This window comes from Crotalus tigris, unplaced genomic scaffold, assembly GCF_016545835.1.
Source record: "Crotalus tigris isolate CLP2741 ecotype Arizona unplaced genomic scaffold, ASM1654583v1 scf7180000024422.289953, whole genome shotgun sequence".
NCBI classification, from domain to species: domain Eukaryota; kingdom Metazoa; phylum Chordata; class Lepidosauria; order Squamata; family Viperidae; genus Crotalus; species Crotalus tigris.
Window position 1 is genome coordinate 36951 of NW_024100589.1, and position 60948 is coordinate 97898.

The 60948-nt window shown below is 40.3% G+C and overlaps 1 protein-coding gene and 6 gene segments (V, D, J or C); 1 reads left to right on the forward strand and 6 right to left on the reverse strand.

Annotated features, from left to right (window-relative positions):
- Window positions 1-8688: 8688 nt before the first annotated feature.
- On the reverse strand, window positions 8689-9390 carry LOC120302088. The segment is given in 2 exon segments: window positions 8689-9173; window positions 9263-9390. Coding segments are annotated over 2 exon segments (531 nt in total).
- Window positions 9391-10461: 1071 nt separating this feature from the next.
- Window positions 10462-10992, reverse strand: LOC120302089. The segment is given in 2 exon segments: window positions 10462-10796; window positions 10886-10992. Coding segments are annotated over 2 exon segments (381 nt in total).
- Window positions 10993-12579: 1587 nt separating this feature from the next.
- LOC120302090 lies at window positions 12580-14129 on the reverse strand. The segment is given in 3 exon segments: window positions 12580-12630; window positions 13619-13929; window positions 14019-14129. Coding segments are annotated over 3 exon segments (408 nt in total).
- A 6079-nt stretch (window positions 14130-20208) lies between these two features.
- LOC120302091 lies at window positions 20209-20831 on the reverse strand. The segment is given in 2 exon segments: window positions 20209-20627; window positions 20717-20831. Coding segments are annotated over 2 exon segments (465 nt in total).
- Window positions 20832-22410: 1579 nt separating this feature from the next.
- On the reverse strand, window positions 22411-24785 carry LOC120302092. The segment is given in 4 exon segments: window positions 22411-22461; window positions 23447-23711; window positions 24296-24614; window positions 24700-24785. Coding segments are annotated over 4 exon segments (699 nt in total).
- A 19355-nt stretch (window positions 24786-44140) lies between these two features.
- LOC120302093 (vomeronasal type-2 receptor 26-like) lies at window positions 44141-57995 on the forward strand. Its single transcript, XM_039330014.1, has 6 exons — window positions 44141-44400; window positions 46066-46357; window positions 51484-52326; window positions 53520-53747; window positions 55638-55764; window positions 57085-57995. Exons 1-6 carry the CDS (start codon window positions 44141-44143, stop codon window positions 57993-57995), a joined length of 2661 nt encoding a protein of 886 aa, XP_039185948.1.
- A 1564-nt stretch (window positions 57996-59559) lies between these two features.
- On the reverse strand, window positions 59560-60101 carry LOC120302094. The segment is given in 2 exon segments: window positions 59560-59927; window positions 60031-60101. Coding segments are annotated over 2 exon segments (414 nt in total).
- Window positions 60102-60948: the final 847 nt, after the last annotated feature.

Consider the following 60948-nt stretch of genomic DNA (forward strand, 5'->3'; position numbering starts at 1 on the left):
TAGATAAATTTATGATATTATCAATAAATTAAGGGCTAAGAAACATGAGTGGTGAAATGAGAGGGACAGGGTCAGGAATAAGTGGACTGAGTAAATATCAACCTGGACTGAATATGAAATAGAAATGCAGTGTTCACTGTATGAACAAAAAGTGGCTTTTTCATATAGATTGAATGGATGAAGGTTGATGTACAGAATGAAGAAACAATGTGAGAATCTGAATTAATAAAGCTGTTTTTTATTAGAAAAAAAATTGCAGAACTGCTGGGTGAAATAAACAGATTCACTTCCTCTCACTGTTTGTCTCTCTCACACAGTAATAGATCGCCGTGTCCTCTGGTTTGAGGCTGTTCATTTGCAGATACAGCTGGATTTTGGCGTCATCCATGGAAATGGTGAATGGTGTCAGAGTGTTTTTTGTCCATCAATTTCGATGAAGACCTTGATATCTTGTGGGTTATGGGTTATGGGCTATCAACGATGTGTCCGTAGGTGGCTGATAAGACCGATGTTAGCATGGAATGTTCTGCCACACACTGAACAAAGAAGTGTAGACACTGTTAATTCAGCATTTGCAGCTCTGGCTTTGCGGAGTGCTCGCTTTTCTTGTGCCAAGATTGTCCTTCTGTGTTCATATATCTTGCAACCCTGGTACACCAAGGTGCGCCATGTCGGTCGATCATGCGCCAGAAGTTCCCAAGAGATGGTATTAATATCCAGGGACTTGAGAAGCTTTTAACGTGTCTTTGTATCGCTTCTTTTGTCCCCCGTGTGATCGCTTTCCTTGAGACAGCTCACCATAGAAGAGCTATTTAGGGATGCGATGATCTGGCTTCCTTACAACATGGCCTGCCCAGCGCATCTGGGCTTTCATCAACAGAGTGTAAACTGATGATAGACCTGCTCTGGAGAGGACATCTGTGTCTGGTATGTTATCCTGCCACCAGATCCTCAGAATTCTATGAAGGCAAGTTATGTGGAAGTAGTTCAGTTGCCTAACATGCCTCCTGTACACTGTCCAGGTCTCACTAGCATACAATAGGGTAGTTAGCACTGCTGCCTGGTAAAGTTTAAGCTTGGTAGCAAGACTTATTCCACGGCGGTCCCACACGTTAGTCTGCAATCTGCCAAATGCAGAACTTGCCTTGGCAATTCTACAGTTGACCTCGATGTCAATTGTCACTGCACGGGAGAGGGTACTACCAAGATACGTAAATTGGTCCGCTGCTTGCAGCTTTTGTCCCTTTACTGTGATGGTAGGCTCTTGATATTGGGCTTTTGGAGCTGGCTGGTATATCACTTCAGTTTTCTTCGTGTTGATGAAGAGGCCAAAGTTGTCACAAGCGGCTGCGAATTTGTCCATGCTGGCTTGCATTTCCTGCTCCGATCCTGCATTAAGGGCACAGTCATCAGCAAAGAGGAGATCTCATAGCACAGTCTCCTTTACCTTGGTGACAGCCTGAAGTCTTCACAGGTTGAACAGTTTCCCATCGGTTCTGTACCTCAGATTAACTCCCATTGAGCTGTTCTGAAAGGCGTCTGACAGCATGGCTGAGAACATCATGCTGAACAGGGTTGGTGCCAGCACGCAGCCCTGCTTAATGCCATTATTAACAGGGAAGGCCTCTGAGGCTCCACCGTTACTAAGAACACAAGCCGCCATGCCGTCATGGAACTGTCATACCATCAGGTGTCAGAGTAGTAAATATATGAAGATCATATACGTGCAACCCACTCCAGGCCTGTCCCTGGAACCTGTCTCATTGTGTCTCTCGCACAGTAATAGATGGCTGTGTCCTCTGGTTTGAGGCTGTTCATTTGCAGATACAGCTGGCTTTTGGCATCATCCCTGGAGATGGTGAAGCGTCCCTTCACTTTGTCAGAGTAGTAAATATCTGAAGACCATATATAAGCCACCCATTCCAGGCCTTTTCCTGGAACCTGTCCCACCCAGACCATCCAGTAGTTGCCAAAGGTGAATCCAGAGCCTTGGCAGGAGAGATGGAGGGACTCTCCAGGTCTTCTCCCCTCCCCTCCAGACTCCACTAACTGTACCTCAGATTGGACACCTAGAAAAAACGTTTGTTTAATAAATCTTCCTGCAGGGAAACAAAAGAAACTGAGGAATAACCACTCTTTTTAGAGGGAAAAATAATACCTCTGAGGACAACTAACAAGGACATGATGTTTAGCCAGAGTGTCATTTCTGCTCGCTCAAAAGTGTGAAGGATTCTTACTGATGGAAAAAAATATTCAGACAAGCACTCAACCTTTAGGTTTTTGAGTACAGCAGGAGAGCAGGATGATATGGTTCCTTTGAACAGGAAGCTGTCACTGAATTTACATAGACCTCAGGATAAAAGAACCACATGCAGCTTTGACCTTCTAGATTGCCTTCATCCTACATTGTAGACATGCTGAAAATGACCTTTTGTTGTTAATTGTGAAGTTGTGTCTGACCAATCGTGACCCCATGGATAATGTTCCTCCAGGTCTTCCTGTCCTCTACCATCTTCTGGAGTCCATTTAAGCTCACATCTACTGCTTCAGTGACTCCATCCAGCCATCTCATTCTCTGTCGTCCCCTTTTTCCATTGCCCTCAATCTTTCCCAGGCCCTTCTCCAGTGAGTCCTTCCTTCTCATGACCTAACATAAGTTAAATATATTTATTTTAATCCTTAAGAATCATGAAAAGCAACAGGTTGATTTTCTCAGAAGGAAATTCATATCTTGAAAAATCATCATAATGCATTATTTGAGCATTTTGATAATGTTAAAGCTGGTAGAGAACTAATTGCCTAGTTCTCTGCATGATGGAGATGTACATCACATTTAGTGGATTTGAAAAATTGAAATCCATATGTTATCCAGAGTCCCTTAAGTGAGTAAAGAATACACTTTTTTTCTTTCTGTAGCAATTTTTCAGATACTTCTCAAAATATGGTTATTGTTGTATTTTGTAATCTGCAGCATCTATTAATTTTTTCATCTGTCTCTCAGGCTTCAAATTTATTTTTTATACAAATATAGAAGCAAAAACATGACTTACATTTTTGTATTTGCTCTGCCCTCCCCCATATGGAGCACACCAGTGTTCAATACTATAGAGCCAATTCCAATGGACAGATGAATTCTTTATTGCTCTCTGTGCCAAGCCAAAGGTTGGTATAGGTTGAAACCAGGACATTAAATTGCCCTTGGAAGATAATCAGAAGTCATGGCATGGTCTGTAAAATTTGTATAATATGTACTCACTGGAAGCTTAACAGTATTATAAGGAGTTAGCCACCGAGGAAGGAATTGAACCATTCCAAACAGATCTCCCAAAACCTAGTTCCACAGACTGTCCAGCAGAATATGACAGTTGATAACTATGTTGTATTTGTTGTTGTTTCCACTGGTCTGCAAATGAAAAAAGAAGAAGAAAGTGAAGCAATTTTATCTCAGAGCTAAAAAAAAAAGGAATTAGGAGAAAGTCTCTTGGGAAAGGATGGTCTCCAGAGTCCCATTAACTGACAAATCGGAAGCAGAAGAGAAAACCATCTGGCTAACAGATGAAACCACACTTTCAATTGGGTTAAGTGGAGAATGTTAATTTGTTAGACACTGCTGCCCTCTCGTGCAAAGCAGATGGAAGGCTACCATCAGGCTCATTGTAAAGGTAAAAAAATAGGGCTTGGGATAATGTTTCTGATCTGCAGGAGTTCTCCAGAGTTTCCAGGCTGAATAGAATGGGCTCAATAGTTCCACCTCAAGAAATAAATAAAAATAAAATATATAGATATATTCATTCTTTTGGTGTCAATCTCCACAAAAGTTCATTAATATATCCATTTAATTGGTAATAATGTGAAATATATATTATTTCCACTTGTTTCCTTAGAACTAGCAGATACTCATATGGTGTAATGTGTAGTTCAGCCCTGATGAAATTGCTATTAGTGAAGTAGAATTCTGTATATTCTGTACTGACTGATCTGATTCCTTCCATTCATGCCATATGACACCCATACTGAGATCCTTTGAAAACCAATACACATCTGGGTATACCAAGAAGGAATGGGAAGAGAGAAGGCTAAATGACTCTTAGGACTTGTAATCAGCCCAACTACCAGGCATCTGTATCTCTTAATCCCTGTCCACAACAATGATATTGCAGCTAATTCTTGAGAAACCTGTGTAAATAGGAAAAAAGAAAGAAAAGAAAATAGATGCAAATAACAAGCTATGTGCAGTTCTGAATATGAGTAGCTACTCTGAAATCTAGTCCTACTTCTTCTTGACTTGGAATATTAGCTTGTTCCATTTTGCAGCCAAAGCTGAAAGAATGAATAAATTATCTCAATCCATTTGTGTGAATGAAGTTTCTTCACACAAACGTTGAGAGGTTTTACACACTTCCTCCCTTGCTTTCTCTCACTGTGACTCTCCTGCACAGTAATATGTGGCTGAGTCTGCAGCTGTCAGGGATTTCATTGTCAAGTAACATTCATTCTTGGAGTCATCGGCTGTCAAGGTCGTTCGACTTTGGAGGGATGAGGCATAGTCTGTACTCCATTTACCCTCCACCAAGGCTATGTCACCCACCCATTCCAATCCTTTTCCTGGAGCCTGGCGGATCCATGCCAAGGTATATTCTCAATGGATTCCCCTGTCACTTTGCAAGTTAATCTGAAGGATCCTCCAGGGCTCACTCTTCCTGGCCCAGATTCCACAAGTTGGATGGTGGAGTGGACATCTAAGCGAATGAGAAAGTAATAATTAGTAAATAACTCTGCTTTTATTTTACCTCATTGTTCAGGGTCTATCTGGAAGATACTCACACAGAGGAGCTGCTACTAAGCAAAGAAGTAGAATGGCAGGTTCCATGGGGCAGTGAGAAAACAACCCTTCTTTTACTGCAGTGACACCTTTGGGTCTGGGATGCTCTTTTGTGTATTTGTGATTATTTAAAGGAGAAACAGCTCAGTGACCTCATTTGCATCTCAGTTTCATGGGGAAGATAAAATCAGTTTATAAGAAAGAAAGGCTATATCTAACAAACCATCACTGTCTACAATTTGAACTTTGACAGTGATTTTCATATCTACATCCCCAAATATTTGTCCTGATTTAGATAAATTTATGATATTATCAATAAATTAAGGGCTAAGAAACATGAGTGGTGAAATGAGAGGGACAGGGTCAGGAATAAGTGGACTGAGTAAATATCAACCTGGACTGAATATGAAATAGAAATGCAGTGTTCACTGTATGAACAAAAAGTGGCTTTTTCATATAGATTGAATGGATGAAGGTTGATGTACAGAATGAAGAAACAATGTGAGAATCTGAATTAATAAAGCTGTTTTTTATTAGAAAAAAAATTGCAGAACTGCTGGGTGAAATAAACAGATTCACTTCCTCTCACTGTTTGTCTCTCTCACACAGTAATAGATCGCCATGTCCTCTGGTTTGAGGCTGTTCATTTGCAGATACAGCTGGATTTTGGCGTCATCCATGGAAATGGTGAATGGTGTCAGAGTGTTTTTTGTCCATCAATTTCGATGAAGACCTTGATATCTTGTGGGTTATGGGTTATGGGCTATCAACGATGTGTCCGTAGGTGGCTGATAAGACCGATGTTAGCATGGAATGTTCTGCCACATACTGAACAAAGAAGTGTAGACACTGTTAATTCAGCATTTGCAGCTCTGGCTTTGCGGAGTGCTCGCTTTTCTTGTGCCAAGATTGTCCTTCTGTGTTCATATATCTTGCAACCCTGGTACACCAAGGTGCGCCATGTCGGTCGATCATGCGCCAGAAGTTCCCAAGAGATGGTATTAATATCCAGGGACTTGAGAAGCTTTTAACGTGTCTTTGTATCGCTTCTTTTGTCCCCCGTGTGATCGCTTTCCTTGAGACAGCTCACCATAGAAGAGCTATTTAGGGATGCGATGATCTGGCTTCCTTACAACATGGCCTGCCCAGCGCATCTGGGCTTTCATCAACAGAGTATAAACTGATGATAGACCTGCTCTGGAGAGGACATCTGTGTCTGGTATGTTATCCTGCCACCAGATCCTCAGAATTCTATGAAGGCAAGTTATGTGGAAGTAGTTCAGTTGCCTAACATGCCTCCTGTACACTGTCCAGGTCTCACTAGCATACAATAGGGTAGTTAGCACTGCTGCCTGGTAAACTTTAAGCTTGGTAGCAAGACTTATTCCACGGCGGTCCCACACGTTAGTCCGCAATCTGCCAAATGCAGAACTTGCCTTGGCAATTCTACAGTTGACCTCGATGTCAATTGTCACTGCACGGGAGAGGGTACTACCAAGATACGTAAATTGGTCCGCTGCTTGCAGCTTTTGTCCCTTTACTGTGATGGTAGGCTCTTGATATTGGGCTTTTGGAGCTGGCTGGTATATCACTTCAGTTTTCTTCGTGTTGATGAAGAGGCCAAAGTTGTCACAAGCGGCTGCGAATTTGTCCATGCTGGCTTGCATTTCCTGCTCCGATCCTGCATTAAGGGCACAGTCATCAGCAAAGAGGAGATCTCATAGCACAGTCTCCTTTACCTTGGTGACAGCCTGAAGTCTTCACAGGTTGAACAGTTTCCCATCGGTTCTGTACCTCAGATTAACTCCCATTGAGCTGTTCTGAAAGGCGTCTGACAGCATGGCTGAGAACATCATGCTGAACAGGGTTGGTGCCAGCACGCAGCCCTGCTTAATGCCATTATTAACAGGGAAGGCCTCTGAGGCTCCACCGTTACTAAGAACACAAGCCGCCATGCCATCATGGAACTGTCATACCATCAGGTGTCAGAGTAGTAAATATATGAAGATCATATACGTGCAACCCACTCCAGGCCTTTCCCTGGAACCTGTCTCATTGTGTCTCTCGCACAGTAATAGATGGCTGTGTCCTCTGGTTTGAGGCTGTTCATTTGCAGATACAGCTGGCTTTTGGCATCATCCCTGGAGATGGTGAAGCGTCCCTTCACTTTGTCAGAGTAGTAAATATCTGAAGACCATATATAAGCCACCCATTCCAGGCCTTTTCCTGGAACCTGTCCCACCCAGACCATCCAGTAGTTGCCAAAGGTGAATCCAGAGCCTTGGCAGGAGAGATGGAGGGACTCTCCAGGTCTTCTCCCCTCCCCTCCAGACTCCACTAACTGTACCTCAGATTGGACACCTAGAAAGAAAGGTTGTTTAATAAGACCTCCTGCAGGGAAACACAAGAAAATGGGGAATTATCTTTCTCTTTGGAGAGGAAAATAATAATACCTCTGAGGACAACTAACAAGGACATGAGGTTTAGCCAGGATGCCATTTTTGGTAGCTCAAAACCTTGTAGGTTTCTTACTGATGGGAAAACATTCATACAAGCACTCAGCTTCGAGATGTTGAGTGCAGCAGGAGAATATTAAGATATGGTTCCTTTCAAGAGGAAGCTGTCACTGAATTTACAGTAATTAGCCCTCGGATAAAAGAGATACTCACTGCTTTGAGTTTCTAGAGTGCCTTCATCCCACATTGTGGACATGCTGAAAATAGTCCTAATGTCAAATAAAGTATATTCATTTTAATCCTTAAGAAACATGTAAAGCAACAGCTTGATTTTGTCAGAAGGAAAAACATAACTTGAAAATTCAATATGCTGCATCATTTGGGGAACTGTACTGCTAGTCGAGAACTGATTGTTAGTTCTCTGTATGATGGAGATGTAAATAAAATTTAGTGGAACTATTTCCCACATTTCCAAGGAAAGAAATTGAGTCAAAACTGAAATCCATACTTTAGATAGTCCCATAAGTAAGCATCTATTAAGGACACACTTTCTTACCTTGTGGCAATTTTTTAGATACTTCTCAAAATATGGTTATTGCTGCAGTTTGTAATCCATTGGATCTTTTACTTTATCCATCCATCTCTCTCTCTCTCTCTCTCTCTCTTTCTCTCTCTCTCTCATGCTTCAAATTTATTTTTTTATATATAGAAGCAAAGAACATGATTTACACTTTTTTATTTGCTCTGTGCTCCCAATCTGAGGGACAACCAGCTTTTTTTCCTGATCTGACCGATAGTGTAGAGCCAATTCCAATATACAGAGGAATTCTGTTGTTCATTCTCTGCCAAGCCAAAGATTGGCATAGGTTGAAATCAGCACATTAAATTCTCCTTGGAAGATAATCGGCAGTCATGGCATGGTGTGCAGCTCAGGAAATAAATAGAAATAAAATTGGTATGATATATTTATTGACTTGGAATCAGTCTCCAGAAAGTTTCATTATGAAAATATTTAATATATCCATTTAATTGGCAATAATGCAAAATATACATTATAAGCACTTGTTTCATGAGAACTAGCAGAAACTCATATTCTCAGATGTAATGTGAAGTTCAGCCCTAATGAAACAGCTATCAATGAAGCAGAATTCTGTTTAGTGACTGATCAGATCTTTTCCATTCCTACCATCTCACATTCATATTGTCCTGACTTGAAAACCAGTAGACATGTGGATATACTGAAGAGGAATAAAAAGGTTTACCTAACTCTTAGGACTTAGATAAATCTATGATAACATTACAAAATTAAGAACCAAGAAATATGGGTGGTGAAATGAAAGGGTTAGGGTCAAGAATAAGTAGACTGAGTAAATATCTTGGATTGAATATGAAATTGAAATCTGGTGGTCACTAAATGAACAAAAAGAGGTCTGTTCCTATAGATTGAATGGATGAAGGTTCGTGTACAGAATGAAGGCATGAAGGGAGAATCTGAATTAATGAACCTGTTTTTTTCTTAGAAAAGAAATTTGCAGAACCACTGGACGAAATAGGCAGTTTTTGCTTGGCTTCACATATACTTCCTCTCATTGTGTCTCTCGCACAGTAATAGATGGCTGTGTCCTCTGGTTTGAGGCTGTTCATTTGCAGATACAGCTGGCTTTTGGCATCATTCCTGGAGATGGTGAAGCGTCCCTTCACTTTGTCAGAGTAGTAAATATCTGAAGACCATATATAAGCCACCCATTCCAGACCTTTCCCTGGAGCCTGTCTCACCCAGACCATCTCATAGCTGCTGAAGGTGAATCCAGAGGCTTGGCAGGAGAGACGGAGGGTCTCTCCAGGTCTTCTTACATCCCCTCCAGACTCCACCAACTGAATCTCAGATTGGACACCTAGAAAGAAAGGTTGTTTAATAAGACCTCCTGCAGGGAAACTTAAGAAACTGAGGAATAATCCCTCTCTTTGGAGGGGAAAATAATACCTCTGAGGACAACTAACAAGGACAGAAGGTTTAGCCAGAGTGCCATTTTTCGTTGCTGAAAACCTTGGTGAATTCTTACTGATGGGAAAACATTCAGTCAAGCAGTCAATCCTTGAGATCTTGAGTGGAGCAGGAGAATAGAAAGATATGGTCCCTTTTAACAGGAAGCTGTCACTGAATTTACATAGCCCTCAGGATAAAAGAGATACACACTGCTTTGTCTTTCTAGAGTGTCTTCATCCTCCATTGTAGACATGACTGACAATGTCCCAACATCAGTTAAAGTATATTTATTTTAATCCATATGCGAGCATCTATTAAGGATACACCTTCTTACCTTGCAGCATTTTTTTAGATACTTCTGAAAATATGATTATTATTGTAGTTTGCAATGCATGGCATCTGTTACTTTATCCATCTCTCTCTCTCTCATGCTTCATATTTATTTTTTTTTATATACAAGTATAGAAACAAAAAACATGATCTACACTTTTGTATTTTGTCTGCCCTCCCCAATAGGGGGGACAACCAGCTTTTTTCCCCTGACCTAATCAATAGTGAAGATCCACTTCCAATGGACAGAGAAATTATTTAGCTCACTCTGGGCCAAGCCAAAGGTTTGCATAGGTTGAAATCAGCACATTAAATTGCCCTTGGGATCAGAGGTCATTGCATAGTCTGCAAAATTTATTTAATATGTGCCCACCAGAAGGATATCAGGCTTAATAGCAGTTAGCCACTGAGGAATGAATTGAACCATTCAAAACAGACCTCCAAAAACCTAGTTCCACAGACTGTCCAGCAGAATATGACAGTTGATATCTATTTTATGTTTCTTGTTGTTTCCACTGCTTTCAAAACATTCTTCCTTTCCTTCCAATACTCTTCCAATTCCTTCCTTTGTGATTCCCTTCCCTTCCTCAGCATTGGCAGTCTATGAGTGACGATTCACCAATATACTGCTAGGTTTCTTCCATGCATTTTTTTTCATGTATCTGTCATGCCCATCTGTAGATAAGAATAAATAAAAGAGGACAGGTAATGAACAAAGAGAGAGAAATTGTTTCAAAGATATCAAACTTGGTCTGCAAATGAAAAAGGGATGCGATTTTATCTCAGAGCTAAAAATATGTTGCTGAGTCTGCAGAAGTCAGAACTTCATTGTCAAATATAATGAACTTCATTGTCATTAACAGTTTTTACATGGCTTCACATATAGTTCCTCTCACTGTGTCTCTCGCACAGTAATAGACTGCTGTGTCTTCAGCTTTCAGGCTGTTCATTTGCAGATACAGCTGGCTTTTGGCATCGTCCCTGGAGATGGTGAAGCGACCCTTCACTTTGTCGGAGTAGTAAATATATGAAGAATATATTCTTGCCACCCATTCCAGGCCTTTCCCTGGAGCCTGTCTCACCCAGCTCATCCAGTAGCTGCTGAAAGTGAATCCAGAGGCTTGGCAGGAGAGACGGAGGGATTCTTCAGGTCTTCTCACATCCCCTCCAGTTTCCACCAACTGAACCTCAGATTGAGCACCTAGAAAGAAAGTTTGTTTAATAAGACTTCCTGCAGGTAAACCCAAGAAACTGACGAATAACCACTCTTTTCTGAGGGGAAAATAATACCTCCAAGAACAACTAACAAGGACATGATATTTAGCCAGAGTGCCATTTTTGCTCGCTCAAAAGTGTGAAGGATTCTTACTGATGGAAAAATATTCAGACAAGCACTCAACCCCTGTTTTTGAGTACAGCAGGAGAGCAGGATGATATGGTTCCTTTGAACAGGAAGCTGTCACTGAATTTACATAGTCCTCAGGATAAAAGAACCACATGCAACTTTGACCTTATAGATTGCCTTCATCCTACATTGCAGACATGCTGAAAATAATCTTGTGTTGTTAATTGTGAAGTTGTGTCTGACCCATTGCGACCCCATGGACAATGTTCCTCCAGGTCTTCCTGTCCTCTACCATCTTCTGGAGTCCATTTAAGCTCAAAACTACTGCTTCAGTGACTCCATCCAGCCACCTCATTCTCTGTTGTCCCCTTGTTCTATTGCCCTCAATCTTTCCCAACATTAGGCCCTTCTCCAGTGAGTCCTCCCTTCTCATGACCTAACATGAGTTAAATATATTTATTTCAATCCTTAAGAAACATGAAAAGCAACCGGTTCATTTTCTCAGAAGGAAAGTCATATCTTGAAAAATCATTGTAATGCATTATTTGAGCATTTTGGTAATATTAAAGCTGGTAGAGAACTAATTGGCTAGTTCTCTGAATGATGGAGATGTACATCTCATTTAGTGGAACTAATTCCCACAGTTGCAAGTAAATAAATTCAGTCAAAATTGAAATCCATATGTTATCCAGAGTCCCCTAAGTGAGCATCTATCAAGAATACACTTTCTTAGCTGTTGTAGCAATTTTTCAGATACTTCTCAAAATATGGTTATTGTTGTACTTTTTAATCTGTAGCATCTATTAATTTTTCCATCTCTCTCTTCAGGCTTCAAATTTATTTTTTACACAAATATAGAAGCGAAAAACATCGCTTACACTTTTGTATTTTCTCTGCCCTCCCCAATATGCGGGACAACCAGCTTTTTTTCCCTGACCTAGTCAATAGCATAGATCCAGTTCCAATGGACAGAGGAATTCTTTAGCTCATTCTATGCCAAGCCAAATGTTTGCATAGGTTGAACTCAGCACATTAAATTTCCCTTGGAATTAGAGATCATTGCATGGTCTGAAAAAATTATTTAATATGTGCCCATCAGAAGCATATCAGGATTATTAGGAGTTAGCCACTGAGGAAAGAATTAAACATTAAAAAGAGACCTCCAAAAACCTAGTTCCACAGACTGTCGAGCAGAATATGACAATTGATATCTATTTTATGTTTGTTGTTGTTTCCAGTGCTTTCACAACATTCTTTCTTCCCTTCCAATTCCTTTCTGATTCCTTTGTCATTCCCTTCCCTTCCTCAGCATTGGCAGTCTATGAGTGACGATTCACCAATACACATCTAGGTTTCTTCCATCCTTCTTTTTCATGTTTCTATCATGCCCATCTATAGATAAGAATAAATAAAAGAGGACAGGCAGTGAACAAAGAGAGAGGAATTGTTTCCAACATATCAAGCTTGGTCTGCAAATGAAAAAGAAAGAAAGGGAAGCAATTTTATCTCAGAGCTAAAAATATGTTGCTGAGTCTGCAGAGGTCAGGAACTTCATTGTCAAATATAATTCATTGCGGGAGTCATCAGCTGTCAAGGTTGTTGGATGTTGGAGGGATGAGGCATAGGACTACTCCAGTTATCACCATCCCACACAATCCTGCTTTTGTTTTAACTCATTGCTCAGGTCTACCTGAAACATAAAGCAAAGAAGGAAAGAAGATGAAGAATGGCAAAATCCACTGAAGAGTGAGAAATACAACCTTTCCTTTAGCCCAATCAGAACATTGAGTCTGTGAAGCTCTTTTGAGTGTTTGTGATTGTTTAAAGGAGGAACATCTCAGTGATTCATTGGCATCTGAGTTTCAGGGGGAAGATAAAACCAGTTTATAAGAAAGGTAGGTTAAGTCGATCAATTTGTCCCAGCTCAGACGTTGGACATTGACTGTTGTTTTCAACACCAAACTTTTTTTTCCTGATTTAATTTAGATAAATTTATGATAACATTACTAAATTAAGGGCTAAGAAAGATGGGTGATGAGAGACAGGGTGACAGGAATTAGTAGATTGAATACATATCAAACTGGATTGAATATAAAATTGAAATGTGGCCTTTATTACATTTAAAAAAAAGAGGATCATTCCTATAGACTGAATGGATCCTATAGACAGAATGGATCACAGTAGTGAATATATGAGTAGTGAATATATACCTGCCACCTATTCCAGTCCTTTCCCTGGAGCCTGTGAGGAGAACTAACAAGGACATGAGGTTTACCCAGAGTGCCATTTTTGCTTTCTCAAACGTTTTGAGGATTTTTAACGAAGGGAAAACATTTAGACAAGCACTCAGCTTTTGAGATGTTGACTGCAGCAGGAAATCAGGATGAGTACAGCAGTAAGCTATCATTGGTGGTGAAATGATAGGGAGAGGATCAAGAATGAGTAGACTGAGTAAATATTAAACTGGATTGACGATGAAATTGAAGTGTGGTGCTCAATACATGAAGTAAAAAGAAGCTCATTTCTATAGACCAAATGGATGAAGGTGGAAGTGCCGAATGAAGATATGAAAGGAGAATCTGAGGAGAATAAAGTGGTTTTTTATTACAAAAGAAATTTTCAGGGCTGCTGTGTGAAATGGGCAGTTTTTGCGTGACTTCACATATAGTTCCTCTCACTGTGTCTCTCACACAGTAATAGACTGCCGTGTCTTCAGCTTTGAGGCTGTTCATTTGCAGATACAGCTGGCTTTTGGCATTGTCCCTGGAGATGGTGAAGCGGCCCTTCACTTTGTCAGGGTAGTAAGTATATGCGGCATCATTGCGTATCCTTGCCACCCATTCCACTCCTTTCCCTGGAGCCTGTCTTATCCAGCTCATCCAGTAGCTGCTGAAGGTGAATCCAGATCCTTGGCAGGAGAGACGGAGGGATTCTCCAGGTCTTCTCACATCCCCTCCAGTTTCCACCAACTGAACCTCAGATTGGGCACCTAGAAAGAAAGTTTGTTTAATAAGACTTCCTGCAGAGAAACAAAAGAAACTGAGGAACAACCACTCTTTTTGGAGGGGAAAATAATACCTCCAAGGAAAACTAACAAGGATATGATGTTTAGCCAGAGTGCCATTTTTGCTCGCTCAAAAGTGTGAACGATTCTTACTGATAGAAAAAATATTCAGACAAGCACTCAACCTTTAAGTTTTTGAGTGCAGCAGAAGACCAGGATGATATGGTTCCTTTGAACAGGAAGCTGTCACTGAATTTACATAGTCCTCAGGATAAAATAACCACATGCAGCTTTGATCTTCTAGGTTGCCTTCATCCTACATGGTAGACATGCTGAAAATGACCTAACATGAGTTAAATATATTTATTTTAATCCTTAATAATCATGAAAAGCAAAAGATTGATTTTCTCAGAAGGAAAGCCATATCTTGAAAAATCATCGTAATGCATTATTTGAGCATTTTGGTAATGTTAAAGCTGGTAGAGAACTGATTTCCTAGTTCTCTGCATGATGGAGATGTACATCACATTTAGTGGAATTGAAAAATTTAAATCCATATGTTATCCAGAGTTTCTGAAGTTAGTGTCTATCAAAAATACACTTCCTTACTTTTTGTACCAATTTTTCAGATACTTCTCAAAATATGGGTATTGTTGTAGTTTGTAATCCATGGCATCTTTTACTTTATCCATCTCTCTCATGCTTCAAATTTATTTTTCTTTTAAAAATAAAGAAGCAAAAAACATGGCTAACACCTTTGTATTTGCTCTGCCTTCCCCAATTTGGGGGATCAGCAGTTTCTTTTCCTGATCTGACCAATAGTGAAGAGCCAATGTCAATGGACAGAGGAAGTTTTCATCTTATTCTCTGCCAAGACAAAGATGGGAATTGGTTGAAATAAGCACATTAAATTCCCCTTGGAAGATATTTGGAAATCATGGCATGGTCTGCAAAATTTGTATAATATGTGCCCACTGGAAGCATAACATTATTATTAGGACTTAGCCACCGAGGAAGGAATTGAACCATTCCAAACAGACCTCCCAAAACCTATTTCTACAGACTGTCCAGCAGAATATGAGAGTTGATAACTATGTTGTGGTTGTTGTTGTTTCCACTGGTCTGCAAATGAAAAAAAAAAAAGAAGAAAGTGAAGCAATTTTATCTCAGAGCTAAAAAAAGGAATTATGAGAAAGTCTCTTGGGAAAGGATGGTCTCCAGAGACCCATTGAATGACAAATCTGAAGGAGAAGAGAAAACCATCTGGCTAACAGATGAAACGACACTTTCAATTGGGTTAAGTGGAGAATGTTAATTTTTTAGACACTGCTGCCCTCTCCTGCAAAGCAGATGGAAGGCTACCATCAGGCTCATTGTAAAGGTAAGAAAATAGGGCTTGGGATAGTGTTTCTGATCTGCAGGAGTTCTCCAGAGTTTTCAGGCTGAATAGAATGGGCTCAATAGCTCCACCTCAAGAAATAAATAAAAATAAAATATATAGATATATTCATTCTTTTGGTGTCAATCTCCGCAAAGGTTCATTAATATATCCATTTAATGGGTAATAATGTGAAATATACATTATTTCCACTTGTTTCCTTAGAACTAGCAGATACTCGTATGGTGTAATGTGTAGTTCAGCCCTGATGAAATTGCTATTAGTGAAGTAGAATTCTGTATATTCTGTACTGACTGATCTGATTCCTTCCATTCGTACTACATGACACCCATACTGAGCTCCTTTGAAAACCAATACACATCTAGGTATACCAAGAAGGAATGGAAAGAGAGAAGGCTAAATGACTCTTAGGACTTGTAATCAACCCAACTACCAGGCATCTGTATCTCTTAATCCCTGTCCACAACAATGATGTTGCAGCTAATTCTTGAGAAACCTGTGTAAATAGGAAAAAAGAAAGAGAAAAGAAAATAGATGCAAATAACAAGCTATGTGCAGTTCTGAATATGAATAGCTACTCTGAAATCTAGTCCTACTTCTTCTTGACTTGGAATATAGCTTGTTCCATTTTGCAGCCAAAGCTGAAAGAATAAATAAATTATCTCAATCCATTTGTGTGAATGAATAAAGTTTCTTCAGACAAAAGCTGAGAGGTTTTACACACTTCCTCCCTTGCTTTCTCTCACTGTGACTCTCCTGCACAGTAATATGTGGCTGAGTCTGCAGCTGTCAGGGATTTCATTGTCAAGTAACATTCATTCTTGGAGTCATCGGCTGTCAAGGTCGTTCGACTTTGGAGGGATGAGGCATAGCTGTACTCCATTCACCCATCTTCCAAGCTATGGTCACCCACCCATTCCAATCCTTTTCCTGGAGCCTGGCGGATCCATGCCAAGGCTATATTCTCAATGGATTGCCCTGTCACTTTGCAAGTTAATCTGAAGGATCCTCCAGGGCTCACTCTTCCTGGCCCAGATTCCACAAGTTGGATGGTGGAGTGGACATCTAAGCGAATGAGAAAGTAATAATTAGTAAATAACTCTGCTTTTGTTTTATCTCATTGTTCAGGGTCTATCTGGAAGATACTCACACACAGGAGCTGCTACTAAGCAAAGAAGTACAATGGCAGGCTCCATGGGGCAGTGAGAAAACACGCCTTCTTTTACTGCACTGACACCTTTGGGTCTGGGATGCTCTTTTGTGTATTTGTGATTATTTAAAGGAGAAACAGCTCAGTGCCCTCATTTGCATCTGGGTTTCATGGGGAAGATAAAATCAGTTTATAAGAAAGAAAGGCTATATCTAACAAACCATCACTGTCTACAATTTGAACTTTGACAGTGATTTTCATATCTACATCCCCAAATATTTGTCCTGATTTAGATAAATTTATGATATTATCAATAAATAAAAGGCTAAGAAATATGAATGGTAAAATGAGAGGGACAGGGTCAGGAATAGGTGGACTGAGTAAATATCAACCTGAACTGAGTATGCAATTGAAATGCAATGTTCACTATATGAACAAAAAGAGGCTTGTTCACATAGATTGAATGGATGAAGACACAAAGGAAGAATCTGAATTAATAACACTGTTTTTTATTAGATTTTTTTTTTTTTTTTGCAGAACTGCTGGGTGAAATAGGCAGTTTTTGCTTGGTGTAATATGTGCCCAGTGGGAAGGACATATTACACCAGTTAGCAAACAAGGAAAGAATTAAAACATTCAAAAAAAAAAAAAAAAAAACCACTACCCCCCCAATACTCAGTTCTAGCCTGTCCAGCAGAATATGACAGTTGATAACAATTTTGTGGTTGTTGTTGTTTCCACTGCTTGGAAACATTTTTCCTTTCCTTCCAATTCCCTTCCAATTCCTTTCCAATTCGCTTCTAATTTCCTTTCCTTCCCTTCCCTTCCCTTCCCTTCCCTTCCCTTCCCTTCCTCAGCACTGGCAAACTCTGAAGGATGATTCATCAAAACACTGCTAGGTTTGTTCCATGCAATATTTTTTCATGTTTCTATCATCCTCATCTGTAGTTATGAATAAGTATAGAGGGCGGGCAGTCACCAAAGAGAGAGGAACTGATTCAAACATATCAAGTTTGGTCTTCAAATGAAAAAGAAAGAAAGAGAGAGAAATTTACCTCTGAGTTTAAAAAAAATAAAGAATTATGAGAAAGTCTCTTGGGGAAAGATGGTCTCCAGAGACCTATTGAGTAATAATTCAGAAGCAGCAGAGGAAACCATCTGGAACCACACTTTCATTTGTGTTAAGTGGAGAATGTCAGTTTGTTGGACTCTGCTTCCCTCTTGTGCAATGCAGGCAGAAGGGAGCCATCAGGCTCATTATAAAGGTAAGAAAATAGGGCTTGGGACAATTTTTCTGCTCTCCAAGAGTTCTCCACGGTTTCCAGACTGAATAGAATGAGCTCAATAGCCACAGCTCAGGAAATAAATAAAAATAAAATGGATATGATATATTTATTGACTTGGAATCAGTCTCCAGAAAGTTTCATTATGAAAATATTTAATATATCCATTTAATTGGCAATAATGCAAAATATACATTATAAGCACTTGTTTCCTGAGAACTAGCAGAAACTCAAATTCTCAGATGTAATGTGAAGTTCAGCCCTAATGAAACAGCTATCAATGAAGCAGAATTCTCTTTAGTGACTGATCAGATCTTTTCCATTCCTACCATCTCACATTCATATTGTCCTGACTTGAAAACCAGTAGACATGTGGATATACTGAAGAGGAATAAAAAGGTTTACCTAACTCTTAGGACTTAGATAAATCTATGATAACATTACTAAATTAAGAACCAAGAAATATGGGTGGTGAAATGAAAGGATTAGGGTCAAGAATAAATAGACTGAGTAAATATCCTGGATTGAATATGAAATTGAAATCTGGTGTTCACTAAATGAACAAAAAGAGACCTGTTCCTATAGATTGAATGGATGAAGGTTGGTGTACAGAATGAAGGCATGAAGGGAGAATCTGAATTAATGAACCTGTTTTTTTCTTAGAAAAGAAATTTGCAGAACCACTGGACGAAATAGGCAGTTTTTGATTGGCTTCACATATACTTCCTCTCACTGTGTCTCTCGCACAGTAATAGATGGCTGTGTCCTCTGGTTTGAGGCTGTTCATTTGCAGATACAGTTGGCTTTTGGCATCGTCCCTGGAGATGGTGAAGCGTCCCTTCACTTTGTCAGAGTAGTAAATATTTGAAGACCATATATAAGCCACCCATTCCAGTCCTTTCCCTGGAGCCTGTCTCACCCAGACCATCTCATAGCTGCTGAAGGAGAATCCAGAGGCTTGGCAGGAGAGATGGATAGACTCTCCAGGTCTTCTCACATCCCCTCCAGACTCCACTAACTGAGCCTCAGATTGGACACCTAGAAAGAAAGGTTGTTTAATAAGACCTCCTGCAGGGAAACACAAGAAACTGAAGAATAATCCCTCTCTTTGGAGGGGAAAATAATACCTCTGAGGACAACTAACAAGGACAGAAGGTTTAGCCAGAGTGCCATTTTTGGTTGCTGAAAACCTTGGTGAATTCTTACTGATGGGAAAACATTCAGTCAAGCACTCAACCTTTGAGATCTTGAGTGGAGCAGGAGAATAGAAATATATGGTCCCTTTTAACAGGAAGCTGTAACTGAATTTACATAGCCCTCAGGATAAAAGAGATACACATTGCTTTGTCCTTCTAGACCAGTGGTTCTCAACCTTTCTAATGCCGTGACCCCATAATACAGTTCCCCATGTTGTGGTGACCCCCAAGTGGGTATGGCCACCAATAAGAGGGAGTAGGACAGCTAGGGAAAAGGCAAAAAATGGCGGACAGCGTGGTTTGGCGACCCCCGTGAAATGGTCATTTGACCCCAAATGGGGTCCCGACCCACAGGTTGAGAACCACTGTTCTAGACTGTCTTCATCCCGCATTGTAGACATGACTGATAATGTCCCAGTATCAGTTGAAATATATTTATTTTAATCCATATGTGAGAATCTATTAAGGATACACCTACTTACCTTGTAGCATTTTTTTAGATATTTCTGAAAATATAGTTATTGTTGTAGTTTGTTATGCATGGCATCTGTTACTTTATCCATCTCTGTCATGCTTCAAATTTATTTTTTTATACAAGTATAGAAGCAAAAAACATGATTTACACTTTTGTATTTCCTCTGCCCTCTCCAATAGGGGGGGCAACCAGCTTTCTTCTGCTGACCTAATCAATAGTGTAGATCCACTTCCAATGGACAGAGAAATTATTTAGCTCACTCTGGGCCAAGCCAAAGGTTTGCATAGGTTGAAATCAGCACATTAAATTGCCCTTGGAATCATTGCATAGTCTGCAAAATTTATTTAATATGTGCCCACCGGAAGGATATAAGGCTTAATAGGAGTTAGCCACTGAGGAAAGAATTGAACCCTTCAAAACAGACCTCCAAAAACCTGTAGAGCAGAATATGACAGTTGATATCTATTTTATGTTTGTTGTTGTTTCCACTGCTTTCAAAACATTCTTCCTTTCCTTCCAATTCCCTTCCAATTCCTTCCTTTGTGATTCCTTTCCCTTCCTCAGCATTGGCAGTCTATGAGTGATGATTCACAAATACACTGCTATGTTTCTTCCATGCATTTTTTTTCATGTTTCTATCATGCCCATCTGTAGATAAGAATAAATAAAAGAGGACAGGTAATGAACAAAGAGAGAGAAATTGTTTCAAAGATATCAAACTTGGTCTGCAAATGAAAAAGGGATGCGATTTTATCTCAGAGCTAAAAATATGTTGCTGAGTCTGCCGAAGTCAGAACTTCATTGTCAAATATAATTAACTTCATTGTCATTAACAGTTTTTGCATGGCTTCACATATAGTTCCTCTCACTGTGTCTCTCGCACAGTAATAGACTGCTGTGTCTTCAGCTTTCAGGCTGTTCATTTGCAGATACAGCTGGCTTTTGGCATTGTCCCTGGAGATGGTAAAGCGGCCCTTCACTTTGTCAGAGTAGTAAATATATGCAGAATCAGAGCGTATACTTGCCACCCACTCCAGTCCTCTCCCTGGAGCCTGTCTCACCCAGCTCATCCAGTAGCTGCTGAAAGTAAATCCAGAGGCTTGGCAGGAGAGACGCAGGGACTCTCCAGGTCTTCTCACATCCCCTCCAGTTTCCACCAACTGAACCTCAGATTGAGCACCTAGAAAGAAAGTTTGTTTAATAAGACTTCCTGCAGGTAAACCCAAGAAACTGAGGAATAACCACTCTTTTCTGAGGGGAAAATAATACCTCCAAGGACAACTAACAAGGACATGATATTTAGCCAGAGTGCCATTTTTGCTCGCTCAAAAGTGTGAAGGATTCTTACTGATGGAAAAATATTCAGACAAGCACTCAACCCCTGTTTTTGAGTACAGCAGGAGAGCAGGATGTTATGGTTCCTTTGAACAGGAAGCTGTCACTGAATTTACATAGTCCTCAGGATAAAAGAACCACATGCAGCTTTGACCTTCTAGATTGCCTTCATCCTACATGGTAGACATGCTGAAAATGACCTTTTGTTGTTAATTGTGAAGTTGTGTCTGACCCATTGCGACCCCATGGACAATGTTCCTCCAGGTCTTCCTGTCCTCTACCATCTTCTGGAGTCCATTTAAGCTCAAGCCTACTGCTTCAGTGACTCCATCCAGCCACCTCATTCTCTGTCGTCCCCTTGTTCTATTGCCCTCCATCTTTCCCAGCATTAGGCCCTTCTCCAGTGAGTCCTTCCTTCTCATGACCTAACATGAGTTAAATATATTTATTTCAATCCTTAAGAAACATGAAAAGCAACAGGTTCATTTTCTCAGAAGGAAAGTCATATCATGAAAAATCATCGTAATGCATTATTTGAGCATTTTGGTAATATTAAAGCTGGTAGAGAACTGATTGGCTAGTTCTCTGAATGATGGAGATGTACATCACATTTAGTGGAACTACTTCCCACAGTTGCAAGTAAATAAATTCAGTCAAAATTGAAATCCATATGTTATCCAGAGTCCCCTAAGTTAGCGTCTATCAAGAATACACTTTCTTAGCTGTTGTAGCAATTTTTCAGATACTTCTCAAAATATGGTTATTGTTGTACTTTGTAATCTGTAGCATCTATTAATTTTTATATCTCTCTCTCAGGCTTCAAATTTATTTTTACACAAATATAGAAGCGAAAAACATCGCTTACACTTTTGTATTTTCTCTGCCCTCCCCAATATGCAGGACAACCAGCTTTTTTTCCCTGACCTAGTCAATAGCATAGATCCAGTTCCAATGGACAGAGGAATTCTTTAGCTCATTCTATGCCAAACCAAATGTTTGCATAGGTTGAAATCAGCACATTAAATTTCCCTTGGAATCAGAGATCATTGCATGGTCTGAAAAAATTATTTAATATGTGCCCATCAGAAGCATATCAGGATTATTAGGAGTTAGCCACTAAGGAAAGAATTAAACATTAAAAAGAGACCTCCAAAAACCTAGTTCCACAGACTGTCGAGCAGAATATGACAATTGATATCTATTTTATGTTTGTTGTTGTTTCCAGTGCTTTCACAACATTCTTTCTTCCCTTCCAATTCCTTTCTGATTCCTTTGTGATTCCCTTCCCTTCCTCAGCATTGGCAGTCTATGAGCGACGATTCACCAATATACTGCTAGGTTTCTTCCATCCTTTTTTTTTTCATGTTTCTATCATGCCCATCTATAGATAAGAATAAATAAAAGAGGACAGGCAGTGAACAAAGAGAGAGGAATTGTTTCAAACATATCAAACTTGGTCTGCAAATGAAAAAGAAAGAAAGGGAAGCAATTTTATCTCAGAGCTAAAAATAGGTTGCTGAGTCTGCAGAGGTCAGGGACTTCATTGTCAAATATAATTCATTGCGGGAGTCATCAGTTGTCAAGGTTGTTGGATGTTGGAGGGATGAGGCATAGGACTACTCCAGTTATCACCATCCCACACAATCCTGCTTTTGTTTTAACTCATTGTTCAGGTCTACCTGAAACATAAAGCAAAGATGGAAAGAAGATGAAGAATGGCAAAATCCACTGAAGAGTGAGAAATACAACATTTCCTTTAGCCCAATCAGAAAATTGGATCTGTGAAACTCTTTTGGGTGTTTGTGATTATTTAAAGGAGGAACATCTCAGTGATTTATTGGCATCTGAGTTTCAGGGGGAAGATAAAACCAGTTTATAAGAAAGGTAGGTTAAGTCGATCATTTTGTCCCAGCTCAGACATTCGACATTGACTGTTGTTTTCAACACCAAACTTTTTTTTCCTGATTTAATTTAGATAAATTTATGATAACATTACTAAATTAAGGGCTAAGAAAGATGGGTGATGAGAGACAGGGGGTCAGGAATTAGTAGATTGAATACATATCAAACTGGATTGAATATAAAATTGAAATATGGCCTTTATTACATTTAAAAAAAAAGAGGATCATTCCTATAGACTGAATGGATCCTATAGACAGAATGGATCAGAGTAGTGAATATATGAAGTCCATATACCTGCCACCTGTTCCAGTCCTTTCCCTGGAGCCTGTGAGGAGAACTAACAAGGACATGAGGTTTACCCAGAGTGCCATTTTTGCTTTCTCAAACATTTTGAGGATTTTTAACGAAGGGAAAACATTTAGACAAGCACTCAACTTTTGAGATGTTGAGTGCAGCAGGAAATCAGAATGAGTACAGCAGTAAGCTATCATTGGTGGTGAAATGATAGGGAGAGGATCAAGAATGAGTAGACTGAGTAAATATTAAACTGGATTGACGATGAAATTGAAGTGTGATGCTCAATACATGAACTAAAAAGAGGCTCATTTCTATAGACCAAATGGATGAAGGTTGAAGTGCAGAATGAAGACATGAAAGGAGAATCTGAGGAGAATAAAGTGGTTTTTTATTACAAAAGAAATTTGCAGGACTGCTATGTGAAATGGGCAGTTTTTGCGTGACTTCACATATAGTTCCTCTCACTGTGTCTCTCACACAGTAATAGACTGCTGTGTCTTCAGCTGTGAGGCTGTTCATTTGCAGATACAGCTGGCTTTTGGCATTGTCCCTGGAGATGGTGAAGCGGCCCTTCACTTTGTCAGGGTAGTAAGTATATGCAGCATCATAGCGTATCCTTGCCACCCATTCCAGGCCTTTCCCCGGAGCCTGTCTCACCCAGCTCTTCCAGTAGCTGCTGAACGTGTAGCCAGATCCTTGGCAGGAGAGATGGAGGGACTCTCCAGGTCTTCTTACATTATAATATAATATACATTATTTCCACTTCTTTCCTTAGAACTAGCAGATACTCATATGGCGTAATGTGTAGTTCAGCCCTGATGAAATTGCTATTAGTGAAGTAGAATTCTGTATATTCTGTACTGACTGATCTGATTCCTTCCATTCGTACTACATGACACCCATACTGAGCTCCTTCGAAAACCAATACACATCTGTGTATACCAAGAAGGAATGGAAAGAGAGAAGGCTAAATGACTCTTAGGACTTGTAATCAACCCAACTACCAGGGATCTGTATCTCTTAATCCCTGTCCACAACAATGATGTTGCAGCTAATTCTTGAGAAACCTGTGTAAATAGGAAAAAAGAAAGAGAAAAGAAAATAGATGCAAATAACAAGCTATGTGCAGTTCTGAATATGAATGGCTACTCTGAAATCTAGTCCTACTTCTTCTTGACTTGGAATAATAGCTTGTTCCATTTTGCAGCCAAAGCTGAAAGAATGAATAAATTATCTCAATCCATTTGTGTGAATGAAGTTTCTTCACCCCAACATTGAGAGGTTTTACACACTTCCTCCCTTGCTTTCTCTCACTGTGACTCTCCTGCACAGTAATATGTGGCTGAGTCTGCAGCTGTCAGGGATTTCATTGTCAAGTAACATTCATTCTTGGAGTCATCGGCTGTCAAGGTCGTTCGACTTTGGAGGGATGAGGCATAGACTGTTCTCCATTCACCCTCCACCAAGGCTATGTCACCCACCCATTCCAATCCTTTTCCTGGAGCCTGGCGGATCCATGCCAAGGCTATATTCTCAATGGATTCCCCTGTCACTTTGCAAGTTAATCTGAAGGATCCTCCAGGGCTCACTCTTCCTGGCCCAGATTCCACAAGTTGGATGGTGGAGTGGACATCTAAGCGAATGAGAAAGTAATAATTAGTAAATAACTATGCTTTTATTTTACCTCATTGTTCAGGGTCTATCTGGAAGATACTCACACACAGGAGCTGCTACTAAGCAAAGAAGTAGAATGGCAGGCTCCATGGGGCAGTGAGAAAACATGCCTTCTTTTACTGCACTGACACCTTTGGGTCTGGGATGCTCTTTTGTGTATTTGTGATTATTTAAAGGAGAAACAGCTCAGTGACCTCATTTGCATCTGGGTTTCATGGGGAAGATAAAATTTATATTTATAAGAAAGGAACTCTATATCTAACAAACCATCACTGTCTACAGTTTGAACTTTGACAATGATTTTCATATCTACATCACCAAATACTTATCCTGATTTAGATAAATTTATGATATTATCAATAAATTAAAGGCTAAGAAATATGGGTGGGGAAATGAAAGGGAGGGGGTCAGGAATAAGTGGACTGAGTAAATATCAACCTGAACTGAGCATGCAATTGAAATGCAATGTTCACTATATGAACAAAAAGAGACTTGTTCGAATAGATTGAATGGATCTGAATTAATAACGCTGTTTTTCATTAGAATTTTTTTTTTGCAGAACTGGTGGGTGAAACAGGCAGTTTTTGCTTAGTGTAATATGTGCCCACTGGGAAGCATTTCAGGATTTTCTGGAGTTAGCAAACAAGGAAACAATTAAAACATTCAAAACAAACACTACCCCCTCCCAATACTCAGTTCTAGCTTGTCCAGCAGAATATGATAGTTGATAGCAATTTTGTGGCTTGTTGTTGTTTCCACTGCTTGGAAACATTTTTCCTTTCCTTCCAATTCCCTTCCAATTCCTTTCCAATTCACTTCCTATTTCCTTCCCTTCCCTTCCCTTCCCTTCCCTTCCCTTCCGTATCCTTCCCTTCCTCAGCATTGGCAAACTCTGAAGGATGATTCATCAAAACACTGCTTGGTTTCTTCCATGCAATATTTTTTTCATGTTTCTATCATCCTCATCTGTAATTATGAATAAGTATAGAGGGCAGTCAGTCACCAAAGAGAGAAGAACTGATTCAAACATATCAAGTTTGGTCTTCAAATGAAAAAGAAAGAAAGAGAGAGAAATTTATCTCTGAGCTAAAAAAAAAATAAAGAATTATGAGAAAGTCTCTTGGGGAAAGATGGTCTCCAGAGAACTATTGAGTAATAATTCAGAAGCAGCAGAGGAAAACATCTTGAACCACACCTTCATTTGTGTTAAGTAGAGAAGGTCAGTTTGTTGGACTCTGCTTCCCTCTTGTGCAATGCAGGCAGAAGGGGGCCATCAATCTGGTTATAAAGGTAAGAAAATAGGGCTTGGGACAATTTTTCTGCTCTCCAAGAGTTCTCCAGGGTTTCCAGACTGAATAGAATGAGCTCAATAGCCGCAGCTCAGGAAATAAATAAAAATAAAATTGGTATGATACATTTATTGACTTGGAATCAGTCTCCAGAAAGTTTCATTATGAAAATATTTAATATATCCATTTAATTGGCAATAATGCAAAATATACATTATAAGCACTTGTTTCCTGAGAACTAGCAGAAACTCAAATTCTCAGATGTAATGTGAAGTTCAGCCCTAATGAAACAGCTATCAATGAAGCAGAATTCTCTTTAGTGACTGATCAGATCTTTTCCATTCCTACCATCTCACATTCATATTGTCCTGACTTGAAAACCAGTAGACATGTGGATATACTGAAGAGGAATAAAAAGGTTTACCTAACTCTTAGGACTTAGATAAATCTATGATAACATTACTAAATTAAGAACCAAGAAATATGGGTGGTGAAATGAAAGGATTAGGGTCAAGAATAAATAGACTGAGTAAATATCCTGGATTGAATATGAAATTGAAATCTGGTGTTCACTAAATGAACAAAAAGAGACCTGTTCCTATAGATTGAATGGATGAAGGTTGGTGTACAGAATGAAGGCATGAAGGGAGAATCTGAATTAATGAACCTGTTTTTTTCTTAGAAAAGAAATTTGCAGAACCACTGGACGAAATAGGCAGTTTTTGATTGGCTTCACATATACTTCCTCTCACTGTGTCTCTCGCACAGTAATAGATGGCTGTGTCCTCTGGTTTGAGGCTGTTCATTTGCAGATACAGTTGGCTTTTGGCATCGTCCCTGGAGATGGTGAAGCGTCCCTTCACTTTGTCAGAGTAGTAAATATTTGAAGACCATATATAAGCCACCCATTCCAGGCCTTTCCCTGGAGCCTGTCTCACCCAGACCATCTCATAGCTGCTGAAGGAGAATCCAGAGGCTTGGCAGGAGAGATGGATAGACTCTCCAGGTCTTCTCACATCCCCTCCAGACTCCACTAACTGAGCTTCAGATTGGACACCTAGAAAGAAAGTTTGTTTAATAAGACCTCCTACAGGGAAACTTAAGAAACTGAGGAATAATCCCTCTCTTTGGAGGCGAAAATAATACCTCTGAGGACAACTAACAAGGACAGGAGGTTTAGCCAGAGTGCCATTTTTGGTTGCTGAAAACCTTGGTGAATTCTTACTGATGGGAAAACATTCAGTCAAGCACTCAACCCTTGAGATCTTGAGTGGAGCAGGAGAACAGAAATATATGGTCCCTTTTAACAGGAAGCTGTAACTGAATTTACATAGCCCTCAGGATAAAAGAGATACACACTGCTTTGTCCTTCTAGACTGTCTTCATCCTGCATTGTAGACATGACTGACAATGTGCCAACATCAGTTAAAGTATATTTATTTTAATCCATATGAGAGCATCTATTAAAGACACACCTTCTTACGTTGCAGCATTTTTTTAGATACTTCTGAAAACATGATTATTATTGTAGGTTGCAATGCATGGCATCTGTTACTTTATCCATCTCTGTCATGCTTCAAATTTATTTTTTTTATACAAGTATAGAAGCAAAAAACATGATTTACAATTTTGTATTTCCTCTGCCCTCCCCAATAGGGGGGACAACCAGCTTTTTTCTGCTGACCTAATCAAAAGTGTAGATCCACTTCCAATGGACAGAGAAATTCTTTAGCTCACTCTGGGCCAAGCCCAAGGTTTGCATAGCTTGAAATCAGCATATTAAATTGGCCTTGGAATCAGAGGTCATTGTCTAGTCTGCAAAATTTATTTAATATGTGCCCACCGGAAGCATATCAGGCTTAATAGGAGTTAGCCACTGAGGAAAGAATTGAACCATTCAAAACAGACCTCCAAAAACCTAGTTCCACAGACTGTCCAGCAGAATATGACAGTTGATATCTATTTTATGTTTTTTTTTTTTATTTAATTTTTATTCATTAATACAATTAAAACAACAATGGACAAACATGACATTCCAGAGTGAATTTTTCTATCAGTTCCTATCATAGTACAAAAATTTTATAATTTTATAATTTTTTGTTCTTAACCTCTATATAAACCTCATCTTTTATACAATACAATTATATATACAATTATATGTACAGTTATGTATATCTTTTAGTTCTACCATTAGTTTGAAGTCCGAGCAGTTCTTAAGTCATACCAGCGGTAAAATTTGCCCCAGATTTCGAAGTATTCGTGTTCCGTTTTGTCTTTCATAATCATTGTAAGCCTGTCCATCTCAGCACATATTAAAATTTTATGCAGGATCTCTTCTTCCGTTGGGGTTTCCTTGTTCCTCCAATTTTGAGCAAAAACCAGCCTGGAGGCCGTTAAAATGTGTAGCATTAAATAAAATACGCCTTTGTCATGTTTTTGCGTAGTTAAACCTAATAGAAAGAGTTCTGGTTTTGGTTCTACCGCTTGCTCTAATATTTCTTCCAAGCAAATTTTAATCCTGTTCCAAAAATCACGAGCTCGCGTGCATTCCCACCACATATGATAGTAAGTTCCACTTTTCAAATTGCATTTCCAACATTTAGGGGAGACATTGGTATACATTTTAGACAATCTTGTGGGTGGGAGATGCCATCTATAAAACATTTTGTAAAGGTTCTCTTTGCATAGGTTGAAATCAGCATATTAAATTGGCCTTGGAATCAGAGGTCATTGTCTAGTCTGCAAAATTTATTTAATATGTGCCCACCGGAAGGATATCAGGCTTAATAGGAGTTAGCCACTGAGGAAAGAATTGAACCATTCAAAACAGACCTCCAAAAACCTAGTTCCACAGACTGTCCAGCAGAATATGACAGTTGATATCTATTTTATGTTTGTTGTTGTTTCCACTGCTTTCAAAACATTCTTCCTTTCCTTCCAATTCCCTTCCAATTCCTTCCTTTGTGATTCCCTTCCCTTCCTCAGCATTGGCAGTCTATGAGTGATGATTCACAAATACACTGCTGTGTTTCTTCCATGCATTTTTTTCATGTTTCTATCATGCCCATCTGTAGATAAGAATAAATAAAAGAGGACAAAGAGAGAGAAAATGTTTCAAAGATATCAAACTTGGTCTGCAAATGAAAAAGGGACACAATTTTATCTCAGAGCTAAAAATATGTTGCTGAATATGCAGAAGTCAGAACTTCATTGTCAAATATAATTAACTTCATTGTCATTAACAGTTTTTGCATGGCTTCACATATAGTTCCTCTCACTGTGTCTCTCACACAGTAATACGCTGCGGTGTCTTCAGCTTTCAGGCTGTTCATTTGCAGATACAGCTGGCTTTTGGCATTGTCCCTGGAGATGGTGAAGCAACCCTTCACTTTGTCGGAGTAGTAAATATATGAAGAATATATTCTTGCCACCCATTCCAGGCCTTTCCCTGGAGCCTGTCTCACCCAGCTCATAGCATAGCTGCTGAAGGTGAATCCAGAGGCTTGGCAGGAGAGATGGAGGGATTCTCCAGGTCTTCTCACATCCCCTCCAGTTTCCTCCAACTGAACCTCAGATTTAGCACCTAGAAAGAAAGTTTGTTTAATAAGACTTCCTGCAGGTAAACCCAAGAAACTGAGGAATAACCACTCTTTTCTGAGGGGAAAGTAATACCTCCAAGGACAACTAACAAGGACATGATATTTAGCCAGAGTGCCATTTTTGCTCGCTCAAAAGTGTGAAGGATTCTTACTGATGGAAAAATATTCAGACAAGCACTCAACCTTTAAGTTTTTGAGTGCAGCAGAAGACCAGGATGATATGGTTCCTTTGAACAGGAAGCTGTCACTGAATTTACATAGTCCTCAGGTTAAAAGAACCATATGCAGCTTTGATCTTCTAGTTTGCCTTCATCCTACATGGTAGACATGCTGAAAATGACCTAACATGAGTTAAATATATTTATTTTAATCCTTAATAATCATGAAAAGCAAAAGATTGATTTTCTCAGAAGGAAAGCCATATCTTGAAAAATCATTGTAATGCATTATTTGAGCATTTTGGTAATGTTAAAGCTGGTAGAGAACTGATTTCCTAGTTCTCTGCATGATGGAGATGTACATCACATTTAGTGGAATTGAAAAATTTAAATCCATATGTTATCCAGAGTTTCTGAAGTTAGTGTCTATCAAAAATACACTTCCTTACTTTTTGTACCAATTTTTCAGATACTTCTCAAAATATGGGTATTGTTGTAGTTTGTAATCCATGGCATCTTTTACTTTATCCATCTCTCTCATGCTTCAAATTTATTTTTCTTTTAAAAATAAAGAAGCAAAAAACATAGCTAACACCTTTTTATTTGCTCTGCCTTCCCCAATTTGGGGGATCAGCAGCTTCTTTTCCTGATCTGACCAATAGTGAAGAGCCAATGTCAATGGACAGAGGAATTTTTCATCTTATTCTCTGCCAAGACAAAGATTGAAATTGGTTGAAATAAGCACATTAAATTCCCCTTGGAAGATAATTGGAAATCATGGCATGGTCTGCAAAATTTGTATAATATATGCCCACTGGAAGCATAACAGTATTATTAGGACTTAGCCACCGAGGAAGGAATTCAACCATTCCAAACAGAGCTCCCAAAACCTAGTTCTACAGACTGTCCAGCAGAATATGAGAGTTGATAACTATGTTGTGGTTGTTGTTGTTTCCAATGTTCTGCAAATGAAAAAGAAAAAAAAAAGAAGAAAGTGAAGCAATTTTATCTCAGAGCTTAAAAAAAGGAATTATGAGAAAGTCTCTTGGGAAAGGATGGTCTCCAGAGACCCATTGAATGACAAATCGGAAGCAGATGAGAAAACCATCTGGCTAACAGATGAAACCACACTTTCAATTGGGTTAAGTGGCGAATGTTAATTTGTTAGACACTGCTGCCCTCTCGTGCAAAGCAGATGGAAGGCTACCATCAGGCTCATTGTAAAGGTAAGAAAATAGGGCTTAGGATTATGTTTCTCATCTGTAGGAGTTCTCCAGAGTTTTCAGGCTGAATAGAATGGGCTCAATATCTCAACTTCAAGAAATAAATAAAAATAAAATATAGAGATATATTCATTCTTTTGGTGTCAATCTCCACAAAGGTTCATTAATATATCCATTTAATGGGTAATAATGTGAAATATACATTATTTCCACTTGTTTCCTTAGAACTAGCAGATACTCGTATGGTGTAATGTGTAGTTCAGCCCTGATGAAATTGCTATTAGTGAAGTAGAATTCTGTATATTCTGTACTGACTGATCTGATTCCTTCCATTCGTACTACATGACACCCATACTGAGCTCCTTTGAAAACCAATATACATCTAGATACACCAAGAAGGAATGGAAAGAGAGAAGGCTAAATGACTCTTAGGACTTGTAATCAACCCAACTACCAGGCATCTGTATCTCTTAATCCCTGTCCACAACAATGATGTTGCAGCTAATTCTTGAGAAACTTGTGTAAATAGGAAAAAAGACATAAAAGAAAGAAGATGCAAATAACAAGCTATGTGCAGTTCTGAATATGAGTAGATACTCTGAAATCTAGTCCTACTTCTTCTTGACTTGGAATATTAGCTTGTTCCATTTTGCAGCCAAAGCTGAAAGAATAAATAAATTATCTCAATCCATTTGTGTGAATGAATAAAGTTTCTTCAGACAAAAGCTGAGAGGTTTTACCCACTTCCTCCCTTGCTTTCTCTCACTGTGACTCTCCTTCACAGTAATATGTGGCTGAGTCTGCAGCTGTCAGAGATTTCATTGTCAAATAACATTCATTCTTGGAGTCATCGGCTGTCAAGGTCGTTCGATTTTGGAGAGATGAGGCATAGACTGTTCTCCATTCACCATTCAGCAATGCTATGACACCCACCCATTCCAATCCTTTTTCTGGAGTCTGGCGGATCCATGCCAAGGCTATATTCTCAATGGATTGCCCTGTCACTTTGCAAGTTAATCTGAAGGATCCTCCAGGGCTCACTCTTCCTGGCCCAGATTCCACAAGTTGGATGGTGGAGTGGACATCTAAGCGAATGAGAAAGTAATAATTAGTAAATAACTCTGCTTTTGTTTTATCTCATTGTTCAGGGTCTATCTGGAAGATACTCACACACAGGAGCTGCTACTAAGCAAAGAAGTAGAATGGCAGGCTCCATGGGGCAGTGGGAAAACAAGCCTTCTTTTACTGCACCTTTGGGTCTGGGATGCTCTTTTGTGTATTTGTGATTATTTAAAGGAGAAACAGCTCAGTGCCCTCATTTGCATCTGGGTTTCATGGGGAAGATAAAATGAGTTTATAGGGAAGGAAGGCTATATCTAACAAACCATCATTGTCTACAATTTGAACTTTGACAGTGATTTTCATATCTACATCCCCGAATATTTTTCCTGATTTAGATAAATTTATGATATTATCAATAAATTAAGGGCTAAGAAGTATGAATGGTAAAATAAGAGGGACAGGGTCAGGAATAAGTGGACTGATAAATTTATGATATTATCAATAAATTAAGGGCTAAGAAACATGAGTGATGAAATGAGAGGGACAGGGTCAGGAATAAGTGGACTGAGTAAATATTAACCTGGACTGAGTATGAAATAGAAATGCAGTGTTCACTATATGAACATAAAGTGGCTTGTTCATATAGATTGAATGGATGAAGGTTGATGTACAGAATGAAGAAACAAAGGGAGAATCTGAATTAATAAAGCTGTTTTTTTTATTAGAAAAAAAATGCAGAACCGCTGGGTGAAATAAACAGATTCACTTCCTCTCACTGTGTGTCCCTCTCACACAGTAATAGATGGCCATGTTCTGTGTTTTGAGGCTGTTCATTTGCAGATACAGCTGGATTTTGTCCTCATCCTTGGAAATGGTGAAGTGTCCGTTCACTTTGTCAGAGTAGTAAAAATATGAAGACCATGTATGTACAACCCACTCCAGGCCTTTTCCTGGAACCTGTCTCACCCAGACCATCCAGTAGTTGCCAAAGGTGAATCCAGAGCCTTGGCAGGAGAGATGGAGGGTCTCTCCAGGTCTTCTCCCCTCCCCTCCAGACTCCACTAACTGAGCCTCAGATTGGACACCTAGAAAGAAAGTTTGTTTAATAAGACCTCCTGCAGGGAAACACAAGAAACTGGGGAATAATCCCTCTCTTTGGAAAGGAAAATAATAATACCTCTGAGGACAACTAACAAGGACATGAAGTTTAGCCAGGGTGCCATTTTTGGTAGCTCAAAACCTTGTAGGTTTCTTACTGATGGGAAAACATTCAGACAAGCACTCAACCTTTGAGATGTTGCGCGCAGCAGGAGAACAGGAAGATATGGTTCCTTTCACCAGGAAGCTGTCACTGAATTTAAATAGCCCTCAAGATATAAGCGATACACACTGCTTTGACTTTCTAGAGTGCCTTCATCCTCCATTGTAGATATTCTGAAAATAGTCCTAATGTCAAATAAAGTATATTCTATTCTAACAGATGAAATTAATTAATTAATCAATTAATTAATTAATTACTTCATCTGGCTAACAGATGAAACCACACTTTCATTTGTTTTAAGTGGAGAATATCAGTTTGTTGGACACTGCTGCCCTCTTGTGCAAAGCAGATAGGAGGGAGCCACCAGGCTCATTGTAAATGTAAGAAAATAGGGCTTGGGACAATCTTTCTGAACTCCAGGAGTTCTCCAGAGTTTCCTGACTGAATAGAACAAGCTCAATAGCCCCAGCTCAGGAAATACATAAATAAAAATAAAATATGATATATTTCTTCACTTGGAATCAAGAGTGACACAAATATCACTTTGTAAGACTGGATGAGAAAGAAAAGCTAGTTTTGTTTCTTTTCTTCATAGCCCCCTCCCCGAACACACACACACACACACAAATACACACGCTATTTCTTTTCTGTACCAAAAAGAAAAGATTCAGGTTCTACCTGATTCAGGTTCTTATAATTCATTTATATTTATCGATTGGTATATCACGTGAGCAATCCAGGGCAATTCTATATTGATTCTTAGCAGCTCACAAAATTAAATAGCAAAAAAAAAAAAATGGAACTATAAATCATAGAAATCCATTGTCAAAATTATTAAGCTAATCTAGTGAAGAGAAGGACTAGGGGAGACATGATAGCAGTGTCCCAATATTTGAGGAGCTGTCACAGAGAGGAGGGGGTCCACTTATTTTCCAAAACACCTGAAAGCCAGACAAGAAACAATGGATGGAAACTGATCAAGGAGAGAAGCAACTTGGAATTAAGGAAAAACTTCTTAACGATGAGGATAATTAACCAGTGTAACAGCTTGCCTTCATAAGTTGTGGGTGCTTCATTACTGGAGTTTTTTAAAAGACTGGATAGCCATCTGTCAGTGTCTCCTGGTTGGGTAGAGGTTTGGACTAGATGACCTACAAAATCCTTCCAACTCTGTTATTCTATTCTATTCTATTCTATTCTATTCTATTCTATTCTATTCTATTCTATTCTATTCTATTCTATTCTATTCTATTTACTAAATGCACTCCAGATGCTGTCTATTTTTCTACCCCCAAACAGTCTCCAGCAATCTTCCATTTTCTGAAGCTTCCAGACAGTGATCAGGGTTGGAATGAAAGATGCTTCTTGCAGGAGCCCATTTCAGTGGGTTGTTCTCATTAAGGAAAAGGGATGCATCCAGGCCTCAGCCCCCTCTGTCCTCCCCAATATGAGAGATAAGCAGCTGCTTCTCCTGACATCATCAAAGGGATTGAGTCAATTCTAGAGGACAGATACATTCTTTAAGGTCACCCCTTGCAAAGGAAACAGGTTTCTTATGTTGAAAACAGCACATTAAATTGCCCTTGGACAATAATCAGAAGTCATGGCATGTGTAATATGGTGTAATATGCATATCAGAATTACCTGCAATTATCCACTGAGGAAAGAATTAAACTGTAAGGTCCCAGTCCTTACTTAAACTTGAGATACCATATCAATCTAATCAGATAACCCTAGTGCAGACTTCTTGATCAAGCAGCCCTTTATTTGATCAAATTAAGCAGCTGGGTGGCCAACAATCTGGAATGCTGGCAGAGTTACATCCAGAAGTGCCACATATTAGGAAGTTGGTAGCATTGCTTTATAAACTTTGTTAGCCAATGAAAATCAGACAACAGAGCCATTACATCATAAGAAAGACATCAATCATTCCTGTACACTCCCTTATTCCTTTCTTCAGTATATCGCAACCATGTACATGTTTCCCACACTTGCATGGAATTTCTCTGGTGCAAAAGCCGATTACAAAAAGCAAGAAAGCAACAGTTAGACTAAACAATTTCCCTTTGTTCCAGAACCCTTCAAAACCATTCTAAATAGTCCCAATAAAATGCAGCTCCACAGCCTGTGGAACTGGATATGATGGTTGATAACCACTTTGTGTATGCTATTGTTTCCCTTGCATACACAAAGTTTCCCAATCCTTCTGATCTGCTTTTGATTCCCTTCCAATTCCCTTCCCTTCCTACCTCTTCCTGCCATGTCCCATCCTCAACACTGTGTAAGAATGGACCAATATACCAGCTTCGTCTGTTGCATGCAAATATCTTCATGTTTCTGTCATCCCCAACAATAGTTATGAATGAACAAAGAGGGCAGGCAATGAACCAAGAGAGAGAAACTGTTTCAAACATATGAAGCTTGGCCTGCAATGAAAAAGGAAGCAAGACAGAGAAAGGGGCGTTGTCTTACCTGAACGCCTTTTCTCAGCATGATGATGGAGAATCCATGGATGGGTTGTCTTAATCTATCTGCTCCAATTAGACTAAGTCTGAAATTTAGTACCGCCCCCTCTGTGCCAACTGTACCCCAGTTTTAGGCTAAGGCGATACCCAGACTTTAGTCCGACGCGTCTGAACAAATGGGGACCAGGCCAACTGACCTAATGCGAGGGAGTGGATTTTCCATCATCATGCTGAGAAAAGGCGTTCAGGTAAGACAACGCCCCTTTCTCCAGCATGATTGGATGGAGAACCCACGGATGGGACATACCAAAGCCCTGTGTCCCTAGGGTGGGGAATTAGATTGGGCCTGGTTCCCACCCAATGTTAATGCGTGTTCTAGGACCTTGCAGCCAAATGAAGCCGTAGAAGATGCATATATATCCATCTTGTAGTGACAGACAAAGGAGGAGGGCGATGCCCATGTTGCTGCCCTACAAACTTCCTCTATGGATGCCTGGGTAGACCAGGCTGCTGTAGTGGCTGCGCCTCTGGTGGAATGGGCCGTGATATGGCTGGGAGCTTGTAGTGACTGAGTCTGGTATGCCAGAGAAATACAAGCTCTAATCCACCTGCCTATAGTGGGTGAGGAAACCTTCTATCCTAACGACGAAGGGTGAAATGACACAAACAGAGCCTCAGTCTTGCGGAAGGATGAGGGTCTCTGTATATAGCAATATAAGGCCCTGCGAACATTCAATCTGTTCCACTGAGCCTCTATGTGATTAGATGGGTTCGGACAGAAATCCGGCAAAACTATGTCCTGTGATCTATGATACAAGGAGTTGACCTTGGGCACGAAAGAGGGATCTAACCTGAGAGTAACCCTGTCCCTATGGAAGATACACAGGTCCTTTCTCACTGACAGGGCAGCCAGCTCAGAGATTCTTCTGGCTGAAGTTACAGCAACCAGAAATGCCACCTTCATTGATAATAGTTTGAGCAAACAAGTGTCAATTGGCTCAAAGGGTGGTGAGACAAGAGCTTGTAAAACCTGATGAAGGTTCCAGGAGGGGTATCTATGTACCGCTGGTGGTCTGGCATTGTTAGCTCCCTTTTAGGAAGGAGCGTATCATAGGGTGCTGTGTTAAGGGTTCCTTGCCACAGGAAATAACCGTGGCGAGTGCTGCTACCTGCCTACAGATGGTGCTTGTGGAAAGCCCTTTGTCCAAACCATCCATCAGGAACTCCAAGATAACTGGCACTGCAGCCTGTAAGGGTTCAATTTTGTGAGCTAAACACCAATTACAGAAGCTCTTCCACGTGGCATCGTATATTCTATTCGTCGAGGGTCTCCTGGATTGCTGGATCATGGCTATGACCTTTGACGAATATGAGTCTAGGCCTAAGGCCTGCCTCTCAAGTGCCAGACGGTTAACTGGAGCCATTGAGGGTCCGGATGATGTAACTCCCCCTGAATGAGGGAGATCCGATTGGCTGGAATCCTCCATGGAGGGGATGCGGAGAGCTCCATTAGGTCGGTGAACCAAGATCGTCTCGGCCAATGCGGGGTGACCAGGAGGACCTCTGCTTGTTCGCGAAGGATCTTCCTGATCGTGGCAGGTAGAAGGGGCAGGGGAGGAAAGGCATAGAGCAGTTCCCTGGGCCAGGGACTGCGGAGTGCATCTGTTCCTTCCGCTGATGTAGACGGGAACCTGGAAAGGAATCTGGGAAGCTGTGAGTTGGCTGGGGAGGCAAACAGATCTAGGGTTGGGGAACCAAACCTGTCCACGATCTCTCTGAAGATCTTCGGATCCAGCTGCCATTCGGAATGGTCCACGGTGGCTCTGCTCAGTGAGTCCGCCTGCTGGTTGGCCACTCCGGATATGTGCACCGCCCTGATGGAGGCAAGATTCAGTTCCGCCCAAGACCCCAGCAATCTGGCCTCCTGCATGAGAGGCTTGGACCTTGTTCCCCCCTGTCTGTTGATATGGGCCTTGGCTGTGATGTTGTCGGTTAAGACCAGGACGTGCTGGCCCTGTACTAAGCTGCTGAATCTCTTTAGGGCCATGTGTATGGCTCTTAGATCCAGCCAGTTTATATTGTTCTTTAGATCTTGCTTGGACCACTGACCTTGGGCCCAGTGTGTGTGGAGGTGTGCCCCCCCCAAATAGGCTTGCGTCTGTGGTGATAGTGATCCTGTCTGGCTCTTTGAATTCTGCTCCCCGTGACAGTGCCGGAGAGTCCCACCAATGAAGGGAGTTCAACACCGACCGTGGAACTCGGACCTTCTGGTGGGATGTGCTGGTATGAAGTCTCTGAAATGGAAGGAGAAGCCACTGTAATTCTCTGGCATGGAGATGTGCCCATGACACAATTTGCACGCAGGACACCATCTTCCCTAGTAGTTGTGAAAGGGATGCCAATGTGACTACTCTGTCCCTTCGGATCCGACGTACAAGAGTCTGGATAGAGTTCCGTCGGTCCTGAGATAGGTAGACCGTGCAGTTGCCTGTGTCTATAACTGCGCCCAAATGGAGGAGCCGAGTTGTTGGTACAGTATGACTTTTCTGGAAATTCACAGAAAAACCGTGCTCCTGCAAAACCTTGATGGCTAGGGTGAGGTCTGCTTGGGCACCTTGCCATGATGATGACTGAATTAGAATGTCATCTAGATAGCATTGAACTCTGATGGGAATTTGTCTAAGGTGGGCTGCAATCACTGCCAGTACCTTTGTAAATACTCTCGGTGCAGATGAGAGGCCAAATGGAAGGGCTCTGTACTGGTAGTGGCATCGGGCATAACTGAATCTGAGGAATTTGCGGTGTCCAGGAAAAATTGGGATGTGCAAATATGCCTCAGTCAGGTCTATGGAGGTAAGAAAGTCACCTTGCCTGACGCCAGCCAGGATTGATTGAAGTGATTGCATCTTAATTTTTTTTATATCTCAAGTAGAGGTTTAGACCTTTTAAGTCCAAGATCACCCTCCAGCCCCCTGAAGTCTTGGAAATGACGAAAAGGTTTGAGTAAAACCCTCGTCCTTCTTGGTCTTGTGGTACTGGTTCAATTGCTTGTATTTGCAATAAATGAGCTATTGCCTCTGACATAAGTTCAGCTCTGGTCCTGTTCGTTGAAATAGGACAAGAGCTGAATCTGTCAGGTGGATGGGAACAAAATTCTAGTCTCAGACCTTGGGAGACGGTGTCTAACACCCATGCGTCCGTAGTAGTGGCCACCCAAATGCTGGAATAGAGGGCCAGCCAGCCTCCTATGGGAGGTGAGGCTGCAGGTTCACTTGCCTCGCTTAAAGGAGTGGCTCCCTGCACCTCGAAAGGACCGCTTGGTCTGGAACTGTGATCTGCCTCTGTATGCTGAACGATCTTGTTGTCGTTCCTGTCTCTGAAAGAAGGGTCGAGGAGCCTGGGCCCAGTCCCAGGCTGGCACTGGCTGAAAGGGCTGCCTTCTGTAGTTACTCTGCGACAAGTTCCCCCAGCGTCTATCTCCCCTCCTTGATGTATTAACCAAGGTCTTGTGTTTATCCTTACCTTCGGTTAGGTATGGCTCTAGCGCCTTACCAAAGAGTTGTCCACCTGTATAAGGTTTAGAGGCCAGAAGCCACTTGGCCTTGGTGTCTGCTCACCAGTTTCTGAGCCAAAGGAGCCTTCGTGCTGAAATGTCTGCCGCGATGGTCCGGGCAGTGTATCTGATCGTGTGTAAGGAGGCATCGGCTAGATACTGGGACGTGGCCACCAACTTACCCAGATTCTGGTGGGCTCTGAGCTGGTCTGGAGGGATCATGTCCTGGAGCTCCCGTAGCCACAGGACCGAAGCCCTGGCAAAAAAGGCCATGGAGGTTGCCGCCCTCGTTGCCCAGGCTGATGCCTGGTGGGACCTGCATAGGGCGGACTCAATCTTCTTGTCCTCTGCCCTTAGTGCCTCATTTATGTCCCCAGGGATGTTGGACTTGGGAAACAATGAGTTCAAGGGCTCATCAATCTCAGGAATCTCTAAAAGGGAGGTCAGGGAAGGAGCAACATTGAACAATGTTCTCTCTACCACACCAGGGCTTAAGGGGGATCCTAGTTTTTCCCATTGTTTCTGGACTATATTTAGAAAAAGGGGAGGGCAGGGAATATGATTCTGTGAGACAGAGGGCTCAGTGTATATGGCATGGGGACCCTGGGATGTTGGTAGGTTCTCCTGTTCTTGGGCGAGGTTTGCAGTGGTGCAGGCCTTGAGAAGCAGGGAATTGAAGAAGGAATGGTCAAAGAGACCGACAGGAGGGGTGGGTTCGGATGGGGCGATGCCCTCATCCTCAGACAAAATTAGGCCAGCTTGTTCAGCTCCTGTAGATTCCAAATCCAATGCGGGATCATCCATCCAATCCGGAGATTGTGAATGATGTGTGGCCTGTGGGGGTGGCTGTGGGGTGTTGGAGGCCATAAATTGAGCCATAGCCTGGGCTATCATGGACTGGAGGAGGTTCGGGTTCAGGGCCTGGTTCTCAGGAGGGCGAAGTCCTGCTGCAGTGGGAGTGAATGTGGCCTGGGGCCCTGAGGTGTCCTGACCGGTTATACCCCTCCCTGAAGCCACTGTTAGGTTTGAATCTGACTCAGGAATTCCCCTGGGGGGAGACCAGGCCCCTGGGGCTGAGGCACTGTGCGAAGAAAGGGGCTCAAATATAGACCTTCCCATCGTGCCTGTCAGATCTGGGGAGGCCGCTCTCAGTCTTTGGCACCCTTCCTCCCTCTGTGGCTCCCTGCTTGGCTGGGCTCGCTTGGTGGTGCTCTTACCAGTTGCCTCTGATTGGCGACTCCTCTTGGCCGGCTCGCTGCCTTTCTCTGCCATGATGAGTTGCTCTGGTCTCAACCTTGGCAAAACGCACCTCATCGGCGCTGTACTTCACCAAGGGAGTCTACAGAGATACTTCAGCCCAAGAGAGGGGTGGGCAGGGAGTTAATGGGCACCCCGATCACTTGGGATCGATCAGGCCCTCCCCGGTCGAACCTGCTCTCTCGATGATCCTGCCACCGATGATGTAATACTGCCTTCAGAAGAAAGTTCCAGGCAGTCTGGGCCTCAGCCACACACAAAATGGCCGCCAAGGGCTTTTGCCACGCACAAAAGGGCCTCTGAGGGCTTCAGTCACACACAAAATGGCCGCCGATGACTTCAGGCACACTCAAAATGGCCACCAAGGCTTCAGCCCCACACAAAATGGCCACCGGTGACTTCAGCCACCCCCAAAATGGCCGCTAGTGACTTCAGGCACACTCAAAATGGCCACCGAGGCTTCAGCCCCACACAAAATGGCCGCCGGTGACTTCAGCCACCCACAAAATGGCCGCCAGTGACTTCTGCCACTCACAAAATGGCCACCGAGGGCCTCAACCACATACAAAATGGCCGCCGGGGGCTTCAGCTACACCCAAAATGGCCGCCAGGAGGCAATTCAAAATGGCGGCCGCCAATTTCGCGCCCTAAAAAACGGCCGTTGGAAGAAGGCCTTGATGCCTAGGGTCTAAGCTGCAACGAGCCCTCTTTCGGGTGAATCGCCTGGGCTCCTAAAGCAGCTGGTGGCATGTGATTAGGCCGGCTGGAAAAGCTGTCGTCCAAGGCCTGACAGGCCCTCTGGGCTCCGAACATTGGGCCGCGCCCAAATTCTCACCTGCTGCTCTCTGCTGGGGCCGAGGGACCTGGGAAGGCTCCCTCTAGGCTTGATGAGGCTCTGAAAACGACCTAAATCAAAGGTTTGATCTTGCTGTCCCTAACTGAGGGAAAACAAAGAAGGGAAAAGTTCCCCCCCCCTAGAGGGAGAGGATTGTGAGTCTGTCAGCCGGAATAGGCTTCAGACTGGGATAATTGATCTTTCTTCTAGATATAATCGATTCTGAATCAATAATAAAATAACAAATAATAATAATAGCCTGAGCTAAGTAATTAAATGGAATTAAACAGTCTTCTGCTCCAGGAGCGAAGACAAAACGCGTCTTGGGGCAAAGAGACTAAGTCTAAAACTGGGGTGCAGTTGGCACAGAGGGGGCGGTACTAAATTTCAGACTTAGTCTAATTGGAGCAGATAGATTAAGACAACCCATCCGTGGGTTCTCCATCCAATCATGCTGGAGAAAAGGAAGCAGACGCAAATAGGGTCTTATGTGCTGTTCTCAGTACAAGCAGTAAATCTGAATTCTAGTACTACTTCTGGTTAACCTGGAAGAGTAGCTCGTTCTTTTCTGCAGGGAGTGACGGCCTGAAATCAGAACTAAGTTATCTGAATCCATTCATGTAATGCATAAAGTTTCTTCAGGCGAAAAAAGGCTCAGATGTTTTCATACTTCCTCCTTTCACTGTGGATCTCTTGAACAGTAATATGTGGCTGATTCTGCAGTGTCAGGGACCACATTGTCAAATAATATTCATTGTGGAAGTCATCAACAGACAAGGTTGTTCGACTTTGGAGGGATGATGCATAGAATGTCCTCCACTTACTGCCAAGTTGGACTGTGGAGTGGACATCTAAATGTATTACAAAACAGGAATTTGTACACAACCTTGGTTTTGTTTTATCTCATTGTTCAGGTCCATCTGGAAGATACTCACAGGAGCTGCTACTAAGCAAAGAAGAAGAATGTCAAGATCCATTGGGAAGTAAGGAAAGCTCAGTTCCTTTAGAACAATGACCCCTTTGGCTCTGTGTTATTCATTTGTGTGTTTGTGGTTATTTAAAGGAGAAACAGCTCAGTGACTTCATTTGCATCTGAGTTTCATGTGGAAGTTAAAACCAGTTTATAAGAAAGATGGCTTAAGTCCATCAACGAGACTCAGCCCACAAGTAGAATTTTGTATTTTCACATCTGAAACACCAATTAATTGTCCTGATTTAATTTAGACTAAATCTGAAGTAGGTGGCAATAAATAATAAATAATCTCTTTCTCTTTGCTTCTATCTTGTGGTTCTTTCGACTTTGAATTGGAAAATTCCAGCCTAGTTTTAATTAAACAAGCGCTAATGCACAATCAAAAAATGCCTTTCTACATTTAAATCTGAGCCAGATATAGCTCCCTAGTGAATTAAATAGTGTTTATATGAAATCTTCCTGTGAACTTGATAGCTTGCCTTTCCTTGCTTTATCATAGTGATAAATGTAGAGTGGATGTAGAAATGGGTCCACACTCTAAGACCTATGATACATAAAGAACAACTTCAACTTAGTATCTCAGCTATCTACCAAGTCTGAAAAGTATCTTCATTTCCTTCATCCTGGAGAAGAAAAGTCTATATGAGCCATAGTGCAGAAGAAGAAATGCCTCAAATAATTAGTTGGTTATTAGTTGGTGGCTTTAGAAGATCTGCAGATTTTGTCCTGCCAGTTTTCCAATAACCAAGGCAGGATCAGAGAACTGGCACCAAAGGAGCTGTTCTCCATTGCTTCTTTTTCAACTTCTCTGTTCCAGTTTAACAAGTTCTTTCAATTCCAAAAAGTACATGAGTTGAAATTATCTCAGAATATATTGATAGTTTTCCCCAACTTCCTTTAAAGTCCAGTATGCTGACTAAGTTCATACTGGGAAATGTGAGGTTATCTGACACACTTTCAACAGTCCAATTTAATGGAGAATGTTAAAAGAGAATGTTTGAGTGACCAGGCATGACATGAACAATTATCTTTGTATATTGGCAATCCTCTATCATGTGTCCATAATTAGCTTCATAGCTTCATTGCTAAGAAGTTACAATGTGCATTGAATGTAACCAAGTTCATCATTTTTGAATTTGGTGTGGATATTAGTGTTGCAGTCTTTGTTGTCCCAACATAAGCTAATACAAAGGCCATCCCAGGGATTATTCAATCAAAATGAAATGTGAAAAAAAAATAATATTGTAAAAGTTTTCTTCTGCAAGGCTCATCTGAGTCATTTCAGCTCATTCATCTGATTGCATCATCATTTAGTCAACTTCCATATGTTTCTCTAAATATACATGAAGAAAAACAAGAAAAACAAGAATATACATGAAGAAAAACAAGAAGAGTTTACTCCCTTTTCTGCCACAAAGAGACTTGGTATTGCATGAGTAGTAATTATCCTTCTTGCAATTATCTGAGATTATTTGTTCTCCATATTGGCTTCACTCAAGGGACTTCTAAAGAGCATCAAAAATGAAATCCACAAGCAATATTTCAAGGAACTATAAAACCTTTCTTTTGCCCAATTCCAAGCTGGGAGAGGACAAAGAAGGCAGAATTCTATTCAGTTGAACACTGTAGATTTCCCTAATTCATTTAGGCTATTATTGCCTTATCACTGCATTGATTGAAGCCTGAAGAACACTTTCAAAGACGTACTGTCCTTAATTACAGTTCCTTTTCCTATGCTACAGTTATGGAGGCGGTTGTCAGATGATGTAGCTTGCTGATGTTTGCAAAGATCAGCTCTCAGCCTACAGAGATGGCCTGGAAATTGCCTCCATCTAGAGTGATTTGGAGTCAGATATTCTTGTTAACAATACTTGTACTCTTTCCATCTTACGGGAGAGCCAAAGCAGACCCCAAAAAGTGCTCTAGCAAAGAGATGTTTCTTGTTCCACATGAGTGGTACCAGTCTGGCAAATTCCTGATTGGTGGGATAGTTTCTCATATCTTAAATGTATATTTCCAATACACCTTTGATGAAGCTCCTTCTAAGAAACTGAGTGATGAGCTTCCACTGTAAGTATTTCTTGCTTGCTTCCTATTGTTCTTCTCTGCCATCAGGGCTACACTCTGATCTGCAAAAAATCTGGTTAGCCATTCAGTGGCATAAAAGATCAGAGGACCACCCTTACTTATTTCTACTACCTAGTAGCTATTTTGCACCTTAGAACTAGTAGGACTTATTTGCTCTTTAACTTTCAAGTTAAAGAAGACACTTAAGGAAAATAATTAAGGTAGGAATAAATTAAGGTAAAGTGGACTGCCTTTTTTTTAGATCAGAATAGATAACCTTTATTGTCATTTTTTTATTGTTATACATACATAACACACAGTTAAACATACTACATACAACATATGTATACATCTACACCCTTACATATAAGTAACATGCAAGTATTATTCACTGTCCATCTTGAATACCTAATGGAAGGAGGAAGCTTTAGAGTTCACAAGGTTAATACTGTATGGGACAAAACTGTGACTGAATCTGGATGTTTTGCTTCGGATACCATGGAGCCCTCCCAGAATGTAACAAGGAAAACAGGTCATGAAGAGGATGTGTCATGTCTCAGACAATCTTACAGACCCTACTCAAGCAACACTTATGTGTTATGTCTTGGATGAAAAGGAGGGAACTGCCAATTATCTTTTCAGCCATCCTCACCACTCTTTGCACCACCTTCCTCTCTGAAGCAGTGAAGATTCCAAACCAGACAAATAGCCTGTATGACAGGATGCTCTTGATCATTCCTCTGTAGAAAGGATAGGGGAAGGAAGATGAGCTTTTCTCATGCGATGCAGAAAATGAAGGCACTGCTGTGCCTGGTTCATCAGTGTCTCGCTGTTGAGTGACCAAGCCAGCCTACTTGTTAACTGCACACCCAGGAATTTGATGCTGGTAACCATCTCCACAGGTGAATCATGAATGCACAGAGAAGTGTGGCTGTGCCTGTCTTTTCTGAAATTGACAATGATCTCTTTGGTTTTTCCAGTATTTAAAACTAGGCTGTTTTCCTTACACCAGTTCACCAAACGCTTAATGTCCTTGTGGTAAGCACCCCCATTGTCATCATGAATAAGACCCATAAGAGACTTCAAGAGGTCAATGGTTCTTTGCTGTTTAAATTGGAATCACCATATAAAGGTATGAAAGGAGAGAAAGCTGAGATCAGCACAGCTGGATAAAAGAGGAAGCATATGGAGAGAAATTGTCCAAAGTTTTTTTTTTTTTTTTAAACTGGCTCTAGTGAAAGGAATAATATTGTTACTTTAGACCAAATGTTATTCTTTCCTCAATTTAAAATGTGATGGAAATGTCAAGATACATTTCCTGCACTGCAGTTCATGACAAACTAAGGGGATAATACAAGCTAAGGGGATGATATCAGATGCAGTTAGACAGTTAGAAACTAACATCTGCTAAGCCCTACATTATCAGCTTCTAATTTCATACTTGGAGTATCCCTAATCAGTTTCATGGTTATTTTTTTTCCTAAACCTTTGGAATTGTCTTCTATTCAGCTCCCTGATTTTGCTAATGAAGGAGCTGATAAAGGTTGGTGGGAAGATTTACAATTATTTGTGTCTTATTTAAAGCTGAACCATGCAGGAAGGTGGCAATAGGAAGGTGTGGATTGTAAATTAAATCCACTAAAGATGTATATATATATTTTCTTGCAGTATGTTGCCAAAGTTCTACCAACACCTCCTGGCTCTGGCTTTTGCTGTGAATAAGATCAACCAGGATCCAATGATCTTGCCGAATCTCACCCTTGGCTTCCATATCTATGACAGTCATTTTGATTCAAGGATGACCTATCGGATCACCTTGGACTTGCTTTTTAAGTCACAGACATTTCTCCCCAATTACAAATGTGATCCTCACAGAAGACTGATAGCACTCATTGGGGGAATCAGCCCTGACATCTCCTCCTGTGTGGCAGACATTTTAAGTCTGTACAAGATTCCTCAGGTAACATTTGTGCACCTCAACAGAGCAGCCCTATCATTTTGGTACAGTAGCCAGTTTTGTTTTTCTGAAAGTGAGTCTCACATTCCCAAAAAAGTGGAAGTGAATGCAGAAATGGGGAAAGCTTCCAGAGATTGGAAGAGAAATGCAAGCATATGGTAGAAACTAGGATATCTTGCCAATAACAGAATAAAAATGTTGGAAGGGTCTGTCTGTCTGTCTGTCTGTCTGTCTGTCTATATATCCGTCTATCATCTATCTTCTATTTATGATCTGTCTATGTATCTGTCTGTCTGTCTGTTGGTCAGTCTATCATCTATCTATCATCTATCTATCTATCTACCATCTATCTACCTATATCATCTCGAAAAGGTTTTCTCAATGCATTTATACATGTTATTTTTTAAGGCCAGGAATTATCATTGAATGAAGCATGCATATTAACAGAATAACATAGTTGGAGGTCTTCTACACCATTTCAGACAAATGGTTGTCCAGTCTCTTCTTAAAAACCTCCAATGTTGGGGCACCCACAGCTTCTGGAGGCAAGCTGTTCCACTGGTTACAGTAATTGTTTTCACTGTAAGGAAATTACTCCTTATTTCTAAGTTGGTTCTCCTCTTGATTCCACCCATTGCTTCTTGTCCTGCCTTCAGATGCTTTGGAGACTAGGTTAATCCCCTCTTTATTGTGGCAGCCCCTTAGATATTGGAAGATTGATTTCAATGTTATCAATGCTACCAACATTTCTCTAATGCCTATTTTCAATAGCTGCATCATTATTCCCAAGGTTTTGGCATAAGAGTCCATGATTTGGACTCTCCCAGATTCCACCATCCTCAGAATCCTAATCATGGTCCTACCTGATGGAATAAATTGTAGCTTAATATTAAGTGTTTCCTGCTTAGAATTTCAGAGTGCCATTTCAGTACACATAGTACTAAATTGAATGGATCAATCAAATAATCAATCAATTTTATTTGATCATAAACCAGCAGATAAAAACAAGAAAATCACAATTAATTAGGAGAAAAAGAAAAAAAATCTAATATATATAAGAAGAATTAGAAAAGAACCAATGGCACTCTATATAAACTATAGAACAGTATATCTCTGTAGTCAAGGAAGTAAAATCAGATTGATCTGACATAACAATGTAAGATTAGACAAATCAGAATTATCAGGATGTTTAGCGAAAGATGGAGATAATAATTCCTGGTGATCATTTGCACAGAAGGGACAATACAAGATAATTATGTTCCAGTTTCAATTATTCTTCCACTGCATGGAAACAGTCTTCATTTGAAAGGAATATTTTGGTGTATACTTCAGTAAAAGCTATTGGGAGGCCATTGAATCAACAGATAAAACCCTTGTCCCAAAGGTGCTTTTTTTCAGAAGGCAACTGGGCTTTCTTGTTTTCCGTTGAAGATGTTTCACTTCTCATCCAATAAACCTCTTCAGCTCTGACTGCATGGTGGGGGTGGTCAGAGCTGAAGAAGCTTCTTGGATGAGAAGCAAAATATCTTCAAAGAAAAACAAGAAAGTCTCATGAGAAAAGCATCTTTGGGACAACCAAGACCTGGATGACTGAGAATCTCCATAGACAGATAAAACCCTTCTAAATTTTTGAATTTGTATGCAGCTAAGATATCTGGCTGGTTGGAAAAGTGTGTAGAATGCCTCAGAAAGATGTTTCTCAGTACATCTGGTAAAGCTGCTATAAATGAATGACCCGTTCCTTGAGATCAGCTAGTAAATGTTCATAGCCCATCAGGATGAAGTCTGGCCATGAAAAGCCATAAAGGTATTATATTGCTTTGATTGATTGTCCTAAGATTTCTTTCTTAGATTTTAAAGCAGCCTGGTTTGCAAACAAATCTTTCTAAATAAAGTTTGAATTGCTAAGGTGGGTGTTTATTCTTTTGCTATTAAACCTTTGAGGGAACTTAGTGGTTAATAAGCTTAATGGATAAAAAAAGCAACTATTTTTCTCCATTCACTGATAATTCCTGGTCTTAAAAATAATGTCCATAAATGCATTGAGAAAACCTCTTATGAAAGAGAGAGGGGGATAGAGATAGAGATAGAGATACAGATACAGATAGAGATAGAGATGATAGAGATAGATAGAGATAGAGACGATAGAGATAGAGATAGATAAATGGCATATAACACCTCTGCTACATGCATTTCCTTGGATGCTGGTTTGTTTCCTTGTTGAATTCAAGGTGTTAACTCTCACCTTTAAAGACTTTTATGGCATGGGGCCAGGTTAACTAAAGAACGGTTTCATACCAATTATATTGTCTCATCTCACCTGGTCAGACAGGAAGGGCATGCTGTGTGTCCTGTATCATTGGTGGGATCCAAGGAGAGACAGTTCTTTGTCGTTGCCCCCACCTTATCGTATCTTCAGAGGTATCTCTGGTATCTTATCTCAGAAAGAGTATTAAGACACTTTTACACAAAACTATGTCTGTTTGTGTAAGAGTGATATGCATCTCTGGGGGGGAGGAGTTTATATCATGTTCTCTCTCCTTTGTTATCTTTTTAATTTTTTAACTTTTAATACCATAGCCCTATCTTTCAAATTTTTTTTTAACTTTGTTCTGATTTATGCTCTTATTCTACGATACTATTATTATTATTATTATTATGGATCATCGCACAGTCAGCCAGATGTTCAGACTGGATTTGGCATTTTGTCTACCTATCGAGTCCTTACCCAGGACCTGGGATAGGCAGATGTGGATGTTTGATGGTATTACAGGTATCGTCGCAGGATGGAAGCAGTTCCTAATAAGGCCGCCTTTTGCAATTGACTAATAGCGAATTTGTCAATGCCAATGGTGTTCAAGTGGTGCTCCAGTTGTTTTGGGATTGCACCCAAGGAGCCTATTACTATTGGTACTACCCTTGCTTGCTTTTGCCACAGTCTTTCTATTTCTATTTGTAGGTCTTTGTATTTTGTTATCTTCTCCAGTTCTTTCTCTTCTATTCTGCTATCTCCAGGCACTGCCACGTCCACTATCCAGACTTTTTTGTCTTTCTTATCGACAATTGTTAAATCTGGGGTGTTATGTTGCAGGTGCTTGTCTGTTTGAATTCTGAAGTCCCAGAGCAGTTTAATTTTATTATTTTCTATGACTTTCTCTATTTTATGATCCCACCAGTTTTTGCTTACAGGCAAATGATATTTTTTGCAGATCTTCCAATGCACCATTGTTGCTACTTTGTCATGCCGCTGCTTGTAATCAGTCTGTGCAATCTTCTTGCAACAGCTTACCAAGTGGTCCACTGTTTCTTCAGCTTCTTTGCATAGGCGGCACTTACTGTCTGTTGCTGTCTTCTCAATTTTGACTTTGTATGCATTTGTCCTTAAGGCTTGGTCTTGTGCAGCCAGAATTAGTCCCTCGGTCTCTTTCTTCAATTTTCCTGCTCTTAGCCATTGCCAGGTTTTATTATTATCTGCTTTCCCAGCTATTTTTTTCATGTATTGGCCATGTAGTGCTTTGTCTTCCCATGCCTCTATTCTGTTCTTCATTTGGTCTTTCTTGTAGGCCACTTTGGTCTCTCCAGTAGTTAGTAAACCTTCCTGATATACTAATTCAGTGCATCTTCATCATTGTTCTTCAGATATTCTTCCAAAGCCATTTTTTCTTCTTCAACCATCTGATGTACTTGTAGCATTCCACGCCCACCTATTTGCCTTGGTAGATAAAGTCTATCAATGTCACTGCGTGGATGAAGGGCATGATTCATTGTCATTATTTTTCTGGTCTGCCTATCCATTGCTTTTAGTTCTGCTTGAGTCCAGTCCACTATTCCAGCTGTGTACCTAATGACTGGGATTGCCCAGGTGTTGATTGCCTTTATGGTATTTATTATTATTATTATTATTATTATTATTATTATTAATCATCGCACAGTCAGCCAGATGTTCAGACTGGATTTGGCATTTTGTCTACCTATTGAGTCCTTATTCAGGATCTGGGATAGGCAGATGTGGATGTTTGATGGTATTACAGATATCGTCGCAGGATGGAAGCAGTTTCTAGTAAGGCCGCCTTTTGCAATTGACTAATAGCGAATTTGTCAATGCCAATGATGTTCAAGTGGTGCTCCAGTTGTTTTGGGATTGCACCCAAGGAGCCTATCACTATTGGTACTACCCTTGCTTGCTTTTGCCACAGTCTTTCTATTTCTATTTTTAGGTCTTTGTATTTTGTTATCTTCTCCAGTTCTTTCTCATCTATTCTGCTGTCTCCAGGCACTGCCAGGTCCACTATCCAGACTTTTTTGTCTTTCTTATCGACAATTGTTAAGTCTCGGATGTTATGTTTCAGGTGCTTGTCTTTTTGAATTCTGAAGTCCCAGAGCAGTTTAATTTTATCATTTTCTATGACTTTCTCTATTTTATGATCCCACCAGTTTTTGCTTACAGGCAAATGATATTTTTTTGCAGATCTTCCAATGCACCATTGTTGCTACTTTCTCATGCCGCTGCTTGCAGTCAGTCTGTGCAATCTTCTTGCAACAGCTTACCAGGTGGCACACTGTTTCTTCAAATTCTTTGCATAGGCGGCACTTACTGTCTGTTGCTGTCTTCTCAATTTTGACTTTATATGCATTTGTCCTTAAGACTTGGTCTTGTGCACCCAGAATTAGTCCCTCGGTCTCTTTCTTCAATTTTCCTGCTCTTAGCCATTGCCAAGTCTTGTTAATATCTGCTTTCCCAGGTATTTTTTTAATATATTGGCCATGAAGTGCTTTGTCTTCCCATGCCTGTATTCTGTTCTTCATTTGGTCTTTCTTGTAGGCCAGTTTGGTCTCTCCAGTAGTCAGTAAGCCTTGTATAAATGTGTATAAATGTAGTAAGCCTTGTAGTCAGTCTGTGCAATCTTCTTACAACAGCTTACCATTATTATTATTATTATTATTATTATTATTATTATTGTTATTGTTATTGTTATTGTTATTGTTATTGTTATTGTTATTGTTATTGTTATTGTTATTATTGTTATTACTATTTTCTGCCCATAATCACTTAGATCAGATGGTTAGTGTAGAAATGAATAAGTAAATAAATAATACGTATCTGAATATCTCTGAGCATGTCCTTTCAGCTCACATATGGATCGTTTCCTATGCAAAGAAGTAATATGGTAGAGACATCTTCCTTTTACCACACAGTCTCCAATGAAGGTCAGCAGTATACAGGCATTATCTATTTACTTAAACATTTTGGGTGGATCTGGGTTGGACTTTTGGCTGGAGATGACGAAAGTGGAGAGCGTTTCTTGAAAAAGATGGAGTCATTATTTCTCCAGAATAAGATATGTTCAGCCTTTGTTCAAAGAATGCCAGTTGATAGCCGGTTCCCTGAACTTGATGAACTGAAAACTATTTCTGCAAATATTAATGAGTTCTACTCAGATCCAAAAGTTAACACCCTTGTTGTCTATGGTGAAACTCTAACTGTAATGTGGCTAAGCACTGCGTTATTTTTTGCGGGTGTTAAATATACCGAAAAGGTGTGGATTATGACAGGCCAGATTGACTTTGCTTCAACAGTCATTTCAAAGGACTGGAAATATGAAGTATTCCAAGGTGCTTTTCTTTTTGCGATCCACTCCAATGAACACGAAGAGTTTCAGATCTATCTTCAGAATATAAAACCAGCCAAGGCACAACCTGATGACTTTTCCAAGGAGTTCTGGGAACAAGCCTTTGGTTGCTCTGTTCCAGATCCTACGAACCTAATAGAGGCTCACAAATTTTGTAGTGGGACAGAATCCTTGAGGGATCTTCCAGGGATTCTGTTCGAGATGGTCATGACTGGTCATAGCTACAGCATCTACACTGCAGTCTTTGTTGTGGCCCATGCATTACACAGCCTGGATTTATCTAGATCAAAACATAAAGCAATCAGGATTACAAGATATCTTGATGAGATAAACCCTTGGCAGGTAATGTCTCTAGAATGAAAGAAAAGAAAATTAAAAGAAATTCTATATAGAATTGAAAAAAATATATCACATCATATTAAAATGCATAGAACTTCCTTTTTCACTAATAACTCAAAGGGATATATGGTATTTGTGGATTATTTAAAATATTTTCCACTGGGGGAGAGGAGTCCTCTTACATTTTCCAGTTCTAGGGATCACAGTGACTTATGAGTTAGGATGCTGGGCTGACATACAGCAAACTTGTGTAGAAGACCCAATTGCTGCTCCTGGAGGGGGTGAGTGCTCATCACACTCTCCACTTCCTGCCAAGTTAGCATTTTAAAGTGGACAACCACGAATGGATAAACTCCAGTGGGCAACTTAATGGGGACATGAAAGGAACCCACCAATGGAGCATCCCCTGGTCAATGGTGATGTCACCATTCAATCTTTTCAACCCAGAAGCGCTGAAGCACTTGTGATACGACTGTAGTAGTTCCAATTTTGAAGATGAGTAAAAAATTTTCATTCATTTTCACAACTATCCTTTTTAAAGAAGAATTTTCGAAAGCCTTCATATTTGGTAATGAATCAGGTTAAAAGAAGTTATTTTAAAAAATGGAAAAGCAGAATGTATGGATTCAGGCATTCAGACAGAGATTTCTACATACATACCGGTAGTTATTAAAAGTTTGATTCAGTTCCATATGTTATTAGAGTTGATTTTCTTATCCTATTATTGCCCTCGTTCAGTAATTTTTTTTAAAAAATAATAATGATATTTTGTAGGAGGCCAGCAAGATGAAAAAGGTATTAAAAGGCTTTTAGAAAAACATTATGGTAGTAAAAAAAAAAGTGTGTTAAATCCAGAGGGGTGTGAGAGTATTACAAAGACACATACCACAACTGGCTCAGGTACAAAAGGGAGGAAAAGAAAGACACAGGCATCCTTCTAAAATGTTGTTTTTGTAAACAAATAACTTTTGATAAAGTTGTTATTGTATCCCAATAAAGTATAATTGTAATTATTTCCATATCTGGCCTACCATGAAGAGTTAAAATATTTATATAATAAGAAAACAAAAGATTACATCTCTTAAAGAACAAGAATAAGAATGACAAATGGTGGGGGTAATATTTTTATGTATTCACTTTTTTTGAGTTATGAAAAGATCCGTCCTCTTATCTGTTTCTTGCTTTGTTCTTCTTAGCTTCACCGCTTCCTTCAGACCCTTTCATTTAACAACACAGATGGAGAAATGGTCTCCTTTAATGAGAATAAGGAGATGGGATATGGATTTGATATAGTAAACATGCTTATTTTCTCTAATAACTCTTTTCATAAAGTGAAGGTTGGAAGGATGGGGACCAAGGATTCTCAAGGGAAAGAAATCATCATTGAGACTGACAAGATTAGATGGCATGGAAGCATCAGCAAAGTGAGTCTTCATAAATCTTTTGAAAAGCCCAATTTTAATTGTTGGAATTCTCTCACTTTCCATTACAATAAACAACAACAACAACAAAAACAATTACCCTAATACCCCATACAGAATAGTAAAATCTTTAGTAGACACTCTGAGATACTGTACCCCTAATAGGAGAAACGGAATACTTACAATGGAAAGGAAAATATTTTCAGAGAGATGCTCTTTTTTTCTAGTATTACTGTTTTAGGGTAGGAGGAATGATGTGGTGGCCTAGAGGTGGAGCTTTCACCTCAAAATCAAGAGGCTATGATCCTAGGTAGTGGCAGATGTTTCTCTGGGTGCAAAGAGAAAATATCTACTGTGAACTCCACGTAGGGATCAGGAAAAGCATCCGGCCAGTAACTCCATTCAGTTGTCCCAACTATACACCTATGGAAGGGATTATAGAGTCACATTAAAAGAAAAGAAAAATGTTTTAGGTAGGAGAAGCAAAAGAAAGAACAAGAGAGAGAGAGAGAGAGAGAGAGAGAGAGAGAGAGAGAGAGAGAGAGAGAGGAGGGAGGGAAGGAGGGAGGGAGGGAGAGAGACAGTGAGTGAGTGAGTTATGGTTTCTTTATTATTGGTAGAAAATATAAATGGACAAATCTTTCCCTGTCTTGGGAATTTTAATCCCCTATTTCCTCTTTGTTTTCTGTTTTCTTTGTTCTTTAACCTGTAGACCTTTATCAGCTTTCTGGGAAAAAAAAGTTTACAAGGATTGTCCCTACATTTTCCACAACATATGAACTCTTTGTTTCCAGAAATGTTTTGACAAGGCAGTAGCATTTGTTCCTTGTCTAATTTTCCCTAAGTAAAAGCAACATTTTTGGAGGCGAATTCAGTTTATAGTGACAGTAGGGATAAATTTGGGAAACAATTCTAAATGGCTGGTATTTTCTGGTTCCTTCTCCTCCCTCTGTCATTCAGCTGTCCTCCAGCTTTGGGGTTTCTTTCTCCAAAGGACTTTGCAGATCTGCTGCTTAAAATTAATTTAAGAGCTATAAATAGACTCCAAATTCACAGAGGTACAGAGATCCTTAGTAAGTCCTTCAGAGTTGGAAGGGACCTTGGAGGTATTCTAGTCCAACCCCCTGCTTAAGCAGGAAACCCTATACCAGACATGTCAAACACAAAGCCTGGGGGCTGGATGCGGCCCACAAAGTGGTTTCATGTGGCCCATGAAGTCATCCTGGAAACAGTGAGGGAACGGCCACCGCTGCCTTGGCCCTGGCCCAGGCCTGCCGGGAGACAATGTACAATTTTGTGGTGGCCTTCTTGGCACTTGCCCCAGTGGACTATGCCTTGCCACTTGCCCCAGTCCCACCCCCTTCTGCCAGAGACCCTCAGATCTGCCCTCTTCTGCCCAGACCCCACAGGCACCCTTGACGTGAATGATGTAGAACTGGCCATGCCCACCCGGTAAGCCACACCCACTCCCTCAATGCCCACCCAGTAGGCTACACCCACTCTGGCCACACCCACCTGGCCTCCCAAGGGCAACCTCAATGCTGATGCAGCCCTCAGTGAAATTGAGTTTGACACCCTTGCCCTATACCATTTCAGAGATATGGTTGTCGAAAAAGAAAAAGAAAGAGGTGGAGGAGGAAGAAGGAAAAGAAGAAGGAGAAGGAGAAGAAGATTGTTCATAGTTAATTCTATATCAAGAGTTTAGGTTAAGATGAAGTGTACTTTGTATGATAAATTCAGCATTGTCCAGAAGGCATTAATTGTAGTGACCTACCTACCTACCAACTACCTACATATTTACCTTCCAAACATGTGTAAATTGAAGATTTGTTTGTTATGTCATACCAGATAATCTCTACCTAACCTTTCATTTTTTTATTTTTTATTTTAAAGGTCCGTCCTCTTTCCTTGTGTAATCCTTATTGCCAGCCTGGTTCTCAAAAGAGAAAAAAAGAAGGAGAGAAATTTTGCTGCTATGGATGTGTTCGCTGTCCAGAAGGGAAGATTTCCAATGAAAGAGGTAAATGACACAGTGCAGCAACTCTTCCAACATAATTTATTTATTTATTTATTTATTTATTTATTTATTTATTTATGAGACTTATATACCGCTTTAAGTGCAAGCACTCTCTAAGTGGTGTACATCAGTAAGCAATGTATATATATATATATATATATATATATATATATATATATATATATATATATATATATATATTTACATTGCCCCCAACAATCTGGGTCCTCATTTTACCTACCCCAGAAGGATGGAAGGCTGAGTCAACCTTGAGCCGGTGAGATTTCAACCACAGACCTGCTGAACACAGTCAGCTAAAGTGGCCTGTAGTACTGCACTCTAACTGCTGCGCCACCTCGGCTCATGGATATAAAATGGATATAAAAAGGGTTGGAGAACGTCAAAATGGCCAGGTTTGATAACATCTCTGCCCCTTATTCTTCTTTTTATCTCTTTTCTCCTGCATGCTTAATGAGAATTGGAGGGATATTCCATATGACAATTGTTGAGAAGTGTTGTGCTAATAGAGCTTGGGCCACATAAGTTATATAGCAATAGATTCTTGCTTAATATATTATCATTATGACTTTGCAGGACTTTAAAGAAGAAAGGTCCTTCAAAATACATGGGTGCATGAACATAGTACCTGGGTTAGAAACCTAAGCAGTGGGATGATCTCCTGTTACCTTCCCTAGCTCCTGCCCACCCAGCAGCTCAAAAGCATGCAAATGTGAGTAGATAAATAGATACCACTTTGGTGTGAAGGTAACAGCATTCTGTGGGCCTCGGTGTATAGTCATGCTCACCATATGACCCCAGAAATGTCTTCAAACAATGCTGGTTACTTCAACCAAGAAATGGAGATGAGCACCACCACCTAGAGGCAGACATGACTGGACAGGGGAAATCTTTACCTTTATCTATCAACCATCATATCACCAGGGGAAAGCACAGATGATTTAGCGAGTTACAGAAGTGGTTAACTTCCCTTCAAACCTGAAGCTATAAACAGTGGCTCCTATTTTTTTCCCCATCCATTATTCCTTGACGCTGTGTGTGTTCAAAGGAAACAATGTAAAAATATTCAGGAAGCAGAATTGAGCTGAAGACAGGAAGTTTTCATGAATAATCCAAATAATAAATATATTGATCTTTCTAGGATAGTGATTAGAAGGACAATCGGACAATAATGGCTGTTTCTTCACAAAGTTTGTTTCTCTTGTGGAATCAAGAGTGATGGGCCTCTTGTTTAAAAGACTGATATGAGAACTGAGTCATTTTGCATAAATTTAACACTGCCTTAATCTATTTTCCTGCATCCAGACACAGAAGATTGCTTCAAATGTCCATCTGATCAGTATCCAAACCAGAAACAAGATGAATGTTTTCCCAAAATCATCGTTTTTTTGTCTTATGAAGAACCTCTGGGCATCTCCTTAGCCACAAGTGCCATCTTCTTCTTCTCAGTCACAATTGCAGTATTAAAAATATTCCACCTGCACAAAGATAGTCCCATAGTCAAAGCCAACAACCGGGACCTCACCTATGCTCTTCTCATCTCTCTTTTGCTCTGCTTCCTCTCACCTTTCCTATTTCTTGGTAAGCCCGGAGTAGTGACCTGCTTCCTTCGGCAACCAGCCTTTGGCATCATCTTCTCGCTGGCTGTTTCCTGTGTGTTAGCCAAAACTATTACTGTGGTGGTAGCTTTCATGGCCACCAAGCCAGGATCCAATATGAGGAGGTGGGTGGGAAAGAGGCTCACTGGTTTTATTGTCCTTTCCAGCTCTTCCATCCCAGTAGGCATTTCTGCTATATGGCTAACAATCTCTCCTCCGTTCCCCAATTTGGACATGGACTCACTGACTACTGAGATGGTAGCAGAGTGCAAGGAAGGTTCTGTTGCTATGTTTTATCTTGTCTTAGGCTACATGGGAATTCTGTCCATCATCAGCTTCAGTGTTGCTTTTCTAGCTAGGAAGTTGCCAGATAGTTTCAACGAAGCCAAATTCATCACCTTCAGCATGCTGGTATTCACCAGTGTTTGGTTGTCATTTGTCCCAACTTACCTGAGCACCAAAGGAAAATATATGGTAGCTGTGGAGATCTTTTCCATCTTGGCTTCCAGTGCTGGGCTGTTGGGATGCATATTTTTCCCCAAATGTTTCATAATTGTGCTGAGGCCTGAATTGAACAACAAGGAGCAGCTCATGAGAAGAAAGCAGATGCAAAAATAATACACAATGAATATCTACTATGGGACAGATACAGTGGACTTTATGTATCTGCTGATCAAATCATTCCATCCAGTTTCAATTTATTTTCCAATATACTTGTTCATTCCAACCCTCCCCACAGAATTACAGTAAAAACATGTCAATAAAAGATGAAGAATAAATTTGTGGTTTTCATGTATTCTGTATGCTGTTGAAATATATCTGACCTTAGTTCAAACTACAACATCATATGCTTTTACAGGGCTATTTTCTATTAAATAAGGCTATTTTTAATCATTTTTTTTTCATAATAAGTCTTCTAAAATTCTTTGATTGCAAGATTAGACATGGAATTGACAAACAAAGAGGAAATTTCTGCAATATTACTTTAGTAAATTATCTTAGGAGTTGATATGTAAAAAGATAAATGATAGTCATTAAATGAAGAGTTAAAATTACAGACATTGTAAAAAGAAATGGGGCTTTTGATGATTTCATCCCATAAAATGCTGTTGGAGTAACTGTTGGACAAACCTCTTAAGATGTTTCCTCCTTCTTCTCTTCCTCCTTCCAATTCATCATCATCATCATCATGAAGGATGAAACCAACTGGAGTGGGGGAGGGAATCCTTACATTTTGGAAAATAGAGTCAAGATTCAGAAGGGTTTTACTGACTTGAGCATTGGGTCCTCTGTGCTCCAACAAGAAGCGGTTCATTGGTGAGAAAAGTAAGGCTCTGCCCTGAAGCAGAAAAACCAAATGTACAGGTACTGGATAGGAAGCACCTGGCTCATCAGTATTGTCTGTGAGAGGATGTCCTTGTGGATCACTGCTTATGGTTGAGCCAGTAGTGTACCATAGCTGCCAAAAAAGCCAATGTTGTCCTAGGCTGCATCAACAGAGGGACAGCATCTTTGGATGACAAAGTTGTCGGCTAGGTTTATTTTCAAATACGGCATGTATTTTATCAATGGCTGGAAAAATGGGTCACAGATTAGGAAATTAATGTGTAGTATTAAGTAAAACAAATAGACCCAGACAACACAGTGTTCACTAAGCACTTATGATTTTTAAATGTAGAAAACTATTAAAATATTATTTAAAAAAAAGAGAGATAGCATCAAGGTCACTGGAAGTGTTAGTACTGCTCCACAGGCACTAGTAAGGCCTTTGCCTATTGGGCAGCAGTTTTGCCAATTCCTGGACTGGAACAGCATGCTGATTACTGACCTCTCATTTGGAGTAGTTCAATGCCTTCTACATGGAGCTGCCCTTGAAGACCATCTGGGAACCAGAGTTATGTGTGCATGTCTTTAGGTCCAGTTAAAACTGCTAGTTTGTGAGTTGCATTGGCTTCCAATAGGCTCCTGTTTTGATTCAAGGTGCTGGTTATCACCTTTGAAGCCTTACATGTCATAGAAAGGGGCAACTTGTGGGACAACTTTATTCCAAGAAAACCTGCTTGCCCCACTTGCTCCCACAGTAAAAGCATACTCCAAATTTTCCCTTTTAAACTTTCACACATAGCTGGCAGAGCATGGAAAGCAATCTAGTTGCCAGCTGCCATTCAAAAACAACAAATGACTAAGGATTCATTTTGAGGAAGAGCAGTTTTAGGCTGCTTGAGCAAAGCATTTCTTTCACTGTGTCTCTTGCACAGTAATAAGTGCCGGTGTCCTCAGGCTTTAAACCAATCAACTGAAGGAAAACCTGGTTTTTGGATGTATCCCTTGTGATGCCGATCCGATTCTGGAGAGCACTGTTATAGTAAGTGCTTCCACCAGACGAGATAAGACCATTCCATTCCAATGCCTTTCCAGGGGGCTGACGGATCCAGTGCACTCCATAGCTTGTGATGGCAAATCCAGAAACTGTACAAGTCAGCCGTAGAGTATCTCCTGGCTTCTTAAGGCCATCACCAGACTCAGTAAGGGTAATCTGTGATGAAATACCTGTGGTCAAAAATACAGAAAGAACAAAAAAAATGGGTATGAGGAAATGTAGAAAAAAGATCACTTGCTATCTTTAAAAAATGTGTTGTTTTTTTTCCCTTACATGCAGGAAAGATCATTAAGAAAGAAATCAAGATATGTATCTCCATGATGGAATGGAATTCACTCTCTCCACCTGAAACTGATCTGAACTATATTCTCAATTACTGCCTTTAAGAAAAAGCCACATCAGGAATATTTGCATGAAATCACAGATGGTACAAATATAACCAAGTCACATCCTAAAATTCAACTATAGTGTAACAGCAGACCTTGAGCTCATATCAGGAATGGTGCATATCCACACTGCCTCTACTATACATTGATATTCGCTCTTGTGGGAAACTTGTGTAGCTGTGGATCAGGTGATCCACAGCTGAATTCAGTTTGGAAAGAATTCATAGACAAGACCTAGTTATTTTCTTTGAATTTATGGACTAGAGTCCTGAGAATTATATAATATATATATATCTCGTCCTGGCTTGAGGAATATTGGTAGATTAATAAATTTATTTTTTCCCATAATAGTCAGTATAAATGTATCTATTTAGGAAATTGGTCTTAGAAACTTCAATTATCTGAAGGTGTTCTTGCCTTATAAACTGAGTACCAATGGGTACAAACCATTTAATGAAATAACATAGATCCATTGAGGTATAGACAACATTGCCTCTCTTCAGGGCCAAAAAAATGGAAGTGGCTGAAAGTTCAGGTGCGGGGAAACTTGGAGAACATGAATGGAGACACTGAGAATGGCTACTGATGCTGTCACTATAAACTCTTCCCTTCCCTTCCCATCACAATATTGCCTTATAAAATCATCTGCCTTCTGTTTTTAAAATGATGCTCATTTAACAAAAAGTTAATTGGGAGAAGATTAATTTTATGGCTTGCTATGGACAGGGATATCACTTGGTTCTGCTTGCCTTTATATCCCCCATCATCAACAACATCTGCCAGTCAAACAGCAGCATCAAGCATG

Coding starts and splice junctions, on each gene's coding strand:
- LOC120302093 (XM_039330014.1), top strand. CDS start 44,141: ATGGCCTGGAAATTGCCTCCATCTAGAGTGATTTGGAGTCAGATATTC. Junction 46,358..51,483: donor GTCTGTACAAGATTCCTCAG/GTAACATTTGTG, acceptor ATGTCCTTTCAG/CTCACATATGGATCGTTTCC. Junction 55,765..57,084: donor GAAGATTTCCAATGAAAGAG/GTAAATGACACA, acceptor TCCTGCATCCAG/ACACAGAAGATTGCTTCAAA.